This window comes from Eulemur rufifrons, chromosome 18 (genome assembly GCF_041146395.1).
Source record: "Eulemur rufifrons isolate Redbay chromosome 18, OSU_ERuf_1, whole genome shotgun sequence".
Taxonomy (NCBI): Eukaryota; Metazoa; Chordata; class Mammalia; order Primates; family Lemuridae; genus Eulemur; species Eulemur rufifrons.
The window spans coordinates 12040646-12111846 of NC_091000.1; the positions used below are offsets into that span (position 1 = coordinate 12040646).

Below are 71201 nucleotides of genomic sequence, written 5' to 3' on the forward strand. Positions count from 1 at the left end.
CTCTAGCCTGGGCAACAGAGTGAGACTCTGTCTCAAAAAAAATAAAAAAAATAAAAATAAAAAAAACAACAACATGCAGACCATAACCAAGACTCTCTTTGGCCCCTTCCTTTTGCTCTCCCTCTGCTGTAACAGGGGGTCTGGTCATCATCTGTGGCATATGTATCATGTTCTGTAAACCTATATCTCGTTCTTGCTCTATAATCCTATCTTTCCTCAATAAACCTCATTTTCATGCTTGCCTTAATATGGTGCATCTGGTCATTCTTCAGCCATGAGCGTGTCAGGAACTGACATTGCAGACTGAAACCTGATATATTCTGTGCCAGACTGCTTGGGCAGGCCAAGGCTGCACAGCAGGTGGCCTTGACACTCTGCGGAGATGTGCTGCTGCATGGTTATCAAGGTTCTTTGCATCGTGGCGTGTGCACACTTGTGCTTGTGTTCTGTTTTCTCCTTGTCTTTTCAGGCACTGTGAGTCCCCACAAAGAGTTTAACTATAAATCAACTTGTACCCGGAAGGGATCATTTCTTTGTGTCTGACTTGGAGACTTCAAGTGGTTAGCTGCCAACCTCTTCTCTTCTCAAAACCAGGGCTAGTAGACAGGATACCGGCCCAGTGTTAGTCACTGCTAAATGGCCTCTCTGAGCCTCAACTTCCTAATCTTTCCTAAACTTCCTAAAAATGAGAAAACGGCCTCAGTTATTTCTAAGGAGCCTGCCTGTAAAAGGATTCCATGAATCTGTGATGTCATAAGAAAACTGAAGTGCTTAGAATTGAACAATTAGAATTGAATTTCTTTCAACTTTTTCTAATACTTCCCCCCCATAGGTATATTATATCTCCTCTCTTTGAACCGGTAACTTGAGCATTTATGATCTCTGTCTTGCAAGACAGCCAAAGGTGACACTAACGCCAGAATCCTATGTGTGACTCAGAGCTGCTGAGGCTGTGACAGTGCCACCTCTAGCAGCGGGACAGTCCAAACATGTCAGGCTCCTTTTAAGACTCTAAGCTGAAGCCTTCAACTGAAACATCTGATTCCACTCACTTGCTGGCTGAAAAGTGCCGCCAGATTTTTTTCCCCAGCAGAGAATATAACCATACTCTTTCCCCTTCCTCTTTAACTAGTCCTACTTTCAGATGGCAGTGATAGAAGGGACATTCTCATCCTCTTAAGCTGTAAATTGGAAAAATAAATAAATGTGAACAGAAATTCCCCATTCTCTTCATTCTATATCCAAGCCCTGTGGAATCAATTTTGCCACACCAAGTCCCACTGAAATCAATGGGGGAAGATTCTGAATCCATTTCCAGGGGACTTGGCATCGTAAAAATAATTAGATTGCACTGTACTCTAACACTCCTTTTAGGAAATGGAGAAAATGTGCCTTTGCTACTAGGTGGGGGTGAAAACTCGTCTAAGTGCTGGTAGGTTTCACCCTGTGTTTTCCGTATTGTCTTGTCAAGAGGAGCAATTATCAAGTCCCAGATGAGCCTGGCAGTGCTACCCTCAATGAGGTGTTTAAAACTGCCTTCCCTAGTGAGAATGAAAACACTTCTTTTGTTCCCATCTTTAAAATTAACTGCATAGTATTACCACTCTCAATGAGGTGCTTAACATCAAAATTGCCTTCCCTGGTGAGAAGAAAAACACTTGCTTTGTTTCCTTCGTTAAAATTAATTGAGGTTTTCAAAAACTCATCCTTATTCAGCCCACAGTCGCCTACAAGGGGAGCAGAGGCGAAGATGAGATTTTAGAATGTTGTCTTGAGCCCATCCAAGATGTTCAGCACCTTCCTGTTCCGACCACTTTTCCGCCCCTTGCTTTATTTTTTCCCCATTATATTATATAACACTGGTCTCATCAGGGTGGCCCTGGGTAGGCAGTTAATGACTAGACACTCGCTAGGCTGAAGGAATGAAGGCGTGACTCCCTCTACCCAGATCTTCTTCATTAGCTTGCAAATTTTCCATAAGGCCACTCTCTCTACTTGTTCTACGAAGTTAAAGAAATTGCTTATGAAAAATTAAAATTAGTCTCTAGCATTAATATCTAAGAGGGCTTTGATAGATATGGCTAAAGATGCTCCCTTTCCCACTTCCTCAGAGGATTTGAGAGGTATCTAACTTTTGTAACTGTCTGACTAGTGTTTGGGACGTGGGGCTCTCTGTGATCACTGCGCTCGCAAGATGCAGCAGAGTGTAGACGACAAAAGAGGCCACGTCTTGACTTTTACAGGCCAAAAGTCCAGCTAGGGCATAATGACAATAGGTTTAGAAGAATAAAGAAAGAACCAAGCTACCTCATACCCAGATAAGAAATCCTCCAGAGGAAAGGAAAACTTGAAGCGTAAGGCAGGATCTGGGGAGTGAGCCTGCGTATGCTTCCCGAGGAGGGCGCTGTGTCCTGCCTGCCTGATCGCGGAATGGCAGCGGGAGGCGGGAAGAAAGGGAAGGAGAGAGGTGGGCAAGAGCGAAAACCTGAGACAGGTTGGGGGAGCTATGAACAAGGTGACCCATGCCCCATTCCCAGCAGAACCCAGGGAAGCTGCGAGACGTCTAGAGCATCCCCTCTTCCTAGCACAGCACGCAGGAGCAGACGAGGAGAAACAACTGCAGGGCATGTCTTGTTAGGTGGACCTGAGATAGCCTCACAGAGCACCTGTGTCCCCCCAGCATGGAACATCTGCCTGGGCCTGGGAGAGGCAGTACAGCAAGAGGGTCCCCTGACCTAAATGCGACAGAGGGAATGGCCTGGAAAAAAAATGGCAAAGGCCACACTATGGGAGCCCCCTGGAATGGGTATTCAAATTTATAGAGAAGAAGGCAAAATCTTGAGCTGATGGTAATTTAAGTGTCTACCAGTTGGTGGAATGGGACCTTAAAAACAGAAAAAAAATGTAATCATAGAAAAATACTATAAATCATTTCTTTGCACACCTTGAGTTTATGCACTGAGGTTTGTACCTGCCATACTCAGAGTTCATTTGCAAAGATGTTCTTTGCATAAACCAAAACCACAATTAAACTGCATTGACATTACCAAATAAAACCTAAAACGTGTTTCTAAAGTTCATTCATTGAATGTAAGCTATGTACCTTTATATACATGATCTCATTTATTCCTTATAATTCATAGGTGCCAATATCCCCATTTTACAGGTAAGAAAATGGAGACTTAGAAAAGTGAAATCATTTGCCCAAGGCCACAATGGTGGTGAATGGTGGAACCAGAATTCAAACCCAGGAAATGTCTGACTCCTAAATTGAATTTTTTTTTTTTTTTTTTTTTTAACAGACAAAGTCTCACTCTGTTGCCCAGCCTAACATGCAGTGGCGTGATCAAGGCTCACTGCAACCTCGAACTTCTGGGCTCAAGCCACCCTCCCACTTCAGCCTCCCAATTATTACTATGTGGGGCTAAAGGCATGCCACCTGGCTCTAAATCCACATTCTTAACCACTAAACCAAGCTACAAACTGTCCTTTCATTGGCTTTCCAGATCTCTCCAGGAACATTCCTTTCTGCTTCCTCTGCTACTCACATTATCAAGGCAATCATAGTTATGAACGGAACCCCTGGGTACAAAGAAGCACAAATTTCTTATCCTTCCTGCTCTTAAATTTCCAAAGGGCCCAATAAGTAAATGGATCATTGCTGTCGTAATCTTAGGGCCTGGACTGAACAAATCTTAGCTCAATCTCTGTTTCTTTTGCAGTCGCCACACCTTGTGAGTTAATCAAAACTGCTGACTAATTAAACTTTACCAAGGAGCAATATGTGATAGGAAACAGTGACCTAGACCAGAAGTCAAGTATCTTCCTTGGTTTCTTATTCTTGTTCTGCCATTTACCTGTGAACTAAAAATAAAACCCTAAGCCCTCTGCTAACTGAATGGACCCCTCTTGGCCAAGGGGACCCCAGAAACACCTTAAAATTGAGTTCCCAGCCAAGACAGGACGGGAGATATAAAGTACAATTACACATGTGTATGCTTTCTGTTTTCATAAATATTCATGACTCCTCCTATAGCTTGTTGAATATGTACATTTAACCATTCCACTCAGTATATAAATCTTACTGTCTGTCCCTTGAAGCACGCGTTCCTGACTTCTGGCCCAGGCTCTGCTTTCCCACCTGTCGGAATGGCCACCCCCAGGCTGCAACTCTTAATGAGAAATAAATTCTCCTTTTTCCAAAGTATAAACCTCATTTTTTTTTTTTTAGTTAACAAACCAATTGTTTGACCTTGGGCATTCACTTACTCACTGTCTCCCCCGGTTTCTCCATCTACAATATAAACGCAATCTCTCAGGTCTCCTTCCAGATCTATCTTCCCATGATTCCGAAGAGTCAGGATCAAGTGTATGATTTTATGAGAACATGACCTGCACTTCTCCAAATACTAACTCTTCTCTGATCTGTATCTCCCTCCTAGATTTAAATCTCCCACAGCCTGCGACAAGGCACAGGTGTAGAGCATCACAAAGGGATGGGAAAATAAACTATAATAATATCTCATCTTGTTGGCACATGAAGACTAAAAAGGTGAAATTTTTTTCGGTGAGTATCTATAGAGGAGCATATTAAAACATATAAGAATTGCTATAAAAGGGTTTATCACTTTGGCTAAAATGTGGAAGAAAGGAAGTCACCTGACAATAGTGCCTCTCACAGGAGAATCGTCTTGTGTCATTTAAAACCATTGACTACCATCCTTTCTTTAAAATCTTTTCTGGTATCTGCTGATCCTTCTGTTTATATTGCTGTTATCTCCACTTCCTTGAGTGTAAATTCTTCGATTTGTTGAGTTTGTTATTTTCTTTGCATGATACTGACCTTCCTCAGATGTTTTATTATTCTTAGGGGGAGTGCATGACTCAGACCTGTGCAATCAGAATATTTCATACCCTTGGCTAGAGTGTTTATGTAAGGGATAGACATATGACCCTACAGGACCAATGAACCCCCAACAGAACCTCAGGACTTCAGCAGAAACCATCAGGAAAGATAAGTTGTCTTTCTACTGAGGTTGCTGAGCTCTAAAGACAGAAATAACATTAATGCTGATGTCTGCAGAGTGGGACCAGGGTGAGTAAGGAAGGGAAGTTTTTACTTTCATTTATGCCTTTTATTCTATTTAAATGTTTCATTTTTGACCAGGCCTGGTGACTCACGCCTATAATCCTGGCACTTCAGGAGGCCAAGGCAGGAGGATCACATGAGGCCAGGAGTTCAAGACTAGCCTGGGCAACATATCAAGACCCTCAACTCTGCAAAAAAAATTTTAAAAAAATTAGCCAGGTGTGGTGGCGCATGCCTGTAGTCCCAGCTATTTGGGAGGCTGAGACAGGAGGATCACTTAAGCCCAGGAGTTGGAGGCTGCAGTGAGCGATGATCATGCTACTGCAACATGGTGAGACCCTGTCTCTAAAATAAAAGTAAATTTAAAAATAAACATTTTATTTTTGTGTGCATGCATAATTTAAATTTTTTAAAAACAGTGGTCAGAAAAACTGTGTTTATCTAGGCAGCTTGCTCCCCTGCCCTCTAAAATGTCCATTTCAGGCATTCTCTGCTCCATCAGATGGTCTCCCTCTCATCTTCCCATCTCCAAACTTACAAACCTCTTTGTCTTTTAAAATGCAGGAAGTGTCTGCCTACCTGAGGTTAATCTCTCTGTCTGTGTGTGGATCCCAGCCCCTCCTATTTCTTCAGAAATTGTGTTACCCTCTTTTGGTTCAGAGTCCTCAAACCCTCCTTCTGTGGGAGAAGCAGATACACATGTCCAAGTTACTCCCATCTTAAATTGAAAAGCTGCCTTGGCCCCAGAACCCTCTCCAGCTTCCTCTCTCTTCTCTTTACAGCCAGTTATCTCCATTTCCTGCTCCTGGACCCACTGCAACATTGCATCTGCCTTCATCACTCCAGCAGAACTGCCTTGCTAAGCTCACCGATGGCTCCGATCTCTACATCTGACTGTTGCTGCCAGTCTTTCTCTAACTTGATTTCTCACAGCTTCGGACACAGGGGACCACTCTCTCCTTAAAACATTGTCTTGCTTTGACTTTCAGGACACCACACCATAGCACAGTAATTTGCCTGACTTGTGTCCTCACACAGTTTGTGTCGACGTTTTCCCCTCTCTGTGAAGTGTTTCTCAAATCAAGGTCATGGTGTTGACTGGAGTGTTTGCTCTACACAAACCTCTGCAATCCACATGCAGACCTGCACACCAAGGGCTTCGCTGCTTCCACAATCACCTGCAGCAACAGGAGCCATCCTTCATGTTGCTCCAAGGGAAAGCCATCTGCAGAAAGGCCAGCTTGCTGCTGGCATTTCTATCGGATTTCTTCAGAGATATGATACAGCAGCAGTTTTAACGAATGGGCTTCCACTTATAGCAGAAAACTTAATCTTGTGAGATGTAGAGAACTAAGTCACTTGTGGCTTGACTCTCAATTTGGGGTGGTGGTGGGTATTTCTCAGTTGGTCAGAACTCTCTCCCTTTTCTCCTCTGATCAGTCTCTAGAGGGGGCAGTAAGAGAGACAGCATTGTCTCTGTGCTTTCTTCCCTGTGGGCTCCACTGGGAGTGTAACTGATCTCCCAGCATGCACAATGCACACTAATCATTTCAGGAGTTTGAGGGATCTCACTGGTCTGATGACTTGTTGAGAACCAGCTGTACTTTCCCTTGCTGATGGGCTGTCCACTCCCAGACTCACTTCACCCTGGACTATGGTGCCTGGCAAGCACTTTACCATTCAACTCTCTTTCTTGGGAACTTTTTGAATCTCCTCTAAGCCCTGTGAGAAAGGTGTCTGTGTGTACGTGCGTGTGTTAGGGGCAGAGGAGGAATCAGTATAGTTGGTTATCAGAGCTATAAAAGTCCCTGTCTATGCTCATTTCTCCTCTACTAAAGGCCAAAGACCTCAAAATCTACCCAGCAATTTATGACAGCCAATACTTCCTATCTTACCCCCATGCCCATAGATTTTCCTAGTTATCACCTTAGAACTCTTCTCACCTTTGCTCTCTGAACCTCTCCCCCAAACCCAAATAGAAATTTGTCTCTATGTGATGGGAAGGCTTTTTTTTTTTTTTTTTTTAAATGACATTCTTCTTAACTTTGTCGCCTTTGGTCTATGCCCTGAATCTTTATATGCAAAGTCGACTTTTTAAGAATAAAAAAAAAACATTTACCTTTTCAGTCAAGCACCTGGCTTTTGCCAGTAAGTAGTACTCCAGCTTTCAGACTATGTTACTTTTATTATAACTTTTCAGAATTATTTTGAAATTCCAAATATCATCGGGCTAGGTAATCATAGATTCTTTTAGTTCCTATGGTCCCCTTAACAAAGAATTCATGAAAGGAGAGACCATAAGATTTCTTAATCTTTCACATAGCCAGATTTCTGCAATCCTTTCATCCTTCTAAATTTTAAGCAATTAACTCCGAAAAGGAGAAAAGAATAGCAAAACTAGAAGCAAAATCCCAAGGTTCAAAATTTCTGTGTGCCTCTGTTTTTATGCAGTTTCTTTTGGCATGGCAGGAAGGTGGGCAATACTGTTTTTATATAATACTCGGATTTTGATTGTTCCAGCATGTATATAAATTACATGTTTTTTTGTTATCTGTATCTAATCTTATCCAAAGTAACCTTTTTTTGCTTGATTATTCTGATTCAAGTATTTTATATCAAAGTCTACAAATATCTGAAAGGAAAAAAATTAATTTCATAATTTCTCATCATTTAACTTATTCATATTTATTAATCTTAGAGTATACCTCTACCTGTAGCTGGAAATCTAACAATAAGGAAGCCGGCAGTAATAGATGTTGTGACTGCGGAAATCGTAAAGTGGAAAAACATGGAAGGAAAAAGAATAGCTCTGAGAGGGAGAGATTTGGCGTATACAGATAAAACAGGCACATCCACTCCGACTCTATTTGCCCAGCTGGAAGTAACGCTGTTTAATTTAAGGAAATACTACAGATACAGAACATAATCGGTGCAGAGGGCTGTTGTTATCGACCAAAACCGAAAGTTCCAGGAAGCAGGTATTGCCTGGGTTGAACTAGAGACCTAAGAAACTGCAGAAACCCAACCCAACCCCTGCGGGGAAAAGACTAGCTTCAAAGACTGCACTCCATACAGCAACGTGGAACTGGACTAATCTTGTTATTTTTATTACTGTTAATTGGCATCTCCACATTCTTAAAAGCCCCGAGACTGGGACGGCCTCCGAATGCTTCGCTTGTCTATATTGAAAGCAACGCGAGAGGCCGTTTGCCGACATAACCGAAAAATGGAGGCCAGCTTTTGTTTATTTTGGCCCGGCTCAGACCCAGGCGTCTTAGGGCAGAGACCCACAGGCTTCGCGGCTGATCGTGGCACAAAGGCTAGCAAGGCACAGCCCTCGCGGTCTTTGCCCGCCCCGGCCCAGCAGCCTCCGCGCCCGGGGCCGCACTGCCTCGCCTCTCCCCGCGCCGCGGCGAGCCCGGAGCGCGCGGCGTCACAAAGCGCAGCCGGAACGCTCAAGCGTCCGCCGAGCTTCGGGCGCCCCGGGGCAGCCCCACTTGCAGCCCTCCCTCGCGGGGCTGGAGGCGCCCGGCGCCCCTCCCCGCCGTCCCCTCCCCTCCCCGCAGCCTGGCTGGGCCGCGGCGTCGCGACTCCGCCGCCGCAAAGCGCCCTGGGAGCGCCGGCTCGCGCCGGAAGGACGCGCGGGCGCGCGGCGGCGGCGAGGTTATAAAAGGGAAGAAGCCGGCGGCGGGCGGAAGTGGGCGGTTCAGCTGCTCTGCGTGCTGTTGTTTGGTGTTTGGGCCTGCGGAGGGGCGTTCTCTGGAGGGCCGCCGGTGTAGGCCGCAGTGACAGGGCCGCTCGCCCCCGCGCTCCCCTCCTGTCTCTCGGTGCAGCGTCTGCTGGCGGCCTCCGCGTTCTGCAGGCCCAACATGGCGCAGGAGGTGTCGGAGTACCTGAGCCAGAACCCGCGGGTGGCCGCCTGGGTGGAGGCTCTGCGCTGCGAGGGCGAGACAGACAAACACTGGCGCCACCGCCGGGAGTTTCTGCTCCGCAACGCCGGGGACCTGGCCCCCATTGGCGGCGCTGCCTCGGCTAACACGGATGAAGCTGCTGAGGCCGAGAGCGGGACCCGCAGTCGACAACTGCAGCAGCTTATCTCCTTTTCCATGGCGTGGGCAAACCACGTCTTCCTCGGGTGCCGGTAAGTGAGGTAGCGTCCCTAACCAGGCCTCCCCGTTTGGTCTTCCGCCCCCGGCCTGGGGCCCGGAGCCGTCAGTGGGGAGGGGAAGTTGTGCAGCGCGGGAATCTGCAAGACCGCTGCCCTCTAAGGGTGAGAAGGGCGTCTCTGTGAGAAGCAGACATGATTAAGTCTGTCCGTACGTGCTCCCGTTGCGTGGGGGGCTGCTAGTAGAGTTGTTGGCGTTAAGCTGACAACGCTTTTGGGGTTGGACGCTAGATTTAAAGATGAGTGAGGAGGTGCCCAGCCTCCCAGACCCTGAGCATTTGTTTATGGGGTTCCAGGAAATAGTTCTTGGCGGTTGGTACACTGTCCTGATTGCAACCAGGAAATGCAGTTCCTTTGGCCTGTTTTTGCACACCACACGTAGCTTAGAAAAAAACACTTTTTTAAAGTGACTTTTCCTTCTTTTTCAGATATCCTCAAAAAGTTATGGATAAAATACTTAGTATGGCTGAAGGCATCAAAGTGACAGATGCTCCAATCCATACAACAAGAGACGAACTGGTTGCCAAGGTGAAGAAAAGAGGGATATCGAGTAGCAATGGTTAGCAGATCATAGATGTGAACATACATAGGAGCTTAGAACATAAGTTTGATATAATTAGGAATTATTGTATTACTAATTTTTTAACAAGCCAGAATTTTTACAATGTTATTAATCAAGTTGGAATGTTAAACCTAAACTGTGTTTGTGTGAATTTGATAGTTTCTTTTGACTGCTTTAGATTTTGAAGTGTCCAGTGTTGCCTGATGCTGTTGATTTTTTAATATTAGAAATTAATGATTACTGTTTTAAGAAATTGTTATTCCACACTTTTTAAAGAAACTACTAGTCCTGAAATATCTTCATCCTCTGCCTTTATTTTAATATGCATATGTCTTATAAACTGATACGTATGAGGTATTCTTAGTTACGTATCTGTGTTTTTCTTCTTTTTAGAAGGGGTAGAAGAGCCATCCAAAAAACGAGCCTTAGAAGGAAAAAACAATTCTGCAATTGAGCAAGATCATGCAAAAATTTCTGCCAAGTCAGAACGTGCATCAGCTCAGCGGGAGAACAGCTCAACGTGTATGGGGTCATCCACCAAATCAGAGAGTAGTGGAAACTCAACTCGGAGCTCTGGCATCTCCAGTCAGAATAGCTCTACAAGTGATGGAGACCCATCCGTTTCCAGCCACAGCAGCAGCAGCATTTCCTCTCAGGTAACAACAGCTGGATCTGGAAAAGCTTCTGAATCAGAAGCTCCAGACAAACATGGCTCAGCATCATTTGTTTCTTCGTTGCTGAAGTCTAGTGTGAATAGTCACATGACCCAGTCCACTGATGCCAGACAACAAAGTGGATCACCCAAAAAGAGTGCTTTGGAAGGCTCTTCAGTAGCAGCTGCTCAAAGTAGCTCAGAGATTGAGGTGCCCTTGTTGGGCTCCTCAGGAAGCTCAGAAGTAGAGTTGCCACTGTTGTCTTCTAAACCTAGTTCAGAGACAGCTTCAAGTGGGTTACCTTCTAAAACTAGTTCAGAGGCAGGTGTTTCATCATCAGTTTCTAAAAACAGTTCCTCATCAGGCACATCCTTACTGACTCCCAAGAGCAGCTCCTCAACAAATACATCACTGTTACCTTCCAAAAGCACTTCCCAGGTAGCTGCATCACTATTAGCTTCCAAGAGCAGCTCCCAGACCAGTGGATCTCTGGTTTCCAAAAGCACTTCCTTAGCAAGTGTATCCCAGTTGGCTTCTAAGAGTAGTTCTCAGACTAGCACCTCACAGTTGCCTTCTAAAAGTACTTCACAGTCAAGTGAGAGTTCTGTCAAATTCTCTTGTTGCAAGTTAACCAATGAAGATGTGAAACAGAAACAACCTTTCTTCAATAGACTGTATAAAACGGTGGCATGGAAGTTAGTAGCTGTTGGTGGCTTTAGTCCCAGTGTGAATCATGGAGAGCTGCTAAATGCAGCCATCGAGGCTCTGAAAGCAACACTGGATGTGTTTTTTGTCCCACTAAAAGAACTGGCAGATCTGCCTCAAAATAAGAGCTCTCAAGAAAGTATTGTTTGTGAATTGAGGTGCAAGTCTGTGTATTTGGGCACTGGCTGTGGAAAAAGCAAAGAAAATGCAAAAGCAGTTGCATCAAGAGAAGCATTAAAGTTATTTCTCAAGAAAAAGGTGGTGGTAAAAATATGTAAAAGGAAATACAGAGGCAGTGAAATAGAAGATCTAGTTCTCCTTGATGAAGAATCAAGGCCTGTAAACTTACCACCAGCATTAAAACATCCTCAAGAGTTATTGTAATATGTCCAAAATATCACTGCTTACAGTATCTGGTATTTGAAGAGAAAAACTGGCTTACTTTTGTACAGTATAAAACACAGGCTTTCACAAATTTTGTATTGCTTTTTTTCCAGTTTTGCAGAAAATTTACATTCTGGTTCTCTTCACAGTAGAAATTGTAAATAATTTATGAATGACAGTGCACATTAAAAGGTGTGCATTAACAGCATACAAGTATGCTGTTTTATTTGCTGAAGAAAATACTGTCATCTATTTTTAATGATACATTAGGTACGATGTGTAGTCCTGTAGAATCTTAAAATTTTTGTACTACTTTCAATTTGGTGAAAATGTATTAAGTTGTCTACCATAGTTTTTTTCCTAGCTGAATAAAACCACATCAAAGAAAAGGGACCACAGTATTTGAATGTCTGAAAGTCTGTGAAGCCTAAGGTTTTAAAAATGTTGCCCATAATGTTGAACATGTCTGTTAAAAAATAAAAGAAAAAATAGTTGCCTCAGACTATTTTTATGAGAAGTTGTAAGCATTTTTTAGATACAAAGCAGTATAAGTACTTAATTGTTATTTTATTCTGAAGTTGTTAAAAATTCACCATGATTTTGACCACTACAGATTCTTTAAGTGGGTTAATTTATGTTTTCGGTGGAATACAATTTACACTTTTTCTTAAAGGACATAAATGTGGGTTTCTATACTAAGCATATTTTGTGACTACTATTAACAGATTGATTTGTTTAGATATTAAATGCTTTAAGCTATTTTACCTTTTCAAGAAGTTGTGTTTTTTTTCCCTCCTAAGTCAGAACCAATACCTGCAAATAGGCTTCCTACTACTTGTCATTATAAATTACAACCAGGTAATTTTTCATAGTGATACGCAAGTTTTTACGGGTAGGAAAATTACAATTTTCAAATCTAGAACTCAATGGTTTTTGTATTTACAAATCTCATAGAGTACTACTGGGAAGAATAGCCAAATTCCGCTCTTTAATGAGCCTGTTCAATGGAATTGTATTTGTTAGAGATGGAATTTTGTTTCTGTCTTAGGTGATTCTGACTGTATTTTTCTGTTGTGGTATATTGTTTGTTTTTCTTCAAACTGGCCCAAGATGTTTTGTTACCTTTGTGGCCTTCTGGCTTTCTAGATGCTATTTTGCTGCACATTGAGCAATAATGGTGATAACGTACAGAGAAAACAAATGGCCTCTTACGGGCCAGGTGTATCGGGATAAGAAAAGTGAACATAAGTAGCACAACTTAAGTATGTGGAGGTTACTCCTGTTCTATATTCTAGGTAGGAATAATGGACAAAAATTCAAGTTTCTTATGCTTGAATTGAAATAATCAAGGATGTTTTCATTTTAGCAGATAATCTTTAAAAATGATTGCTTTTTGAGGATGTTTAGTTGGACACCAAAGCTAAAATCCACATACTGTGACTAGGTTGCCTTTATTGTGGGAAGCAATAATATGAAGGTATTGTGAAAGTACTTTTAATTCACTTTCCTCCGTCTTGGAGAATGTGTCTTTTGTGGGACAAGGATTACCAGAAAAGCAAGCCAAAAAGTACAAAGACTAAATAAATTTCTGTAATAGATCTAATTAGGTGGTTTGGTAATTTCCTAAATTGGCTTGTTTCAAGTTAATATAAAGGTTATTGAAAATATTTTGCAGTGAACTTTTGATGTGGAGGAAGCTGCTTGGTGTAAAAAATATTTCATTTATAAACATCTTATTTAAAATTTATAAAAGTACTCTTAAATTTAATGAAAAATGCATTTTTAAGAATTCCTGAAGATAATATAGTGCAGAAGAAAACATAAGCTTTGGAATCCATTATTCTTGAGATAGAATCTTGGCTCTGCCTCTTACTAAACATGTAACCTCTGAGGATTAGACCTCCTAACCTTCATCTGTAAAATAGGACTAATAGCTGCTTCAGTGAGCTATGATGGTTAAGTAAGGGGATACACTTAAAGTCTCCAGCACAGTACAAGTATACTGTAGTTTATATACTTATTTCCTCACAACCTTATGAGTAGCTCTTCTCGTTTGGCCTGTTTTTTCAGATGAAGAAACTGAAACACAAAGTAATTTGGTCAAAGCGTTCAAGTTCTTAAGTGTGTTGTATTGCTTCATCTTTCTCACCTCTTTATATGCTAACACTTCTGAAAATTACCCTCAGAGTATGATATTGTACCACTTGTATTGAGTGACCATAACATCTTTCTAAAGGCTCCTTGAAATGAGTCATTTAAGAAGCTCTTCTGTTGATTATTAATGCTTCTTCATGAAGCTTTCATTTAAATCATCCCATGTGGGTGCAGTTGAAGTTTGTTAAAAAAACAACACACCTGCCTAAAATATGTAATAAAGTTTAGTGAATAGGTTATCAAGATGTGACATACTGACTTTTTTAGATTAATAAGGTGAGACAGTGATGTCCTGAGACAAGATCTTTCCTGATGCTAAATCAGGATTTTTTTTAGTGGTAAAGTTAGAAAGTTGATTTTGTTTTGGTTTTTTATAGAGACATGATCTCGCTCTGTTGCCCAGGCTGGAGTGCAATGCCATGATCGTAGCTCACTGTAACCTTGAACTCTGGGCTCAAGGGATCGTGCCACTTCAGCCTCCTGAGTAGCTAGGACTACAGGTGTGCACCACCACACCAGGCTAATTTTTTTATTTTTTGTAGAGATGGGGTCTTGCTATGTTGCCCAGGCTGTTCTCGAATGATCCTCCCGCCTCAGCCTCCCAAAGTGCTGGGATTACAGGTGTGAGCCACCAAGCCTGGCAAGGGAAAGTTGACTTTGAAGACTAGTGGTGTCGTAAGTTTTTTACATAAATTCTCGGAGCCTGCCATCGCTGCCATTGGCTAGGATAATTGTCATAGGATATATGTAATTCCAAGGCCTTTGATATGTCTTACCAAATGTATTATCAAAAGCCTGCTCCAGTTTGAAATGTGTATGAGAGGGCCATTGTTCACCTGCCAAGTGCAGCATTTCTTGGTACAGATTTTGTGCAGCTTTTCTTGGTACAGATTTCTCCTTGTTGAATAACAGCAGCGAGGAGGTAACCAAAGCAAGCAGCAACTGGGAACCAGGGCAGTTCTACAGGTAGTGTGTTATTGTAGTTTAAGGGGAATTTGTAGCTTTGCTCTAAAAAATTGTGCTGAAGTCCTATATTGTCCCACTTTCTATACGTTGGCAAGTCCAGACATTGGTTACCGATTTCTGCATGGTTTTCAAATAGTTTCTGTGATTATGAGTAAAAGCAATTCTTTCACTTTCTACCATTTGAACAAAAATAGATGAATGCGGGAGTTGTCAGGCCATTTATTTCCAGCTACTCCTCCCCAAGAAAAATATTGATTGTTCACATTTCCTTGACATTCCTGAACACAGCTGAGTTGCTATCCAGTTAGAACCATTTCTTTTCCCATTTCTTATTACCAGCTTTAATATCTCTCTACTTTTCTGTTTCCATCCTTTAAAGAAAGAAAGGTCATTATCTGAAAATGAATATTAATTTTTAAAGTTCTCTTTTTCTGTTTCTTTGGTATTTATCCAAACCAAGAAAAATAGTGTAGTTAGACAAGGCCCCAAACTAAATTGTCTTTAACTTGAAAGATAAAAAAGAGAAAAGTATTAATTATACTAAGTGCAAAGGGTTGGATACAGGACATTCTTTGGTAAAAACTAGAGATGTTATATGCCAGTATTTAACAAGAAGCAATCAGAAATACTTCGTGATTTTGAAACTTCATTGAGTAGAATCAGAATCCTTGGAAGTCATCAGGAAGCAACCAAACTAAATAACAAAAACAGTAAATACATCAAACTGTAAAACTACCATTATATTGAAGAGGGACTATATATATAAAATATATATATTATGTATATATCATATATATATTATATATATATAATTTTTTTTTTGTGGCAGCTTTTGGGCACACACTTTATTGTATTTGTTTATACATCCATTTCCCAAACAAGACATGTTTATTCATTGTTTTAATCCTCATAGCTCAGCATAGGACCTGGCACATAGTAGGCACTCAACAAATATTTGATCTTCAAAGCATGACCACTCATGCATCCATAATCCTCTTTTTGTAGTATGAAGAAGGCTCAAATTCAGGCCCCCACGTAGATTTTGAGGAATATATAATTCCCAATAAGCTCTTTTGTTAAAGGTGAGAAACAGCCCTAGTGTTCAATTTCAAAATCAAGATGACATTCAGGTGAGTGTGTCAGGTGGTTTGGTCATTAAAAGACAAAATACCAAACTATATTTGCCTGCACATCACTTTTTCCCTTTCCTTCATTTTCTCTGTCCTTATGAAAGCAAAGGATTTATTATAGTTCTCACCATCTGTAAGAGCCCTGAATAATATTTGACCCTATAAGGGCTTTTACTTCAGTTTTGTTCACATATAAAGGCTGTGTGTCGAGATTGAAGATTATCCACTATCTTCTCTTCTATCTCTATGCCTTTTCCTACTTCTTCCTCTGATAGCAGTAACTTGGTTTCTGAGTCTTTGGTTACAATAACCACACAGGACTGTCGTGACTCAAGGATATTAGCCACCACCACTTGATGTTGATAAATTTCCAAAGCGTTCCGAGCACGATTAATTACGATGAAGGGGTCAGTCTCCAACTTAAAGGAAATTATAAATGCTTTGGGAGCCCAATCTTTAACCAAAGGAGAAAGCATTTTTGGCACCATCTTCATTGTTATCTGCAGTAGGCCCCCAGATGACTGGATCTTGTGCTCAGGCATTTCAGAAACAGGAACATAGAAATCTGACACGGCCGCAGCCAGGTAAAACATCGCAGTAGAGCCTAGCGGATTGAGCGCCTGGGCCGCAGCGTGCAACAAATGCAAATAGTCTGCCAAAGTGGTGAACTCTACCGCCATGAAGGTGCCGGCAGCCGCAGCCTCCTGGTAGCTCCGCAGAGCCGCAGTGAAGCCGGGGAGTGCATTCTCCTCGGCCTCAAGGCTCAGCCAGCCCGAATGGGCTGGGCCGGAAGGCCGCAGACCCGACAGCCAGGTCTGGGGTGGGAAGCGGTGGGCAAAGGGGAAAGAAGAGCGAGCGCGGTACAAGAACAGGACCCCATAGCCGGCGGCCAGGAAGGCCTCGGCCGAGGTTGCACCTCGCCGCCCGCTGCTGAAGTTGTCCAGAAAGCGCACTGGCCGCGCTTCCAGTGGGACCTTGGTGCCGCCTGACGTGACCACCACCACCCGCCGGCCCTGCGCGCCCAGCCTGGCGGCGAAGCGAGCCATGACCTCAGCCCAGCGCGCGGCACCGGCAGGTGAGGGAAACTCGGCAACCATCTCCATTTCCGCCATCCTATAATGTATATAACTTGGAAAGGAATGTCAAAACAAATATGCAAAAAGATGGATTAGAAAGATAAGAATCACCTATTGTTTTTCTTATAACATTTTCACTGTACCAGGGCTTGGACATTTTAAAATGATAAAACCCAAATTCTGAATATGTGATCAGTGGTTTTCAAGCTTTATTTTAGCCATACTTCTTTAAAGACAAAGGAGGGCAGTGTGTATGTAAAGCAAATGAGAACTACTTTGGTCAAGGAGAGTGGCCACAACCCACAACTGGATTTCTTCTACCTTCCATTCCCAATTTCTGAGGCATCTTTATGGACCTTAAGCAGAAGGGGATTTAGCAACGATGAGGCCCAGTGTAAGTAGCCAGTTTCCTTCTGCACAAGATATTACAGTGGATGTGGGTAGATGCTGCTGGTTTACTACAAAATGGGACTAATCTGTTTTTAAGTAATATGCCATATTAGAATTTGCAATTAGTGGATACTCGGGTCAAGCTTAATGGACTATTACATAAATTAACATTTAAATAACACTAAAAATAGCTGCCTTTTATTTCTTTTTCTTATTGTGAAACACAGTTGCAAAAGTCCATACATATAAAATCCAGCAATTATTAATTGAATGCCCATAAAACAATTACCTAGGTCATAAAATAAAACTATATCCATACTGCAGGGACTCATACCCAGTGTTCTTACAGCAGCCTAAACGATGGCATCGTTCTCATGTGGGGCACTGAGTGTGAATGCCAGTGAGACGTGCTGTCCTGTGATATTTATTTCCCATATTCCAGAAAATAGTAAGTGCAATCACACTTGGGGGAAAATTTGAGAAATTTTTTGCTTAACTGTTTTAATTAGGAAGTTTCTAAAAAGATTACAAACTGCTCAAATATCTGAAATAATCACTGGAAAACATTTTCTAGACATTTTATTTGTAGAATTCAAAGCGACAAGTTACAGAGGCAATAATATAATCAATGATGTAATGAACCGTTGAGACATGATATTAATATATTTTATGAATCCTCTCTCATTACTATTTGCATATCATTAAATAATTTTCTATACTAGCTAAGGAAAAAATGATTCTCATGAAATAAAAACAGAGTCCCAGGGTTTCTAGTGTACTTTACCTGTGTGCACTGATTGTGGGTCATACACTCAATGAGGGAGTTTATCATACATGCTCAACAACTTGCAGTTTGGAAACCAATATGGAATAGAAATATGTGCGCCTTTCTGTCCGCCTTTCTCATTTCAAAATTTTATATATATATATATATATATATACTTGAGACAGTGTCTCACTCTGTCACCCAGACTAGAGTGCCGTGGCATCAGCCTAGCTCACAGCAACCTCAAACTCCCAGGCTTAAGCAATCCTCCTGCCTCATTCAGGCTTCGGAGTAGCTAGGAAGACAGGTGTGCACCACCACACCCAGCTGATTTTTTCTATTTTTAGTAGAGATGAGGTCTCGCTCCTGCTGAGGCTGGTCTCGAACTCCTGACCTCAAGCAATCCTCCCGTGTTGGCCTCCCAGAGTGCTAGGATTATAGGCGTGAGCCACCACGCCCAGGCTCAAAATATTAAATGCAATTAAGAGAACCATAATACAGGTAAAATAAGAATACTATTTTGAAAATACTTGTTCCTTTCCCCTGTAATTCACCTGCTCTCAGTCTTTCTGCCAGGATGGCTCTCAGAGAGAGGAAGAACAAAAGACGATGACTTAGGGAGAGCAAGGAAATAAAAACCCACCCATTCCAGCCCTGGTAAATTTTGAGGGGGAGAAAAGTAAAGAAGGATTTTGAGGAGGAGAAGATTAAAGAAGCAGGCATTTGTATCATGTGGGTCCTGACCTCTACTCTGTGGCATAAATATCACCTGTGTCAATATTGTGGCGGTGGGAGTAATGACAAATTTCATCCGATGAGCCTGCTTCTTTTAACCCCTAACTATAATCAAAGAATGCATCATTCCTTAGGAGGGTCCAGGAGAGCAAAGCAAGGGAGAGCTTGAGTAAGAAATACTGAAGGCCTCGGGACCTTAAATCCAGAGCCACCGAGCTGTACACACCAGGGGGAGCCATTCACATGCAACATAATGGACATCATTTAATACAAAGCTTTGTGCCCCTTGGAGTTGTAGAAGGCGGCCTTTTGTGGAATCCCTGAGATTGCTGCATAAGCAAACTTATTAGAAAAATCTTACTTTGAAAAACAGCTTGAAACAAATAATATTAATGGTTCTATGAAGCATGGATAGCATGTAAATTCTAACAAACTGTTTTATTTATGCTCTGTCACGAATTACTTTGCCCAACACATTGTTATACAGGAGGAATTATTTCAAGGCAATAGCCTAAAATCAAGTCATTTGCGGTAAAGTAAGGCTGCTTGGGTTATGTTATAAATTTTTTTTTCCTATTCACAAACCTCGAGGGAAATTCAGGAACTAGGCAGAGGAAGAATTATGTCAGCTCAGGCATGGAACATAACTGAGCGTCTGCTTTGTGTTCTCTCCCGCAGACAGATAATGTCTCTTCATTTATCACATCAAGTTGGCTTCTGAACATCTGGTGTAAACACACCATCTCTTGCTCAGGTTCCTTGTCATCTTTTTTGTGTCCCATTATTTTTCTTGGTTGTTACCTTTTGCTGGTGTGAGCTAACATAAATGAATAAAGATTTTAAGATTTGCATTTTCTGAAACCATGGAAGACAGTTATTTTAGAAACTATGGAAGATAATGCTACCCCATCAATTTTATTGCGATGTTGGTTCTGAGAGAATAGTGAAAGAATATTGCTCACCCTTTGATCTGTGCCAGGAGAAAGCAAGAGCAGGAAAGAAGGACACCTAGAAAATAACATAAAGTCAGCTCAAGTCTGTTCTCATTAAACAGACCTGTGAGTTTTTGCAAACTAAGGTGGTTGTTTTAGAATTTAAAATGCTAACCCTTCTTATTGTAAGGAAATATGTGCCACCAAAATATCACACCAAAGCTACAGAGTGTTGACCCACAGCAGGCAAACTCAAATAACATTCACAGTGTATTGGCTCTGCATCGCTGTTCTGACAAATTACCACGTATTTGGTGACCTAAACAATACAAATCTGTAGGTCAGAAGTCCATTGTGGTCCCAGCGTGGCTCCAGCCAGCGTGCCGAGCTCTGTGTTCCTTTCTGGAGGTTCTAAGGGAGAATTTGGTTCCTCGCCGTCCCTGGCTCCTGGAGGCCACATGGCGTCCTCTTCCTCAATCTTCAAAGCCAGTGGCAGTGGGTGGAGTCCTCGCATCGCATCAGTCTGACCTCACTTCTGCTGTCATAGATCTTTTTCTGACCCTGACTTCTCTGTTTCCCTCTTCTACTTTTTCTGCCTCCTTTCCCCACTCACAAGGACCTTTGCGATTACATTGGGTTCACCCAGATAATCTTCCTATTTTAAGGCCACCCGATTAACAACTTCAATTCAATCATCTGCAAGCTTACTTTTCTTTTGCCACGTAATATGACATATTCACAGGTTCTTAGGACATAGACATCTTTGGGGGCCCATTATTCTGTCTACCAGATAGAGCTTTGTTGTTGTTGTTTTTTAAAATTTATATTTATTTATTTATTTGTATTTTGAGACAGAGTCTCACTCCGTTGCCCTGAGTAAAGTCCCATGACATCAGCCTAGCTCACAGCAACCTCCAATTCCTGGGCTCAAGCGATCCTCCTGCCTCAGCCTCCCGAGTAGCTGGGACTTCAGGCATGTGCCACCATGCCCGGCTCATTTTTCTATTTTTAGTAGAGACGGGGGTCTCATTCTTGCTCAGGCTGGTCTCGAACTCCTGAGCTCAAGCGATCCTCCTGCCTCGGCCTCCCAGAGTGCTAGGATTACAGGCGTGAGCCACTGCGCCTGGCCTTTGGGTGCTTATTTCAAATTCACCCCAGGATCTAGTATTTGTGCCACCAAAAATAAGCACAGGTATCCTCTTTTTTTTTTTTTTTTGAGACAGAGTCTCGCTCTGTTGCCCAGGCTAGAGTGCCGTGAGGTATCCTCTTAAATAGATAAATTTTATCCTTTATTTTTAATTTCAAAAATAATATTTTATGCATAGAAAGGCCTATAAAAGAGATCAAGAAACAACAATAATTTTGTAACTGCTGGGCTTGTATGTGGGTCTGATCATGTCACTCAAGAAGAAAATGCTTTTAAAGCTAGGTACGATGGTGCATGCTAATAGTCCCAGCTACTTGGGAGGCTGAGGTGGGAGGATCATTTGAGCCCAGGAGTCCAGCCTAGGCAACACAGCAAGGTAGAAAGAAAATGTTTTTCAATGTCATATAAAATATAGAATTGTGCTTTACAATTGATTTTTAATTGTTCTGACTTATGGTTTTAATTGCTTTACTATTTGGTATTGTCAATCACAGTAGTTAAAATCAACTTACAACTTTAATTTAAATTCAATCTACTGAGACTGCCTTTAAAAAGTTAAATCCCAATTTTGGCTCAAGCCAGTTTTTTTTTTTTTTTTTTTTATCATGTTTGCCTTATGAGCTTTAAAAATTTATGAAAAGGAAAGAAAGATTAATCTCAAGAAAGGAAAGCTAAGTTTAACTATTTTTCTAAAAGAAAGTTTGGCTAAAAAGTCATTTTGAGTTTTAAACTGGGGGTGGGGGTTCACCTCTTGCACATACCCATACTACATACCAGGTACCATACTTCATTACCCTTTTACATAGTAGCAATTTTTAATAAGGCTTTTTGGCCAACTTTGATAAGGTTTAAAACCATCAAATATGAAATTTAAAATAAGGAAAAACGCATCCCTTCTCTCTGTACTACTGATATTCTTTAATAGCCTTAGTATCCTTTGCGGGGAGGGGGAACTACACAGTCAGACGGAACCCAGGCTCCCCTCCCACAGCACTGCCAGGGAAGCTTCAGGCTCAGGTGTGGTGTCCAACACAGGGATCCTTTAGCCACTAGGGGGCAGCGTCAGGGCATTGATTTCGTAGGGAATAAACTTCAAAAAGAAGGAAAACGAAGAAAGCATCTTATTCAACAAATATGTATTGGGTATCTTATGCGACAAACACTTAAGGAATTTATATTTATTTACTGGAGGACGAAATGGTGGTAACTGGTATCAAAAGCAAAGTTGCCTACTTCCAATTTTGCCAGCAGTTTAGCTCCATAACATCTCTTCCAAACACCCATGTCGGCCTTTCAACAAGCATTGTATTATTCTCTTCTTTCTCCCTTTCAGTCCCTCTTCCTGCTATTAGACCCACTTTCGGAAGGATGATAGTTTAGGTGAGGCTCTTGGTCCTTTCCCAAGTAGAAGAAAAAAAAATTGTCACTATAGGTCACTCCTTTCTCAAAATTATAGACATCATGTCAGACTTTTCTCCTGCCCATGTTATTGCAGGAATTTCATTTTTCCTGGCCCCCCGGCCCTGCCCCCTGCTCTTGGCATGCAAAACCTAAATTATTTTTAATCTGGTCCTTTACAGAAAATGTTTGTTCACCCTTGATCTAACCCATCATCCTCTCTTCCTTGCACAACTGGAAAGATTCCGGGCCATGCATGAGCCTGGCCTCTTTTCTCTCCCTCAAAGACATAAAGCCCTACCCTTCCTCAGGGCTTTTATTCTTGCTGCATCCTTTATCTGGAATGCCTTTAAAGGTTCCTTCTTATCCTTTAGATCTCATCTCAAATTCCACTATCTAGACTGAATATCCCCCAGCCCCAGTTACTTTCTGTCACAAAATCCCCCTCTTTATTTCCATCATAATTATCTCAATTGTTTGTCTTTTACTTAAGCATTGTCTGTTTCCTCCGCCAGAATGGAAGCTCCATGAGGCCAGGCACCTTGCTGTCTTTTTTCAACAGAATGTAATAGGTGCTCAATAATTTCTTTTTATTGTGGTAAAATATGCATAAATGAAAATTACCATTTCAAGTGTATAGTTCAGTGGCACTAAGAACATTCAGACTGTGGTGCAACCATCACCATCATACATCTCCAGAACCTCTTCATCTTCCCAAACTGAAACTCCGTACCCATTAAGCAATACTTCTCAGTTGCCTCCTTCCTCCAGCCCCTGGCAACCACCATTCTATACTCTGTCTCTATGAATTTGACTACTCTAAGTCCCTCATGTAAGTGGGATCATACAACATGTGTCCTTTTGTGACTGGCTTATTTCACTTAGCATAATATCTTCAAGGTTATGATACCATGTGTCAGACTTTCCTTCCTTTTTAAGACTGAATAATATTCCTTTGTGTCTATATACCACCACATTTTGTTTATCTATTCATCTGATGGACACTGTAAGAATTTCTTAAAACTGAAAAAAAAATCTTATCAATAGTAAACATTCCCTGGGTCCTTTAAATGCCATTTGGTTTAATGGAGTTTTACAATTACAATCAATGATCAGTTAGCATATGCTTAATTTTATATCCAAACTTCCTAGCAGCAAAACAAAGGGAGTAGTAATAAACACCAGGTAGTAATACATATTTTATAATAAGAGAGCTATTACAAAGTATTCAGGGGGTCAGCTTCCCCCCCCCCCGCTTTTTTATTATGGAGGATGTCAAATATATATAAAAGTAGACAAAATAATACATTGAACCTCCATATAATCATCGCCCAGCTTAACTACCAACTCATTGTGAAGTGCATCACATCGCATTGTCCGTAAGAATTTCAAATGTCTTCCTGAAAGATAAGTAAATGGTTTGAATTTCTTAACATTCTATTAGGAAGGCTTTTTTTAGCTGAATTTTTTTATGATGGTATCAGATACATTATCTGCAACTTTATCATAGAATATGGTGGAAAGGATTTAATTCATAAAACAAATTTTATTTTATTTATTTATTTATTTATTTTTGAGACAGAGTCTCACTGTGTTGCCTGGGCTAGAGTGCCGTGGCATCAGCCTAGCTCACAGCAACCTCAGACTCCTGGGCTCAAGCGACTCTCCTGCCTCAGCCTCCTGAGTCGCTGGGACTACAGGCATGTGCCACCATGCCCAGCTAATTTTTTCTATATATATTTTTAGTTGTCCAGTTAATTTCTTTCTATTTTTTTAGTAGAGATGGGGTCTCGCTCTTGCTCAGGCTGGTCTTGAACTCCTGACCTCGAGCGATCCTCCCACCTCGGCCTCCCAGAGTGCTAGGATTACAGGTGTGAGCCGCCGAGACTGGCCCTAAATCCCTTTCTTTTGTCTTGTCACTCCTCCACATTTTATTGACCTTTCTAAGATGGTGTTTAAGTCCTCTGAGTTTAATCATTTATTTGGGTCTTTACTTTCTGTGAAAGTCTTCGAGTACATAAAAAAAATTAAAATATTAACATCAAATAAAATTTGATGCCTTTTCTCCCGTTAATTTGTCTTTTGTCAGTTTAATTTGCAGACTCCAGTAACAACGTCTAAGAGGGAAAAGGAAAGATTTTCCTCTCCCAAAGAATTATTTGCGAACTTAATCCTCTAGGCGTTTGCTCAGTTTTCTTTTAACTATGAAGGAGGGATACTGGTGTAGGAGAAAGAACTTTGGAGTTGGACAAACCTGGATTGAAATCTTGAACCTACTATTTTATGTAGGAAAATATGTAGGACCTTGGGTAAGTTATTTAAGTCTGTACTTCAATTTCTGCACCTGTAAAATAAAGATGATAAGACCTACTTAATATAACAGCTATGAAGGCTAAATAAGACAAAATATGTAAAATAATTAGCACATTAAAATAAAGACTTGATAACATTTAGTTCCTCAATTTTGATGTGTGTCTCTGTGACTAAGATTGTTAGGAAGAGATAAGAGCTTAGAAAGCCAGATGGGTAAAATATGCATCTTGGCTTTTCTCTCCTTCTTTAGGTGGAGGTGCCACAGAAATACACAGAGGTGTCATTGTGTTAGCTGGCAGTCTTGTGCAAAGAATGTTGCAAACGAAAGCAGAATTCAAGAAAACTATTAGGTCCCAATGAGTATCAAATAAAAGAACAGAAGGGAAGCAATTCCTATTGTGGATATTGCTGAATGATTCAGAGGGAGGAAGGAAGAGGAGAAGGGAAAGAGAATAGCTGCTTGATTATTAAGATGTTGCAAGACCTTTTACCCAATAATTATGCTTTAAGGGACCTCTATTAAGGAAACAATCCTAAATACATAAAAACAATTAAGCACATAGATGCTCATATCAACCTTATAAGATGGAAAAACTAAAAACAACTTGAATGACCAAAAACTGGAAAGTAATCTATAGTATTTTGAAATGATAGAATATTATTGGCTCATTAGAAATAATTCTAATTAATATGTACATTATCAACTTCAATTATGTGGGGAAAAAAGTACACAGATGAAAAAAGACTGGAAGGAAATACAAAACAGCGTAAGTACTTAACCTTTTGAGTGGTGAATCATGAATGTGGAATTTCAATATTCTTCTTTTTAGTGCTCCCTATTTTGAAAATTTCTACCCTTAACCAATGTGATTTTGCTAATTACCCCCCAAACAAAAAACTACCACCACCACAACAAAAAAAATTATTAAAAAAATGCATGGAAAATATCTGTAGTGCAGATATTCCTTGTTATTGGTTGAAAGGAGATCTGATCTCTTCAAATTTCAGATTTGTAGGGGGCAAGATGGAAATTTCTTTATGAAAACTAAAGGGCCGGAGATTTGTATTTCCTGCAGTGTGGGAAGGCCTCCCTGGCTGCAGAGGGCCTGCAAAAGAGAGTCCACATCCTTTCAACAGTAGATTCTGATCTTCCCAACTGAGAAAAAAAATTCCTCGATGACAGCCTCAAAATTCTTACAGTGTGGAAGAGCAAATCCTGGCTTGGACATTGAAGGCTATTGTACCAACACTCCACATTCCCAGAAAAAGACCTTCAGATAATTACTACTAGAGAATGTCTGATTTTTAAACAGGACTATGGTTATATGGGTGATCATTAGAGATCTAAATTTAACAACTAAATCGGGTGAATTCTCATTCCTTGGGCCTGGCAGGGGTTTGAAACTGTTTCTATAAGTGCTTTTGTCCTTCAAAGGCCTCTACTAGGAATATATGACTGTATTTCCCATGACTCAGACAATGTACTTTCCTCTTGCTGACATTTCCACTGCTAATAGGATTTTCCATGGTCCACTCCACAAGGACATTTTCTTTTGGAGTTCCATTGCTCCTCTTCGTCAGGATTTTAATACGTATTAATATATACCTTTTTACTGTTTGCATTTACTATGTGTGCATGTGCTACTTTTAAAAAGTATTCAATTGAATGAAAGAGAAAAAAATATAGAAATAAAGAGAAGATAAGAAATTCTGCATAAATAAGTATTAATGTCATGTTCTTGGTTGGGACAACTTATCTTTGTAGAATTGTTCAGTCCCCCCAAATTAATCTGTGAATGTAGTGCAGTTCCAATAAAAATCCTAGCAAAACTTTTTTTTTGCAGGAATTTGACAAATAAATGCTAAAATGTATGCAAATAAATAAATCTCCACAAACTAGCTAAAATAATTTGAAAAAGAAGAAAGAATCACATATCAAATATTAATAAATAAGTATTAAGCCAAAAAATTTTTAGAACAATGAGTTTTGGGTAACGGGCATACAAAAAGACAAAGGGAATAGAAGAAAGTCAAGACACAGAGCTAGGAATGGTACATAATGGAACGTATGCTGTGGAATCACCCAGAGGTGGCACAGCAAATCATAGGGGAAACAAAGAATTATTTAGTGAGAAATGGTTGGCTTCATGGAAGAAAAATAAATTTATGTCTCTACTATATACCATATATAGAGATAAATCCCAGTCAGATTAAAGGTGTGCAAGATAAAAACAATTTTAAAAAGAGGAAAATATTTTTTATATTTCAGGGTGAAAAAGATTTCTTAAACAAGATCTCCAATTCACAAATGGCTATATGAGTATACCAAAATTAAACAGTTTTGTTCAAAGAAAGTTGTAAAAGGCAATGTTAACACATAGGTGACAGACTGGGAAGAGATACTTACAATATATAAAACCAATAAAGGGATAAATAGCTACAAAGAATGTCTGCAAATCAGCAAGGAAAAATAGGAAAACCTAAAAGAAAAATAGTCAAAGGCTATGAGTAGGAATTTTTCTAGCCTTTCAAAGAGATTCCAAATCACACTAACAATCACATCCAAATTGAAACGATAATGAGATTTTTTTTAATTCAGAAAATTGGCCAAGATTAGAAATTTGGATAGTACTAAGTGATGGTGAGAATACAGGAGAGCAAGAACTCGAATGCACAGTTAATTGGTGTGGCCATTTTGAAGATAAACTTGATAGTATTTAGTGAAACTGTTAAAGTTCATACTATCAAACTGATATGCTATTATCTCGGAATTTCACTCCTAGACATACTCCAGAGGAAATTGTATCCAACTTCACAAGGAGACAAGTATGTAAGTGTTCAATGTAGTGTTACTTCTAGTGACAGAGTTAGAAGCAACTGTTACTGTGCAAGAATGGAAAATACTAGAGGTTTCTCATCAGTTATAAAAATGTTAATTACATTGTAATAGTTGGATAGTTATAAAAAAGCAAATAGGTGTCACTTTAAAAAATAATACTTCTATAAAAATCTAAATTTATACAACAAAATAAAGTGAGCACTTGTATTACTAATATTCTCTTTTTTTTTTTTTTTTTTTTGAGACAGAGTCTCACTCTGTTGCCCAGGCTAGAATGAGTGCCGTGGCGTCAGCCTAGCTCACAGCAACCTCAAACTCCTGAGCTCAAGCGATCCTCCTGTCTCAGCCTCCCGAGTAGCTGGGACTACAGGCATGTACCACCATGCCCGGCTAATTTTTTCTATATATATATTTTTAGCTGTCCATATCATTTCTTTCTATTTTTTTAGTAGAGATGGGGTCTCGCTCTTGCTCAGGCTGGTCTCGAACTCCTGAGCTCAAACGATCCACCCACCTCGGCCTCCCAGAGTGCTAGGATTACAGGCGTGAGCCACCGCGCCCGGCCTACTAATATTCTCTTAATTTGTATCAGGATAATGGAAAGACTTTTATCAGAAACCACAAGACCTGGCTCCATTACTCAGTAGCTATTTAACCTCAAGTTAGAATCTAACCTAGATACCTCTTTATGCCAATTTCTGCATCTGTGAAATGCTGTCCACCTCAGTGTCAGTGTGAGGAATAATCATGGAAATATTTTGTGAAATATAAAGTATTATGTAAACAAAAATTTAAGGATTTATTAAAATTATTCTTTTGATATGAAATAGCAGCTCCCTCAATAGTTTTTTTATGGATTTATAAAAATGAATTTACATATAACTTTAAAAGGGAAATATGCTACATAAGAAAAAAATCTATTTTTAGGTCAATTACTTTCAAGCCAGGTAGAAGGTAGAATGAATATATTAGAAGATTCTGGGGAATTTACAGATAGTTAGAAATGACAGTTGGCTTATGAATAGCCCTTATTTGCTCCTTAAAATAAACTCATTACTTCCTTCAAAAGAGAAATGGCCATAGTTTCAAAAGAAGTGCTATTTATAACATTACAAAGTAGCTTGAATGTGGGAAATTTTTAAATATATTTTGAGTTAACCAGCCAAAGGGAAGAATGGAAATCTAACTTTGTACATAAAAATATGATTCAATTGTCAAAGGGAAGGACATCCTTCTCCAAATTCACCATAAAAATTTTTTATTGTTCATATTTTCACAGTTGTTGGGTGCAGTTAGGTCTGTTAGTTGATAGTATTGTTCAGATCTTATATGTCTTTACTGATTTTTTTTACATGTTCTATCAATTCCTGAGGAAATGGTGTTTAAGTCTGTCAATTTTTGCTTCATGTGCTTTGAAATGCTGTTATTAGATGCATACAGGTTTATAATTGTCCGCCTGAGATAGTGACTATTTTATCATTATGAAATGTCCCTGATTATCTCTGATAACTCTCTTTGTCTGAAAATCGACTTTATATGATATGTAGCCACTCCAGCCTTCTAATGCTTATACTTTGTATATATCATTTTCTATTCGTTTACTTTCAACCTGCGTTTTTATATTTCAATTGCATCATTGGTAGACAGCATATGATTGAATTTTACTTTTTTTGTTGTTTTGTGTGTGTGTGTGTGAGAGAGAGAGAGAGAGAGAGAGAGGGTCTTGCTCTGTTGCCCACACTAGAGTGCGGTGGCGTGATCTGTAACCTCTGACTCCCAGACTCAACCGATCCTCCTGGCTCAGCCTCCCAAGCTGCTAGGACTACAGGTATGTGCCACCATGCCCAGCTAATTTTTTTTATTTTTTGTAGAGACAGGATCTCACTATGTTGCCCAGGCTGGTCTCGAACTCCGTCTCTCAAGCAATTCTCCCACCTCAGCCTCCCAAAGTGTTGGAATTACAGGTGTGAGCCATCATGCCCAGCTGAATCTTACTGTTTAATGCATTCTGACAATCCTTGTCTTTTAATTGGAGTGTTTAGTTCATTTATATTAAATGTACTTAAGGATATGAATGGATTTTACCATTTGTTTTGCTTGTCTTGTCTGTTTTTTGCTCCTCTATTACTCCTCTCTTGACTTCTTTGAGATTAAGTGAATAATTTTGAAAATTCCATTTTATTAATTCTAGCAATATCTCTTTGAGTTTTTTTTTTTTTTTTTTTAGTGGTTGCCCTGGAGATGACAATATCCATCCTTAACTTTTTACAGAGTTTCATAAAGTTAATATTGTACTATATCACATAAAATACAAGAACCTTGCACCCACTTGTACTTTAAACTATAGTTGTGAAAACTAAAGTAGAACATGTCTTACATCTACATGATATATCCCATTATAGAATGTTATAATTTTTGCTTTGAACAGTCATATATATTTTTAAAATTGTTGAGGAGAAAAGAATCTTCCATATTTACCCACATACTTACCTTTCTGATGCTCTTCAGCCTTCCTGAACACCCGGGTTTCCATTTGGTGTTATTTCCCTTCAGCCTGAAGAACTTCATTTAGCATTTCCTGTAGTACAGGTCTGCTGGGGACAAATTCTCTGAGTTTTCCTTCAGTTAAAAATGTCTCTAATTTGCCTTTATTCTTGCATGATATTTTTTAAGTGTTATTAATATCATATATGATATTTTCATTTCATCTTGAAGGTTATTTCCAGATAAAAAATTCTGGGTTGACTTTTTCTTTCTTTTTTTCTCCCCGGAAGTTTAAAGATGACATTTCTCTTGGTTCTGATGAGAAGTCAATGATATTTCAAATCTTTGTTCCTCTCACATAATGTCATTTTTCTCTGGCTACTCTAAAAATTTTATTTTAGTTTTATTTATTTATTTTTTTGAGACAGAGTCTCACTCTGTTGCCCAGGCTACAGTGCCGTGGCGTCAGCCTAGCTCACAGCAACCTCAAACTCCTGGGCTCAAGCGATCCTCCTGCCTCAGCCTCCCGAGTAGCTGGGTTACAGGCATGCGCTACCATGCCCGGCTAATTTTTTCTATATATTTTTAGTTGTTCAGCTAATTTCTTTCTATTATTAGTAGAGACAGGATCTCACTCATGCTCAGGCTAGTCTTGAATTCCTGAGCTCAAGTGATCCTCCTGCTTCGGCCTCCCAGAGTGCTAGGATTACAGGCATGAGCCACCGTGCCTGGCCTAAAAATTTTATTTTTACTTTTTGCTTTTCAACAGTTTGGCTCTGCTATCCCTTTATATCATTTTTATTATATCCTGCTTGGGCTTCACTCAGCTTGTTGAATCTGGTAATTTGTAAGCACGAGGCCCCAGGTTCAATCCTAGGCACTGCCACCATTAAAAAAGGAAGGAAGGAAGGGGAGAAAGAAAGAAAGAAAAAAAAGAATCTGGTAATTTATGTCTTTCACCAAATTTGGGGAAATTTCAGCCACTATTTCTTTTTTCAATTGGGATCATTTTTAAAATTCAAATACAAAAAGTGAGCACAGTTTTTTTTTTTTTTTTTTTTAAACACATGTCTCCATTCTGTGGCTGAAACTTGGCTGGCCTTCCTCCTTCCCTACACACACAGGAATTCACAGTGCCTGCTTTACACCATGTTGTAATGCATTCCATCTGCTTGCTACTGTGTGCACTTCCTAAAACAGAAATAGTCATTAATGGCCGGGGGTGCATCCCTCCACTGGCATCAGTTATGGCACTGCAATGGGATAGTGAGATCACTGGTTAGGAACAATTGAGTAAAAGGGGAAGGTGGCCAGAGCTGGAGTAGCCCTCTGCATTGCTGAACCGCAGTAACTGAGAGAGGACAGAAAGAAGGCAGGAAAGCATGGCGGGCACGGGTGCAAGTTGGGAGTCTCTCTGTGAGACAATGTGGGGAGAATTCTCCCCACCAGGTTTTAGATAGATCAATGTGCCAGAGTTAAAAAAAAAGAAAAGAAAAGAAAAATTCAAATAATCAGCAGTCCAAAGACTATTAAATTTCGAACTTCTCCCACCAAGGCGGCTCATATGTAGCAGTAGCAATCTAGTTTTTTCCAGGAAGTGAAGGGAGAACCCCTGGCATTCCTCCTGACTGCCCTGTGTTAGGCTCTATATGTACCTGCTGCTGCTTCAGTTGCTGCTGTTGCTCCATTTGTGACTTCTTGATCTCAAAGACAACAGGAAGAACCAAGATTATAAAGAAAGTGGTCGCAATACACAAGGCTGCTCTGGAAAACACGTATATCTTTTGAGTCACAAAGAGGGAGAGATCAAAAATAGCTCCAGGCCCAGCGCAGTGGCTCATGCCTATAATCCTAGCACTCTGGAGGCCGAGGCAGGAGGATCCCTTGAGCTCAGGAGTTTGAGACCAGCCTGAGCAAGAGTGAGGATGCCCCCTGCACTAAAAATAGAAAAAATTAGCCAGGCATGGTGGTGGCACACCTGTAGTCCCAGCTACTCAGGAGGCTGAGGCAGGAGGATCACTTGAGCCCAGGAGTTTGAGTTTGCTGTGAGCTGGGCTGACGCCTCAGCACTCTAGCCCGGACAACAGAGACTCTGTCTCAAAAAAAAAAAAAAAAAAAAAGATGGCTCCAGCCTCAGACCAGACCCTCTCTGGGAACATGTCCATCAGACCCCATTGTCTCTCGGACAGGGTCTCATTTAGCTCCTGGTGGTCATCCCCTTCCTGTTCCTTCTTCTGTTGTCTTTTAGGAGCAATGTGTCCAGGGACAGGGGTGCCCCAGTGCCATGGTAGCAGCAGCAACAGCTATGGCTATAGGCCCATTATTTCTTCAAAAAACAAACAAAAAAATTTTTGCCCCATTTTCTCTTTCCCTTCTGGAACCCTATACATGTTAGAGCTTTTGGTATTGTCGTATAGGTCTCTGAGGCATTAGTCCTTATTTTATTTCCTTCTCTGATCTTAGACTAAATCATTTCTATTGCTCTACCTTCAAATTCACAGATACTTTCTTCCGTTATTTCCATTCTACTCTTAAGGCTGCCCAGTGAAAATTTTATTTCAAATATTATACTTTTCAATTTAGCATTCCCTTTCAGTTGTTTATTTATGGTTTCCTTTTCTCTTCTGGGATTTCCTACTTTTTCATTCATAATGTTTTTCTCTAAGTCCTCGGGCATAGTTATGACAGCTGCTTTAAAATTCTTGTCTCTAGTGCTCGCTCCATCAGCACATACACTAAAATTGGAACGATACAGAGAAGATTAGCATGGTCCCTGTGCGAGGATGACATGCAAATTCCTGAAGCGTTCCATATTTTTCAAGAAGGAGGAAGGCTGGGAGGGGGTGAGGGGTAAAAATGTATTTATTGGGTACAATGAACACTATTCTGGTGATGGGTGCACTAAAGGCCCCTACTTAAGCATTATACAAGGTATCTGTGTAACAAAAACATTTTTACCCATTTAATATTTTAAAACTTAAAAATAGAATACAATAAAATTCTTGTCTTTAATTCCAGTATCTGGTTCATCTTGGGGTAATTTCTTGATTTGGGGGTCACATTTTCTTATTTTTCCATATGTTTAGTTTCTATCTGTCTATTTTAGATTCTATCCTGGACACTTGGATGAACTCAGACTAAGTTCAGTTCTTTAAGCCTTATCTGGGCTGCCTGGAGTTTAGGGATTAGCAGGAGATTTGGGCAGTTTCAGTACAGACTTTAAGGCTGGATTTCTGTTTTCTGGGATTTCTCCCCCACCCCCTTTCCATTGCTGTCTGTTTCATTCCTCTTCTTCACCTCTTTGGTGAGGGAGGGATTCCCACCGTAGGATTATGGGAATAGCCTAGCACATGTCATCGACACTGAACAGAGAGGGACAGCAGTGTAGAAGCCACACATGCTCACAGCCTGGGGGAGAAGAACACACCTCACACAGGGCCTTATGGGGGCTGCACTGGAAACAGTGAACAACCAGGGAGGCAGGCTTGGTAGTGTCAACAGGGTGGGTCATTCCTTGTTCCTGAGGTAGGACGTGATTGGTTTGGTTGAATAATTCCATAAACTGGCAGGGAACTGAAACCTGCTGCTCAGGGATAGGAAATGAATCCAGTCCCTGACATCAGGAGCAGAGTGAGGACAGGAACTTGTACTTAGGCCATTCAGGTGCCTCCGGATTTTACCAGATATCAAGGCAGTGCATGATATTAACTTTAGACCTTATACCCTGCATGGTTGTCCTGGACTCCAGCCTTGGTTCATCAAGCCAGTAAGTCTGCAAATTTCTAGGTTTTAGTCATCCTACATGGCACTGACTAGGGTCTGCCCTCAGGTTAAATGACATTTTCACAGGAAATTTTCGAACTGCCGTTTCCTTCTTCCAAGTGTTGGCTTCCCTCTAGAATTTGCCTTCTTTTGCTTGCTCTCCAGAGCCCTTTGGTAGTTTTTAATTTTTTGTCTAGAATTTATAGTTGTCGTTTGTGGGAACATTGATCTGAGTTACTTGGCCATTACCAGAAGCAGAACTTTCAAGGTTCATTCTTAATCTGGGCTGCTTAGAGCCTGCCCTGCACACGTGTGGTTTAGGAACTACATGTGTAGTGTAAGCAAACAGCTTTAGATGCAAGCAGCTTAACTAAATAACTGAAAGAATTACCAGATATGACTGATGATAACAGAAATTGGCGTGGAGTCTTTGGAATGATAATACATGCGCACATTAACTCACCGCTGAAATTCATAACTGGAGGGCTTATAAAAATTGTTATAATTTATATTTTGACTTAGTACAAATTTTGATTCCATACAAGTAATTTATGAATTGGACTCAGATAAAATCCAGGAAAAATGTTTTTTATTTTAGAGTTTTTATATACTGCTAAAGTACAGATGGAGAAAAAAATTAAGGCCATTATTTGATAATGTGGTCCTTATCTCTTCTTAAATACCCCATCTTTTGTTAACCTTGCTTGATTCCTACCAATTTTAATCTCTCTTTAATTCTGCCTTTCTTCTGCATTTTTTGCCAATTTCCTTTTCTTTTTACACTTATGCCCATAAGCATTTCCCCAATGTGTGTTCTATATCGCCACAGAGACTATAAATGTCTCCTGGACACAGACCAAAGCTTTGATTTCGCTTAAACCCACACACAGTAGATACTTACATATGTTGATTATTCTTTTTTTAGTGACTCCCGTCAAGACTCAGACGGACAAATTGGGTTTTAAATGTCTTCAGTACTATGTATATAATTGTTTCCTTTGGTGATCCCAGAAGGACTCAAAAGACCCAGTAGGTTATACATGTAGCTAAGATTTATTACAGCAAAGGACACACAGCAAAACCAACAGGAAAAAGATGCAACAGTGGAGTCCAGAGAAGTCTAACATAGTGTCCTGGTGTCCTTTGTCTAAAGCCATCCAGAAATTCTCTCTCAGCAAACTATAGACGTATGTGGAATGTCGCTGCCCACAGAAGCCCACTTGAGTATCGGGGTCCAAGGCTTTCGTTGGGGGTGCTGTTCATGTATGCATATTCTGCTATGTAATCAGCTATGGCAACCAAAACTCAGGGCCCCAACAATAAAACCAGGAGCATATTATCATTTTTGATGTGTGTGCAAAGCAACTTGGCAAGCTAGCATGGAGTGGTCCATTGCTCCCGGTGTATATAGCAAAATTATCATCCCTCACATAAAGGACACTCCAAGGGCCACATTCCAGGGTTGGCCCAGGATTGAAACGGCTCCTTTGGAGGCATGCAAGGAGTAAGCAAGCGGAACTGCTGCATTGACTTTTTCCTCGCAAGGCCCTGTATATCTTTGCTTATCACCTGTTCCTAATTCCTGCATTACTAACAAGAATAATACAAAGGCTCATTAAGTCCGGTTATGTGGGAAGGTATTTTTAAACCTATTTTAACTGTAAATCATTTTCTCTAGTCTCTCTGCCCTTCCCAATATATTCTAGCCTCCACTTTCTATAGCTGGCTGTTCTTTACAAATAAGCAGATTACATATAAGAAGCAGGAGTTTATGCTGTTTGGAAAAGGAGGCCTAAGATGGATAGAGGTCAAAGTTATAAAATCTACAGGGTTTATAATCCTTATATGATTTAAATTTGTATCATTTCCCCACAAACCTGCTTTGCGTCCTGGATTTTCCATTTCACATAGCCTTGGCATGATCTACCTTTGGCCCAAGCCAAAACCCTAGATGCCATCTCTTCTCTCCCATCCCCAAAATACAGTCCCCAAACCCAATTGATATTATCTCTTAGAAATGTCCTGAATCTATTTCCTTCTTTCCATATGACCTCATTTCCCTGTTAACTGCTCCCTTCTTCCTTCTCCGTCCCTCTCCCACAGGCCATTATCCGCTGCAGCAGAGCTGTCAGTCCCATTCCTCCCTACAAGGCAACTCACCACGTGCTGAAGCACACCTTTCTGGAAAAGATCTCTTACATAATGAGGTAATGTAACCACTCAAGTCACTATTTCCAGTGTTTTCCTGTGTGTTATAGATCTACTAATGTCCATTTTATTGGAAAATAGATTAATTTCTACCCCAGATTAAGAAACATGTTCCTTAGAATGGAATCAATTTCTTGGAGTTCTCTGAGCCATGCAACAGAAATAACAACAGCTGCTCCTGTCCCTCATCCTCTCTTTGCTTTATGACATCTGGAGTTGTCTCCCAGTCTTTTTCCTTTCTCAGTTGCTATGTTCAGATTCCTCTTCATTAGATATTTCTGCCAAATTTCAATCCTATGGAGAAGACTACAGCTCAATAGAAGACTTCAGGAAAGGACTCCTTGGGTAGCTGTATTTCATAGGTCCCTTCTGAGGTTGTAGGTAGAAGTTATAGATGGCATTAGCACATCAATCTAAATATGAACTTCTAAAACATCTGATTCACAAGAATTGTTCCCCCTTAACCTAAAGTACTCAAGTGAGATCCTGCAAAAATTTTAAAACCTCTTAACAGCAAGTTGAGGGCTACGCTCAATGAGAAAAAGGCTACATAGAACTTCTCTTAAAACTGCTAAAAAACCTCACAAAAAATGTGTCTAAGCCAAAACTGCCTTGATTAATTCCTAAAGTGGGAAGTCTTCAAAAGCTTCAAATTTATCAATTTTGGTATTTCTTGGTTTTAATTTTATGTAATAATATATGTACAGTTAGAATGCTGGTATGCAAAGGACAGACATTACTGACAAGAGAAGTAGAAAAACTCATAAAAGTGAACTGAAGCTACATATTTAGTGTATCTACTTATGTACTCTTTTCCTAGTAGGTAGTATACATATGCATTTGTTATTCCAGAATGTGCAGAAAGTTCTTTCTTTTATATTTAAGTATAAATGTCATTAAAATAATACATGTACCCCAAAAATCAAATGTGCAAAATAATAAACTAAGTCTTCAGATATCGCACTACTCTTCCAGAGATATATTACCTGAAGGCAAAATTAACATTATTTAGGATATCCCAAAGACAACATCATATAAAGAAGTCATTAGTCTTTTTTTGAAATTATTTTTCAGTCATGCCAATTTTCAGTCAAAGATTGGGTTAGAAATGCCATTGGTCTAACCCTGTATTACAATTGTGTTTTTTGTTATGCAAAAATGTATCACAAATAATCTCCATAAATACAATTTACATATCATGGTCCCTAAATTTTAATTCTAATGTTCTATAACCACCATTAAGGGCTCAAATTATCATTTCTTTCTCTGATTCTTCTATTTCCCCATAATATAAAGTTTTTTAGCTTCCAATACTTTTCATATAAATTTTTCCCCCATACCTTTTATATCTTTGTTTTTATTTCTCTGATTCTAGTACTTACTTTAGCCAGATGCTAGAAGAAAATGTGTGTACTATCACTTCAGACACCTTTCAAAGTCTTCTCCCTGAAGGTATCATTTCTGTGACCAAAGGATATAGTGCTAAAGTCCCTGCAGTGTACACTACAGCCAGAACAAGCAAAAGCAACTACACCTAGACTGCAGCTGGATAACAATGGGTTGGATGATGAAGAGCGACATTACAAAGACCACCACTTATGTTTTCTCAAAGTGACAACTCAGAAAGACAGAAAATCAGAAAAATTATTTGTACTAAATGAATACTTTCATTTTCAAAACTTGGGTCTCATTTTATAGAACTGACACATTTAAAATTAGTTGATGTAGCAAAATAAGGTTTAAACACAATTTTCCAGAAACATATATATTGTGTAAAGTGAGATACACTAGTTGCATGTATAAGATAGAGAATGTCAATTTATGGAAACCAACTAGACAAGTAATTTTTAAAAATATTAACCATGACAGATATTTACCAAAATGCTGGATTAAATTAACCATGCCAAGAGTAATTAATGTAACAATAGCTCCAATAAGGCCTCATCAAATAATCAATGAGAATCATTTAAAAGGGAACAAAAGACTTAGCAAAATGCACCCAACCTATATCATTAGTTTCATTTTTAAAAAAACTTTCTTTAGCTAGTGCTGAAGGCATAAGGCATTAACCCTTGAAAATAACTCTAAAGGATACAAGGTTTCTAGTATTTTTGACTTTGAACATTATTGTTCAGGAAACCCTAATTTTCCTTTAGAGGTGATGTTGTTAAATCTGCTGCAGGACTTCACAGAAAAAAAAATCTTTGTATAATATCTCAAGTTCTTAATCTTTTTCCTATGGGCACTCTTCTTCTTTAAATAATGATTACCAGTCAGAAAATAAGATTATTATTTGTTTTACTCTTAAATTTTTAGGTGTATACTTATTTTGTGCATTGCTATATGACTCTGGGCAAGTAACTTAATTTCTCTGGGTCCCAATTTTATCACCCGAAAAAAAGTTGGTCTGGAGGTGATCTATAATAGTGGCCTTCAACCTCTTCCACATCCCTGCATACACGATGGTTGTACTAAGTCCCACCGGAAGTAATAGCTCACCAGCTGCCTGTTGCCTGCTGTCCTTTCCTTTAGGGCTGTGGTCCCCAACTCCTGGTCCCCAGCCTGTTAGGGATGGGGCCACAGAGCTCCGCCGCTGCCCCCACCTCTGTCGCGTCCGTAGAAAAATTGTCTTCCATGAAACCGGTCCCTGGTGTCAAAAAGGCTGGGAACCGCTGCAGTTTAGGGAAATCATTGAGTTAAAATTACTTTCAGTATTAAAAAACGTCTACAAATCTATAGTGATCATGAGATTAAAAATAACCATCTGAAATCGTGCCAACTTGAGATGTGTTTTTTTTTTTTCTTTTCCTTCAACCTCTATTGAGCCCTGTGCAGGGCTCTAGTACAGCAGACATCATTCTTGGATAAAAACATCTTTTTGTAAAGTTCTTAGTGAATAAAAAACACATAAAGAAACGGTTATGCTACTACAGTTTTCAACATACTTCCTCCCTACCACTCTTGTTTCCATTTTACGAAATTAGTAGGAAAGTTGCTGTAAAGTTACCAGTAGTGTTTGAAAGGCACTGTGCCACCCTTTATCTCAAACTTTCAAAGAAGAGGTCAAACTTTAGTTTACACATGGTTTCAGGCAATGGTTGGGTTATTGATTACCTGCAAAAACACTGGAAGTTAAGATAGCTCACTAAGAAAAAGGGGTATCTACAAGGACAGAATGTGCTGAAATCTCTTTTATCACATTTACTGATCTAGCTAATACATTATTTGCATAGGTTGAATAATTTATATCTACTATATTAACTATTTAATTTTGGACACATTTTTAAGGTTCACTGGCAAAATTAGACCAGAATTTCAAATTTGAACATATAGTGTAAATCTTTCTTCCCTAAATTTAAAACCCTTCCCCCAGCTTTTACGAGACATAATTGCATAATTCAAACTCCTTCAATAGTGTGACCTAGTTCCCCCTCTTGATGTTATAAACGGCTCATGTAACTATGGTAACCGTCCAGGGAAAATTGAATGTTTTTCTGGTCAGCAATATGCAAAGTATATCATATGTGTTATTTTTCTCTCTGGGATAACCAAGGGGACAGTATGTTTGTTTGTTTTCTTGGTTATGAGGATATTATATTTTATTACACCAAATTTCCTCCTGACTAGCTCCAGTCATGCAGTCCCTTTGTTAAAATGTTTTAGGATCATTTGTTGCTGTTAGTAGTCATCCTAAATGCTGAACAGTACCATAATCCAAAGTAGTAGAACTGGATGTATACACCAATGTTAAATCTGTGCTGTCCACCACATAAACTCCGATTATAGGCTGGCATTACCCAGATTTCTAATATCCCTTCTAGAGAATCTGATATTTCTTACTTTGCCCTTTAGTCCTAGCCAAAGTGTTTCCTTAAAGCAAAAAATTGCTAGCACAGAATTACATCTCAGGGAGTATATTTAGATATCGAGAAGAATTATCTCCAGTTTGTAGTGATTTTTATATATTCTCTTTTTATCTCTATTTTTAATTTTTGCTACTACTGTGTACTACTTATGTAATAATGTAATTAAAATGCTTTAAAACTGAGCTAAATGGAGATGTGGACTATTAATTTTTTTAGTTGCCTTTTGTACTAATGAATTGATTTAAAGTTTTGGATTTTTTCACTATAATTTAAAATGCTTCACTGGACCTTCTAGAAATTACTCTAAATTATTTATAATACAAACTCCTAGATTATTAAGGATTTATTTGTATTAGGTACAATTACATTTCTACAATGGGCTATCTTGGTGATCTTTTAATATGATTTCATTCAAAGAGATTTTCTTGAATTTCCCCACATATATAAGTGATTTTCAACCACCCAAATATCTTCCTTAGAAAAACACTGCTCTCTGCTTCATTGAATTAAACAGGGAATCAGTGGCCTCTTCCTGATTCACTTCACAAACCAAATAAAATGTGTGGGGACTTGTTGGATCCTGTTAAACCAAATGTAAAAAGATTTAATGAGACAATAGGGAACTCTGAAAATTTGAATTGTCGGGATATTAAATGATAGTAAATTTCTTGGGGATAGGATAATGGTATTGTAGATATGTTCAAAAACTGTTATCTCTTATTTGTTCATATTTAAAGTATTTACAGATAAAGTGATAATAACCCAGCAAGGGTGAGAGTGTGGAGGGTTATAGATTAAATAATCTTAGCCATATGTCGGTAAATGTTGAAGCTGGGTGAATCCATATATATAAGGATTTATTGTACTATTACCTCTACTTTTGTGTTTGTCTAAAAAATTCCATAATAAATATTTAAAAGTGTTAAAAAGTGGAAAAAAGAAAAGGATTTCAGATTTAACTGGCCTAACTCCAGCAGAAGCTGAATTTTCTCAGGAGGTATGTTCAGGAATCTTTCAGAACTACTTGCTAGTTTGTTTTCAATCAGTTTCAAGTTGTTGCTCTCCCCATAAAATAGGTATAGAAGCATAAACATTTCTTGCCAGGGACTCTTAAGTAACCAATTTAGAAATTAAAGGTAATCCCAGACATGAATTTGGGAGCATCAGTTAGTTATCTTCTTTAGGGTTGCTTTATGGTAGAAAATACATTGACGAGCAAATAAAATGCCTTTTTGCTTTATTCACAGGATTAAATATCACCAATTAACTTCTATGATGCAGAGAATGGGAGTTTTTTAAATTTTGCATTTAGGAGAGTCAGGAAAACTGAATCTGAAGAGGCCCCAAATTTTCAGTTAAGTGACTACTAAGAAAAAAGGATATTGATAAATAGCCAAGGTCCACTTGGGTTTAGGGAGTATTTTTTTGGGTTTAGGCGATTTTTCTTTCCCCCCATGTAAGTGCTTTCCCCAAACAGGCTGCTTTCACAAGCATGGCAGGAACAAGCCCCAGATTAACCTTTTAAAATAAATATAGCAAGAAAAGCACATGTCTGGAATAATTCATACACACACATGCATTATATTACTTTATAGGGTTAGACGAGTATCAGCTAAAATATCATTATTTGGATTTTTTGCTTCCTTCTAGCCTGTTCAACAGAATTATAAAAGGTGAAAATAATGCTGTAAAAGGTCTCCTATCCCATATTCATCCTTCTTTCCTCTCATCTTGCTCTAGGTTCCTGGAGGGAGTACTCCACGTATTCTGCATCATTGCCTTTACTCACTTCTAGTTGCTAACCACATGCCATATCTACCTGCAGATCATTTAAGAGGCTAAATAAAATCCATAGGTCCATTTGGTGTCTAATCTGAGTCAATAAATAACAAGGCCTCTTGCATTACTTTGGGCCTTTGATAAAGGCTAGCTTATTTAAATTTGTAAAGAAACAAAATAGTAGGGTTCAGGTAAAAATCAATAAAATTCAATTGTTCAGAGTGACCGGTTTTTGACAAGACCTGGCTGCTTACTCTTAAAGATTTAAAGAATGACAACAGTAATATCCCCAAACCCGTCTCAGAAATGCAACACACTGTACTGCCTAGGTTGACTTAATAGTCAAGTGGTCAAAATCTCAAAGTGTCACAGGATAATAACTCAAGACAATCTCCCAATCTTTTGCAATACTGTTGTTGTTCCCAAGACATCGAATTCCCTGGAGTGCTTTATTTTGGTTTGAAATTTAAAATTTCCTCTAGATCAAGTTCTAGATTTCTCTTTGCTAGTCAATGGCCACTTACTATTATCAGCCGTTTCACAAGTGCTCCAAGTAGGTGTGTAATACAGGTGTACCACCGCTGCAAACTGGATATAAAAAAACCCAAATTTATTACCCACTCATATTTTCTTTTTTAACTCAAAGGTACTATTCACAATAGGGTTTGTTTACATAGGCATTCCATTAAAATTCTCCGTGTATTCGTTCTATTTATACCCATTTCTTTCAAATACACACGTTATTATATGTATACAAAGTCCATTGTAATTAAAATCGGCTCCTCTCCCTGGCATTTCATTTACATGACATAGAAATTAAACCCAGATAGTCGATCACGTAGATAAGGCCGTGGACCTGATTGCAAATTATGTTTTTACTCCCATCTCCATTACCCGCTCCAATTGTTAGTCCTTGGGCAAAATTGAATAAAAAAGACACGTAAGGCAGGCGGTGTGCCACTCTGCCAGTAAGCCCTTGCCGACGTTCAATGCTTAAACGTTCCGAACTCCCCAAACTGGTCTGTGGGACAAACACCTCTGTGGAGCAGACGCACCCCTCCCCCCTAATTATACGGCAGCGTCCAGAGGAATGGAAGGGTGGACAACACCGGCCGGGTACTGCGACGCCGGGGGACCTCCTGCGCCCGAGAAAGGGAGGAAGCACGCTAAGGCCGGAGCGACATTTATTAATAAAAGCCAGGCTGACTAAACGAAAAGGAAACGCTGAGGAGCACCGCCTACCTCCCCGATTGCCCCCCAGCGCTCGGCAGCAAGGACGCAGGCCGAGAGGACCCGGAGGCGGTGGCCGGCGGGCGGCGGAGCTCGGCGGGAACGCGGCCGCCGGGCATGCCGGGAGCCCGCCCCGCTGCACGCCGGGTCGCGTAGTTCCCGCAGGCCTCACTCCTGGTCCGAGCGAGAGTGGCCGCCCGCTGCTCCTTTTAAGGCTCGCGAGGGGCCGCGCTTGAACCGCCTCATGGGGAAAAAGTCGGTAACTCCGGGCCGAGTGAGTGGGGCCAAGGTCCCCCCTCCTTGTGGGAAGGACAGAAGGAGAAAGTCAGCCACCTTTCCTCTCAGGTCCCATTCAGACACTGGGCGAAGAGGTGGGCCTGACAGTGCTTCCCCTTTAAGGGAGGGCGGGGCGCAGCCTGCCGTTTGGCCGCCCTCCGCGCCCTCCCCACTAGCCGAGAGTTGACAGACCAATCGCCCGGGTGGCGGAGGGAAGGCGGGAGAATGCGAACCCTTCGGTAGGGCGGTAGGGGCGGGCCCCCGGCCTTATTAGGAGCGAGTCTTGCGCAGGCGCAGAGGCGGCCGCAGGCGGAGGGGCGGGGGCAGCCCAGTGCGAGACTCTCCGACAGGCACGGAGGGTGATTGGGAGAGAAGTGGGCAGCGAGGGGCTTGTCATGGGGATCCGAGCTACGACACGGCTTTGGTAGCATCTGGGGACTCCGAGGGGGACAGGAAGTGTCAGCGCGCGGGACCCCGGCGCCAGCTCCGCTGGGGGGATCCCTGCTGCTCTAGTCCTGGGGAGGGAGGGGAAAAGGGAGGGAGCCCTGGTCTCGCCCCGCCCCTGGGCTTGTTACCGCGGGGGCGGGGAGTGAGGGCTTCTTTTTGGGGGAGTGGAGATCGGGGGACTCGGTGGTGCCCTGTCGAGCGGCCGCCGGTGTCCCCGCGGCTCCGGGCTGCGGAGCGGAGGGGCCGCGGCGGCCGTGGCTGTTGCATGTGTGGCTGCTGGATGCGGAGGCGGCGGCGGCGGCGGTGGCGAGGAGCAGCAGCGGCGGCAGGATGTTAGGGCAGCAGCAGCAGCAACTGTACTCGTCGGCCGCGCTCCTGACCGGGGAGCGGAGCCGGCTCCTCACCTGCTACGTGCAGGACTACCTCGAGTGTGTGGAGTCGCTGCCCCACGACATGCAGAGGAACGTGTCTGTGCTGCGAGAGCTGGACAACAAATATCAAGGTAGGGGCCGTGGGGCTGCTTGCGCCAGTCCTCCCTAGCCGGATCCGCCGGCCTCGGGACGTAGTCGGTCGGAGCCTGCTCGGGGAAGTGCCACTTTCCTTTCTCCTGTGATAGTCTCCCCTAGTGCACAGGAGTCTGGTGTGTGGGACGCGGAAGAGGGACCGGAGACCGGGTTCGCGGCCCTCCCTTCCCCCTGGCGGTAGGCGAGGTCTTCTGTGGGGTTGTGGGGGTGGGGGCCGCTCGGCAGCCCCCGCTACAGACCCGGTGGCTGCAGCTGCCGTGGAGGGGAATCAGCCATTTTAAGCAGCAAGCATTTGTTCCGGCGTTAGCCTGCCCCGTGCCGCAGACCCTCCCGCCCCGGCCAGGGAGTGTGCCGCCCAGCAGCGGGCTGGCGGGAGCGAGCGGCCGGCTGCGGGCAGGCTCCCGCTGGACTGCGGGGCCGGCTCTCCCCACCCCGCCAGGGCCCCCCACCCCGCGAGAGCAGATGCATTGGAACGTGCGGGGGGGAGGGGGCGAGAGAGGGCCGCGAAGGCGGACTCCCGGGAGGTCCCTCCCAGTCGGTTCCCCTCTGCCGCCCCGGGAAAGTTCCCGGCCGCCCGGCGCCGCAGCCTTTCCCCAGCTCCTTCAGCCAAATGGTTAAAAGGGGAGGGTTACCCCGCCGGGAAGGGAAAAGAGGGGGGTGTGTGTGCGTGTGGCGGGGAGGGCCCCCTTGTCCCTGGGGGCGGGGCCTGCGGGCGTGACGCGGGGCCTGGGAGGGGCACGGCGCGCGCGCTCCCGCCGGCCTCGAAAATGGCTGGTCGCCGGAGGGGCTTAGGCTGAGCTGGCTGCTTCGGAGGGCGTCGGGGCCGTGCGGGGCGTCAGCTCCGCCCTAGCAGAGTCAGTGGTGGGGTTTGCAAGATGTTTGTTGTGATGTTTCGAATCTCTTTCTCAGCCAATGAATCAGGACGGGGACATAGCTGCTTGGGACCGTCGCTGACCCTAGCACAGCGTAGGTTCCGGGCCTTGTGTCACTTCCGGGCCTCAGGAGGATGTGGGTTGGTTGACTGGGCAACCACCTGGCGTCCCTTCTATCCTGGGTCGCTCCTCCGCCAAGTTTAAGTGATGTGGCGAAAACCTCTCAAGCTTGGACAGAGACTCAACCTTTCTTACAGAGTGTCGTTTGTCATCTGTCAGTGGACCTTTCGTCTGCTACTGGAGTGGGAGAAATTTAAATGTGGAGATGTTAACAGACCTTGAACATAATGTGGAAATAGCCATGTGGATTTCAAAGATAACTTCTCGGATCCATTCTCTGTTTTTGTAAACACGTCACTAATCCCATGGTTTAGTCTCTAAGGAATCCACTCCTGGGATGACATTTTCTGGCCTGTAGCATGTTAGAACATTTAAGTATCTCTATGCTTTTGAATCTATAAATTTATTTCTGTCTTCTGAATCCATGTGGTTGATAGGACTGAGCAGTTGAGGGGAGGAGAATTAACACTAATTGCTTACTGTATAGCAATCACTGTGCCAGGTCCAGGTCATTATATAAAGTAAAAACTCATTTCACATATAAATTAAAATTTACAAAGAGTTTAAATAACTTGTCCAGCTAGTTAGATGTAGAATATTTAACTCTAAAGTCTGCCACTTCAGATGCACATCCTTGTTTTCAAACTATTTTGAATTTTTAAAAGAAGAGCTGTCTAATGATATTTTCTATGGACATGGAGCATATATGTGAATGGTAACCTAAAAATGATTATATGTACTTAAGAACTGTGTATGCAACCTTTTTAGTTTTTCAAATAATAACACTGAAGTTTGTAAAGCTTGTAGGTTTTTACATTTCTTTAAAGGTACATGTTTGACTTCACAAAAGTTAAGCTATTTGAAGTTAGGGAGGGACACTATAATTTGTTGACAGGGAAATCTGCTATCTGATCATCTATAATTGTCATAAATAGCTCTGGTAACATGAGTAATATTGTAGGCCTTACAAGATAAATCTTCAACTCCATTTAAGATTTTGATTAATTTCAAGATTAATATAAAAATAGTGATTTAGTTTTCACTCCATGCACATGGTTACTGAGCTCAACAGTTTTATATTTATAAAACTTTATATACTTTCATATTTTTTATTTCTTTACTAGTTCTTAAGTATTTTCTGGTTTTGGATTTAATACTTAATAGCAATATATTAAGCAAATATTAGTGATACATTTAATAGATTATATAGGCAATCAAAGAAGTTTCCCACCTATTTGAGACACTTTCAGAAATTACTGAAGAACCTATAAAATAGAGAAAGAAGAAAATTTCACAACGGGATGAAGTATTTATTATGGGATAGGGTTATTAGAGAACTTTTGTTTTTATTTCAGTATTCTCATTCATAATTTCTTGGATAAACAACCTTTGAACTAAAATTTAATGCTTTATTTCAACTGCCTTTCTTATGGTTTATAGAATGTGGTTAAACTGTGGGATTAGACGTACAGATCGGCAGTGTTCAGAGTCTGGGGTTCTTATTTGAGTTTCATTTTCTTCACATGTAGCAGTGATGGCTTCCTCGGGTTGCTGTAGGGGTTAACTGAGAAAATCTTTACCACGTAAAAGGGGCTAAGTAAATGTTAATTTCCTTTCTTCTTTCATTACGTGATAAGGTGTCTTAAAAATGTGATAGGTGCCAAAGTTATGGAAAGAAAAAAGTGAATTTTTATCTCATGTATAATTATCGGTGTGCTGGTATGATATATAATGTAATTAGCTTCTAACACCTGATTATTAGATATAGAATATTTGAAATGAGGTTTGCCTTTTTTTTTTTTTTGAAACAGAGTGTCGCTTTGTTGCCCGGGCTAGAGTGAGTGCCGTGGCGTCAGCCTAGCTCACAGCAACCTCAAACTCCTGGGCTTAAGCGATCCTACTGCCTCAGCCTCCCGAGTAGCTGGGACTACAGGCATGTGCCACCATGCCCGGCTAATTTTTTCTATATATATTTTAGTTGGCCAGATAATTTCTTTGTATTTTTTTAGTAGAGACGGGGTCTCGCTCTTGCTCAGGCTGGTCTCGAACTCCTGACCTCGAGCAATCCACCCGCCTCGGCCTCCCAGAGTGCTAGGATTACAGGCGTGAGCTACCGCGCCTGGCCAGGTTTGCCTTTTTTTAATCCTCAAATTTTTTGTGTCTGAGGGGAAAATGTATAATTTCCTTATTTTTCCTGTAGGAAAATTAGGTTCTTAAAAAATCTACTTAGAAAATTAGGTTCTTAAGAAATCTACTTAGACGTCTAGCTGAGCAAGTGGGATAGATACGAACTTGAGGTATGAGTACCCTCAACTGTGTGGTGGTACTTTGTCATGTATTCCAGGTTGAACAGTTGTCCATCAAATGTGAGTACCTGCAGTTTCCAGGGAGGAGCTAATTCATAAGAGTTGTGTTGAATAATTACTTTGTATTACCTTACTTGCAGACAGCCCCAGTGTATATACTTACTTGTCTAACATTTCTGTTCTTAAGAATAATAATGGAATATAAAGCAATGGCATGCCATGTGGTAGTTAATATTGGAATATAAAACAGTAGGATGCCATGTGGTGTGATAAATTAGAGTTAATTTTTGCTTCTCCATCCCTTAGTAGGACAGACCTCTTTCAGATATGATTATATCTGATAAGGGTAAGAAATAAAGTTGAATCAAATTAATCTTAAGTAAATTTTTGGTGACATCTGAAATTATATTTTCAGATTTTTTAATACCTTCTAATGACTCAGCTATTTTTACTTGAGTTAAATAAGTGTCCCACATGTTATACAACTAAATCAGCAGTTCAGAAAGCTTAGAACCAACTGCTGAGTTATCTACAAAGGCAGAGTGATCCAGTGCTGACTTTACTATAATTTTGTTAGTGGCTTGGTCAGTTGATGCCAGAACCAGAACCTACCCTGGAAATAGTTTGATTTTCAGAATTTCCCATGTGATAAAAGAACCATTAAAACTAAGATGATGGGAAACTAAGAATTGCTTATGTCTGCTTAGTTTAAGAATGTCCAGGGGTATGATGTAAAAATGAAGGTCTAGTGTCTCTCTGGAGTCACGTAGCAAGTCATTGACTGAACTGTAAACACAGTTGGTCAGTAATCTGTAGGCTGGTTCTGGAACCTCTTCAAGTTTTACAGCTGGAGTCCTGCATGTTAATTTTATTTCTTATATAAGGTTGTTTTGCAGTTCAAAGGAGCTATAAGTGATATGGTACTAGATAGACTCTAAAGTGGCATACAGTGTTCCTGCCCATTTGAAATACTTTTGATTATTAACCACGCATCTCTTATCCTTTTTAATACAGATTAATGAGTAGTAGAGTTTTGTGTTCTTTCTTTTCATGAGTTTATTTCTAAGTACACCTTCATATTAGATAATGTGGTCTATGTATGGGAAATCATGTTAAGGTATACATATACTGTATAGGAGTGTAGTTTCATGGTTTGACTTGGTTCTGACTGCACCAATTCTGTGAAAAATAATTAACTTGACAATGTTACGTGTGCTAACACATGGTAACGTACTCACTTTTCTTTTTTTAGAAACATTAAAGGAAATTGATGATGTCTATGAAAAATATAAGAAAGAAGATGATTTAAACCAGAAAAAACGCCTACAGCAGCTTCTCCAGAGAGCATTAATCAATAGTCAAGAATTGGGAGATGAGAAGATTCAGATTGTCACACAAATGCTCGAATTGGTGGAAAATCGGGCAAGACAAATGGAATTGCATTCACAGTGTTTCCAAGATCCTGCTGAAAGCGAACGAGCCTCAGATAAAGCAAAGATGGATTCCAGCCAACCGGAAAGATCTTCAAGAAGACCCCGCAGACAGCGGACCAGTGAAAGCCGTGACTTATGTCACATGACAAATGGGATTGAAGACTGTGATGATCAGCCACCTAAAGAAAAGAAATCCAAGTCAGCAAAGAAAAAGAAACGCTCCAAGGCCAAGCAGGAAAGGGAAGCTTCACCTGTTGAGTTTGCAATAGATCCCAATGAACCCACATACTGTTTATGCAACCAAGTGTCTTATGGGGAAATGATAGGATGTGACAATGAACAGTGTCCAATTGAATGGTTTCACTTTTCATGTGTTTCACTTACCTATAAACCAAAGGGGAAATGGTATTGCCCAAAGTGCAGGGGAGATAATGAGAAAACAATGGACAAAAGTACTGAAAAGACAAAAAAGGATAGAAGATCGAGGTAGTAAAGGCCATCCACGTCTTAAAGGGTTGTTTGTCTTTTATATAATTCATTTACTTTCAGAAAATGTTTTAGGGTAAATGCATAAGACTATGCAATAATTTTTAATCATTAGTATTAATGGTGTATTAAAAGTTGTTGTACTTTGTCTGTGACCTTAATTTTCTGCACTGAATTACCAAATATTTTAAACCAGGTAGTCTTCAGATCACCTGATGAAAGGAGCAGGGAACTGGGAGAGGGTGGTCTGAACATTATAAAAACTTCACAAACCATGCCTATTTCATTTTCACGTTAAACTGCAATGCCATTTGTTGGGTAAACACAAAAGTTTTGCTAACATCTTAGTTCTGTGTGCTTAAAAAATTTAGATATAGTTGGATTTCTCTGTAAGCATCAAATTATCTTAGGTAATTAAAAATATGAACACTATACCATTTAGAGCTTCTTTTTCCCTATCCGCATTTATACATATACTTGTTCGTCTCTAGTCTTCCAGGAATTGAAGGAACTAGAGATAAGAAGAATTTGGGATTCCATGTGGAATAATGTGCTCTTATTAGAGTATTTGCTGCTGTCTTTTCCTCAGTAGCATTTTGATAACACTTGTCAGTAGCCCATTTGTAAATGGTTTGCTGCTGCTTCATAGATAACACTTACTCTAGTGCTTAATAAGGAAGTTGTTTTGTTGCTTGTTTTAATGGGGACAGGTAAGAGTAGTTAGGATACTAAAAATGCTGCCATTGGCTTATATTGGCACACTTTGGGTTGTGTAGTATCATGGTTCAAGGTTGAGCAACTTAAAAATGCATCTTAATAATGTTTTCCATGTGACCCACTGCTGGGATGGTTAGCCACAGGCCTATCAGTGGGGAAAAGGCATATTTTAGTCTTTAAATATTATCTTTATGTCAAACAGTTGTTTTAAGTAGTTTTGCTAGTGGCTATTGTTCATTTCTATCCCAATCAGTGACTATACATTATTTTAAATAACAGTGTATTTACCTTCTTAACTTCCTGGTATTGGTGCTGTTTGATGTTTTCTCGTTTAATGAACTAATTTCATTTTAACAATGCAATTAATGTATTTGTAAATTGAATTTTCCAAGATTCTATTATTTTAAGATTAAGCATCTTGGTGGATAATTGTCCATATGTTTGGAGAAAATTTTGGTTTGGGGAGCAGCAGATTTACTGGCTCTTTAAATCTATGTGTAACATGCTTTTTATTCTTCATTTCTTCCTAATCTGATGATCTGATTCTTTTTGATTAACATGTGAAAAATCCTGTCTGCTTGTTTGGAAAAAAAAAATGGTTTTTTCTCTTCTAGCTCTCTTGTGTGACTTTTAGGCATGTCATTTCATCTCATCTGGGTGTCATGTCATTCACCTGTATAATCAGTTGACTTAAATATTTCCAAGTTTCTTTTGAAATCCATAGTATTTGCACTGTAGTGAGGATTTAAATAATGAAATAACATATTTTTCTCTTTCATTAATTTTGTCGTTTGTTCTGGGATACGAAGACAGTTTAAAGGTGAGCTTAGAGATGGTAAATGCACAATATTTGATTAGCTTCTATCCTACAGATATTTTGATGACTGTAGCCAGTTGATTAGTTTTTGAGTGAGAAATATTACCCTGATTAAGAATTTGTTTTCTTAGCTGAGTTGTAAAAAAATCCTTTTTGTCTTGAGGATACAGCATTTTGTTTCGTGATTACAGCCTTTTACCGGAATGGAGCTATTTATCTGACACCATTAAAAATATTAATAACAGCATGAACAAATCCCCCAAAAGCCTTCAAATGTGACTTATATAGAAGTCACCCCTTTCCATACATAAATTTGCAGATGGGAGAAAAAAATAAACTTCCTAATAGAAGTACCCAAGTTTGGATTAGACTTGACAGGAAAACAAGCCTGGAAAATCCTGGAAGATGTACTTTCTTTAAGACCTAATGTTTGAAACAGTTTTATTTTTATGAATTTTCTTTTGTTTTCTATACCTTGTAGGAAATAGAAGTCTTAAGTTTACATAACATTGTGATTGGGATTTCTTTTAAGCATTCTAGATCTCATATCATGGATAAGAACTCATAATATATATGTACCAGTGGCTCCCAAAGTTATTGCACATTGGAATTACCTTGGGATCTTCAAAAAATACTGATTTATCCCTGTGCCCCACCCCCAGCAATTGTGATTTAATTCATTTGGAATGTAGCTTAAGTATCAGAATTTTTTACATATCCCCATTCTGATGCAAAAAAAAGTTGAAGCCACTGCCACATTTTGAAAATTGCAACCTATTAAAAACTGCTGGTAGATTCTCTACATCCAGATTTGTGCAACTCCGAAGCATCTATAAATGCTGATACATACATGAGAGTGTGTCCCCCGCCCCTAGCCATTCCATCACCAGTGCTTGAATACTCAATATCTGAGTGCTTCTGTGTGCCAGGTACTGTTTTAAGCACTTGTGCTATAAAAAAAAAAAGTCCCTGCTCATGGACCATACATTCTAGTGGAAGAGTCAGATACATACAATGTCAGGTAACTGTTTAAGTGCTAAAATGAAAGTAAAGCAGAGTACAGGGATGGAAATGAATTGAGGTTGGGGGGGGGAGATGAGTCTTTTAATTATGGTGATTAAATAATGTCTCTAAGGAAGTAATCTTGGAGGTGAGAACAGAAACAAGTGAGGCAGGCAAAGATTCGGGAAAGGAGGAGAGAACAAGCTTGGCAATCTGACTAAAGCAGAGTATTAGGGCACAGTGTGGGAGGGCCTAGGAAATAGAGGCTCTTGGAAGCCATGGTAGAAAATTTGGAAAACCACTGAAGGGTTTTGAGCCATGGTCTGGTTTATATTCTTTAAAGATCTCTCTGGATACTGTGTGCAGAATTTATTGTAGGGAGCCTAAGTAAAAATAGGGAGATTTAGGAGTGTTGGTGGCTTAGACTAGGGTGGTAGCAGTAGCAGTAGTGTCTAGGGAAGGACTCTGTTTGAAGGTACAGCCAACAGAACTTTGGCCCAGGGATTAGAAGGCAAAGAGATGACAAGGGTGACTTGTGGGTTTTTGGCCTGAAGAGAAAAAACTTCAAGCATTCTGTTTTGCACTTATGTTTGAGATACCTAATAGATTTCTGGTAGAATCCAGCATGGGGCCCTGAATATGACTGAACTTGGAGGGGACAGGAGACAAACATTTGGCGAGTCATTCAGTGGAGTTTGAAGTCATGTGACTGAAATTACTCAGGTAATTAGAGCTCAAATTTTAACATGCATATGAGTCACTTCGGTTTGTTAAAATGCAGTTTATGATTCAGGAGGTCTGGTGTGGGGCCTGAGATTCTGCATTTCCAACAGGCTTCTCGGTGATGCTGATGCTACGGCCCAGGGGCCCACGTTTTGAGTAGCAACCAAGTAGATGTGGAAGAGGGAGGGGTTGGCCCTGTGGTACTCCAACATTTAAAAGGAGAGGAGCCAGCAAAGGAACCTGAGAGCCCTGGGTGAGATGAACGAGAAACAAGGTGTTTCAAGAAGGAAGTCATCCACTCATTCAAGTGCTGTTCAAATTAGAGTGGGGGGTTGTTGAGTTGAACAAGCTGCTAATTTGGGGGATGGAGGCCTGGCTGGAGATGACTATGAGCAGAAGGGGACTGAAGTAGAGACAGCCACTGTAGACAACTCAGACTTTGTTGTCAAAGGGAACAGAAATGGGTTGTAGCTGAGGGGGAGGTGAGCTAAGGGAGGATTTAACTTTTAAGGAGATAAAATGGCATGATTATATGCTGATTGGAAAATTGCATTAGAAGGAGACAAATGAATGCCGTAGGGGGGTGACTGCAGAAGTAGAATCTGAATAGGTAGGCAAGATGGGTGGGATCTAGGACTTGGGAGGGGTTAGACTCAGTAGGCAAGGGGACAGTTCATTGTCCAGGTCAAAAGAGAGGGCAGCGTTTTTATTCACTTATTCAAATATTTATTGTGCACCTATTTGCAAGGCATTGTTTTAGGTGCTGGGGTTAAAGCAGTAACCAAAACAAGAAAAAATCTATGAATAGTGGATCTTAGATTCTGAATGGGGGGGTATATGGAGGTAGACTGCTAAATTTGGTGTTGGGGAAATTCGATGGTACTCTTCCAGTAGCTTCCACCTTCCCAGTGAAGAGCTGAGAGGGGGAAGGGATATCGGAAGTCTAGGAATTAGAGGTGTACCTGAAGCATCACTTGGGAGAGTGGGACAGTGAATGGAGTGGGAATGCCAGTCAGAACTACGGGTAAGCTGTAGATTTGGGTCATAACTTTAAATAAGCTGATAACTCATTCTGTTGTCTGGATGCAGGCATGAAAAAAGAGAGATAAACATACAAATTAACTTTCAAAATCTCTCTACCATAAGCCAGAAAAATTGCTTCTCCCCAATCCTTTTTATATACCCAGTGGGTGGCTTCCTCTGAGGGGTCTGTCCTCACTACCCACCCCCTGAAATGGAGAGGAGCAAGTCTTCTCGGAGCAGCTGGTATAAATAAGCTAGACAGCTCTTCTGCTCTTTCTGAATCGAGTACTTACAGTTTGATGTCATTCAAAATTTAAGCAAAGTTTATTTTGGATTTTCCTTTACTATAATTGCCTAAACTCTATTCACCAATTAGAGAAACCACAGCTCCTCTATCGTGTCCTATTTCAATGTGAGGGAAGTGCTCTGGGCCGAGATTCCAGAGATGTGGGCTCACCTGTGATCTCGGACAGGTCACTGGTGCTCCTCGGCCTGCAGTTTGTTCAGCTGGAAAATGAGTGATTTAATATACGGTTATCCTAAAAATGGGGCTGTTGTTCACATCCCTTAACATTAGTCTGAGGAAAGAGTTCAGTCATAAACTTAATAATTGGGTAATTTATAAAATAACAGCTTTTAGTTCACATATATGGTCACAAGACTTTAAATCAGGACTTTTTAAACTTCAGACACTATAGAAAGATCTTGATGGATTTTGCCATTTCCACATACCATTCTAATTTTATATTTAGCAGTAGTATTTAATACTTTTTAAATCAGCTTGCTTTTTGATGTAAATTTATTTTTAAAAGTGATCATAGCACTTTGGTAAATGGAAAATTAGTATCACTTCCTAAGAATAGACAATTACCTTAAAATGTAATGAAAACAAAGCAGTATTATTAAATTCTAGCTATGTAGTATTGGCAGTGAAAACTGAGCCCAAAGTCTACCCTTCCTTTATTAAAAGGTATGATTAGTAAATAAAACTAGGTAAGGGTAAAGGACTCAGAAACACCAAATGGAGTCTTTCTGCATGATATAATCAAAAGGATTTAAAGACAATTTCCTTCTTTTTTTTTTTTTTTTGAGACAGGGTCTCGATCTGTTGCCCGGGCTAGAGTGCCATGGCATCAGCCTAGCTCGCAGCAACCTCAGACTCCTGGGCTCAAGTGATCCCCCTGCCTCGGCCTCCCGAGTAGCTGGGACTACAGGCCTACACCACAACGCCTGGCTAATTTTTCTATTTTTAGTAGAGATGGATCTCACTCTTGCTCAGGCTGGTCTTGAACTCCTGACCTCAAGCGATCCTCTGGCCTCGGCCTCCCAGAGTACTAAGATTACAGTTGTGAGCCACTGCCCCTAGCCAAGAATTTTCTTGAGTACTACCTTACCATCCTAACCTGGGAAATACTTTAAGCAACAGAAGGTTAGCCACTGCAGTTTCTTGACTATCAGTATAAAACAGAAATATTTACATTTCTGAGTTCAAAGGCATTTATGCAGCTACATGCAGATGGATGGTGCCTCTTAAAAAGGGTTTCTGTAAACCCCATAAGATATTGACCAGCATTGTCTATATCAGTATTAGATAACTGACATTATCCTGACCCTACAAGAGTTTCTAGTCTTATCTGTTTTCCAATCTAAAAATGAAAAACTGGCAGCTACCCCAGTGCCTCCCTTTGGGAGTTGAGAGATTTCCTGGGCCAGCCTTGTCATTTTCACTTGGGGCCAGCATTCCAGACCTGAAAAAAGTCCTTAGAATTATGCAGATAACTTCCTCAGTTGCTAGTGGGTGCTTAATTTAGCAGTGTCTATTATAAAAACAAAAATTCCAATTTCCTTACAAATTGAATACAACAACATGTCTGTGTTTGTCATAAACACTGAAAGAATGAGATTTTCACTATAGCAGTGTCTTTTGGTATTTTAGATAGCTGTGCACCCTTAAGCACTAGTCTTTCAAAGTTTAATTGTATTGGATAAAAATTGTCCTGCCTTCTTAAATATGCCCTTAAATCTTTGGCTTATAGTAAAACATCAACAAACATTTAATGTATGCATCCTTGGACTCAGCACCGTGTTATATACAGTGATATCCTTACATTTTGTTCCAGTATGGAGGACCATTTGCCTCTGTACTTGCTGCAGACTGGTTTTTAAAATAAATTTGGCTGCTTTTAATGTTTTTCATTCTTTCTTGCTTCTAAAACTGTCTGCCTGGTGGCTCGTATCCCTCTTTTAGTTTGTGTGTGTTGGAAAAGCATTTGGTCAAATATGTGTCTAGCTTAAGAATAAAAAGATTCAAAGAGAGTATCTAGTGCTTGAGCAGCAATGTATGGTTTTGGTTTTTTAAATATGTGGTTTGGTTTTTTTCTTTCCTGTTCTTGGCTGTGTTCAGATAGCAGTGTTTTGCTCTATACTTGCTTTGAACAGCAAGATCTAATTACTTTGACCAGAGGCCTTATTTATATAGCATGCTAATCTTAGAAACTTCCCACATAGAAACACAGGTGTTAGGCCAACTGGCTAGTTTTCTCTCCAGGTGTTCAGGTTTTAGATTAGTAATATGGAATCATACCCTCAGTGGGAAGTAATGATTTTGGTTCTAATAGAAGAACTTGCTTTATTGAGAATGTAAAGTGGTAGCAAATAGCAATTCCAAGCTTGTAAGACGCACTTTCATTGCTTTTTTTGTGCCTTCTTGAGATGTGATAACATCCCCCTAAATTTCAGAAATGTTCTATGATCTTTAGAACACATTTTGCTTTTTGGTTACATTCATTTCCTATCAATTTGAAAAAAGTAATTCTCACAGATTAAGAAAAGTAATTATAAAGCACTGTAGCAAAAGAGTGACTGAAAAGTTCTCCAATTCTGACAACGAAAACTTTGTAGTAGCTTTGGCTTTGAATTTATGGTGTCTGAGTATTGCATAGGATATTTTCTAGGTCTACATCAGTTTAATGTTACTTCTGGATAATTCTGCCTAAGGTGCAATTCTAAGGAATTGACGATCCAGCACTTTTCTAGTTGCGTAGTGAAAAATGAGAAAACTTCCCTATGGCTAGTTAAGAGAGGGAAAAAATCTAGAGGCATCTAAAGTATTTTCTTTCTATTTGTCTTCACTGTATTAAAATTTGTTTTAAATTAATTAGATTTCTCTTTCCAGTAGTAGATTAAATGCTTACTTAGCTGGAATTGAGGGATTAAAAATGTTTATATCACTTTCATGTCATTTGAAGGTCTCAAAGCAAGAGTTTTTATCCTTTTAAGCTAACAAGAGTTGGTTTAGGATCTTCGTAAAGCACTTTTGAAAAAAAGTACTTTATGCATGAAAGAGTTTGTGGTACCTGCTTAAATTATTTCAACAAGTGGCCAATCCAGTGAGTTGCAAATAGTAGGTAAAGGCATATTTTTACACTACTTTCACATCCAGGATTAAAGTAGATGTTTTACTGGGTTTGTTTGTTTACTATATATTTCATCTTTGTTTTACTTATTATGTTCCACCAAGGTCTATCTTACCAAGGGGGGCAAATATTATGCTGTGAGAAGGAATTTTACGGTACACAATCATTTGTCAGTAATCCCCTGGCATAAACTGAGTGTCATTTTGTTTCCTTGATGTATTTTCCCATTTAGACCTGCCACATCCTGACTTTTGACATTGATGAAACAACTCAAAGATAATTTAAGCAGAGTGTGAAAAATAACTTGCAAAACCATGCCACATAGAAAAGCATCCCTGTGGTAACTAGGCAACATCCTCTGGCTTGGGTGAGATTATGCTCCAGACTAGTTTCCCAAAGTGATCCATAGATCCCAGGATGTTAATCTGCCCAATAAAGTTGGGATACTTTGCATATGATATCCCTGCCCTTGGGGATTTAGAAGGTATACGTATTAGAGGTTCTGAGAAATATTCCCACATTTCCACCTGTAATACCCATTAATATTCTGAGGAAGTAGAGTCTTTTCAAACAGTTGGAGAATATTGCCCTAAACAATACCATGAAAGGATAGATCATATTCAAATATATCATAGGGGGAGTTATACTGCAGCTCCTTACTTTCCTATATCCCCAGGACTATGGTCTTGAAGCCATTTGGACCATTATTGAAAAATATCAGTCAGGCATAAGGACCTGCACCTTCTTTCCATTTGTTAGACAGTAGTGCTCAATTGAATGGAGGAAGTATACATATTTAAAGCCTTCCTAAACAAATCTGATGCAACAAATAACAATACTGTTCGAATAAGAATTGTGTGTCATATACAATTGGGTTATGTAGCCTGCTAGCTCAGCCTTGAAAATAATTTAATTTGTTCAGCTTCTCGATTGGTAGAATTGGCCTAGATTCATAGGCACACATGGACTGTAACCTTCATATTTGATCAGAGCAACTCCAGAAGGGACCACTGTTAGTTTTACGTCCCTTTCTCGGAAAGCACGGACTACAAAAGGCTAGTGATAATGAGGGCCTGAATTCAAGCCACATTGTATCATCACCATGTGGGGCAGGTAGATGTTGTGAGAAGTGACCTCTAGGCAATAATCCTGTGCTCCCAGTGGTCTCTGAAGTTTGTTAGAATTTCATGATGCTTCTTTGGCTCCAGAACCTGTAAAGAGCAACTAAACTGTTTTCCTTGGAGATTCTCATTGTTATTTCAAAGTAATTAATATAATTTGTTTCTGTGAAATGCATTTACTGGAAAGTCAGAATTGCTTAGCCAACGTCACAGTCAAAAGTTTCTCTGAAGGGTAGGGAAATATCATCTGTACCTAGAACTAAAACCTGAATTTTGTACGAGGCACAAGACCTCGAGAGAAAAGGGGTAGCTGATTGCCCAAGAGTTATAATTCCAGACAGAGTCACTCACGGGGGTTCAAATCTGTCTTAGAGATCCTTTCACTTCTTAATTAGTTGGGGTCTTTAGGAAGATCAATAACTATGAAGGATAAGATAATTAAGTTATTCCTGGAACCAGAAGATTAAGTTGAGGTGGTATTTGGTGTACGGGGGTCTATATACTAAGTGGTAACAGGCTTCCTGTCCGTCTCTGTAAATTTGTGTGGTAAAGCTATTTTGAGACTAGTTCGATGTTTGTTCTGAAAAGAATAAAATATCCAGTCCAAGTGAGGATGATGTGCAAAGGGAGAATGTCCCTTCTCCCCTCTCATAATCATTCTCTCATCTTACCAAAAATTTTTTTAAAAAAAGGGCAAAGCTTGCACCCTGCCACCATGCTGCTGTGGTGCTTTGCCTGGAGATTCTCAAGCTGCTGGGTGCCGTGGATTCTAAAGCAATGAGAAATGACCAGCTGTCACTCTCCTCGCTTCACCCTAGTCCTGAACACTGGATTGGAGGGCAACCCATTCAGCTGCCTCACATTTGAAAAGCTTCTGAGGCACTGTAGGGAACCGTTTCTCAAAGCACCACATAGTTCACCCCCAAATCTTTGTCATATTTAATACCGTTTTACTTATTTTTAATAATATCAATATTCATAATGTTTTAATCATTGTGAACTAATAATTATAATAGTAAATTCAGAAACAGTTTTTAACTTAGAGACATATTTTTGTTGCCAAGGCGTATACTAGGGTAATCAAATGACTCTTGAGAATAAAAATACATCGTTAGGATACTACATTTTGGGGGGGAAGTAGAATGTAAATACAATTTCAGGGGGAAAACAACGTTAAACGTTTATTAATAGACACTTTTAAAAATGTATGGTATGGTATTTATATTCCGTTGAACATATTTTGAGTGATATAATTTTTAAATGTATTCTTTTAAAATGACAGTATAGAGAATATGCCAGAAATTATATTCTTTGCAATCATGGAAGCTTATAATGAAATAGTTTAGAGGACAATTTAATGTATGAGAGGGTACACAAGTTTTTCAAAAAATTTTTAGGAGATGTGGGAGCAAAAACATTCAAAATCATTGACAGAAATAATCTGTCTGGCCTTGACTCTCACACCTTAAAGGACCTAGGCTGCCTCAGCACCCACCTCCATGGAGTTACCTTAGACTTTGCAACTACGAAAATCTTTACCTGCTACCAAAAAATAAATCCTCAATTTTAAGCACTCCACTCTCTGACCAACACTTCCTATTGTTCTAGCTCACTCCCTCCTCTACTCTGCCGAACCCCTGCACCTTCCCACCCTTCTGGGGTGGCTTTTCCTTTTTAGCCTGGCTCAGATGCTATGGCCCACCCTGCTAGTCACCTGTCTGCGTGCACTCTCAGCTCCTTTCCTCCTCTCCCTCCCTCAGCCCTGTCTCAGCCTACTCACCAGTGGCAGCCAGGCAGCTAGAATGTGGCCCCAGTAATACATAACTTTGCTCTTTCCTTCAATTCATGACAAGCCTCCAGGAGGCCCTTCTAGGTGCCAGACAATTCTCCGGTGTTTTCTTAGCTGATTTACTCTTCCAGGGCTGAGACCACTATTCCACTTCTTCTTTCTTTAAACCTTCAGTACCCTCCTTCCTCCACAGTCACAAGGTGATTGACTCAATTCTTATTTCACTTTAAAAACAACAGCTAAAGGTCATCAGAGATCTCTACCTGCTATTTCTACCAGAACTGCCATCTACCTGCCTTCCACCTTTATGATGCTGATTGTGTGTCCCGTTCTTAGGGCCGGGCCCTCGATTTGTGCACAGGAACTTCATTCCTGCAATTATTCCCCTCGCTGAATTATTCATGTGCCCCTTTCCATCGGACTTTTCTATTCGTATCTAATGTCGTTATATCACCAATCTTAAAAACAGGAGAGGAAAACAATGATGACAATAGTCTCACATTCCCTGCTACCTAATGTCCCATTTTTTGTATGTGTTCACCGTTGTGGAGAAATTCCTCAAACGGGTTGTTCTATTTTTGTCTCTACTTTCTCTCCTTCCATTCTTTCCAGAATGGCTTTGTCTCTGGCACTTAACTGCCTTTATATTATTTAATTCGATTGCTGGGTCTTTGTCATTATCTTTTCTTGCTAGCTTTTGACACAAATGATCACTCTTTCTTAAAATGCTTTTCCACTTATCCTCCAGGGTACAAAGTACACTTGCTCTAGAATCTCCTCCAACCTCACAGACTGTTCCTTCTCCATCTGCTTTGCTGAATCTGCCCCTTCCTCCTGTCCTCCAAATACTGGACTGTCCTAGGCTAAGGCTTCAAAAGTCTTTGTCATCTACAGTCATTCCCTAGGGAATCTTATCCTGTCTGGTGGCTTCAACACCTTCTAGACTCTGTTGGCTCCCATATGCATATCAGCAGCCCAGGCCTCACGTCCAGACGCGCACACTCCGCCGCCCTCCACGTGTCTCACACTTGACAACGTTCGCTCCCGATTCTCATACTCCCTCCTAGCTATGAACCCACTCTTTTCTTGTCTTCCTTTTTATGGTAAATGAAAATTCCAGCTTTTAGTTGCTCAGGCCAAAAATCTTGGCGTCACCTTTGACGTCTTTTTTTCCCTCTTACACTCCAAAACCAATTTGTCTGAAAATTCTGTCAGTTTGGCCTTCACGCTGTATTCAGCAGCCTACCACTCGGCTTCTCCTTGCTCATCGAGGCCACTGCCAAGACCACTGCCATGGCCTCCTAGGTGGGTCAATCTTCCTGCTTCCACCTTTGCCCCTGAGGTTTATTGTCCACTAAGCAGCTGAAGAGTTTCAGCCAAATCCGTCTGTCCTCTGCCTAACGTCCTACAATGGCTTCCCATCTTATAGTAAAACCCAAAGTGCTTATGTTGACCTAAAAGGCCCCACTTAATCTGGCTCTGAGCTCTGACTTCTCGCACTCTCCTTTTGCTCACCCTGTTCCAGCCACATCAGCCACGGGCCTTTGCACTTGCTCTTCCCTGGGCCTACAGGGCTCTCATCTCAGAGTTCCGTTTCCCTTGCTCCGCCTGTCATGTAGCTACTCCTCAGCATCTATTTTATGCTAGAATGCCCGACGTTCCTCCCGCCCACCAAAACTTTTCTCTAACTCCATCTGAGTTAGGAGGATGACCATAATCTATGAAATTCTAACTAAATGATGGTTATCTGAACTTAACCTCCTCACAGAATTTTAATATTGTTAGGCTGGCTAAAGTGATGTTAATCCAAACAAATCTTGAATTTGAGTAAATTCGAGATAATTTGCAAAGATATAATTCAAGTAAAAAGGAGAAGACCCCAATGAAAAGAGAAAGTGTCCCGAGGACATGTCATCCCTCCCTTCACTTTTTATTTTTCTTCATAACATCTGGTCATTTGACTGTCTCCTCCCACTAAAATGTAAGCTCCTTGAGAGCAGGAACTGTGTGTTTTTTTCCACAACTGTATTTTCAGTGCCTGGAGTAGTTCTGGCACATGATGTGTCCTTAATAAATATTTTCTGAATGACTGTCATGAAACTTTTGTTAATCCAATCCAGTGTCTTGGGTCCTTAAGCATATCATCCCTTCTCACTAGGCCTGTTTTCTTAGAATAAAGATGTTGAGTGGACTAAGTGCTTGTACATGTCACTAAGTAACACTGAGTAATTCTGGTAGGGGATCTACTTGTCAGGGTGTCATGGGAGAATTTGGCTGTTGTGTTCTTTCTCTAAAAGCTGATGCATTTAGTTCACATGGAGAGAATCCCAAGCATGCCTTTGGTTCCAAAGCAAGAAGCAACATTTGGAGAAATGGGAAATTAACTTTAATAGTGCTTAATTCCTTAAAGAACAGTATATAGCACAAACCTGTTATAGAGGCACTAAATGGTCAGTCAACCATCACAAAATACTAGTCCGGGCGTGGTGGCACATGCCTGTAATCCTAGCACTCTGGGAGGCTGAGGCGGGAGGATCACTTGAGGTCAGGAGTTCAAGAACAGCCTGAGCAGGAATGAGACCCTGTTTCTACTAAAAATAGAAAAAATTAGCCAGGCAACTGAAAATAGAAACAAAAAAATTAGCTGGGCATTGCACACCTGTAGTCCCAGCTACTTGGGAGGCTGAGGCAGGAGGATCACTTGAGCCCGGGAGTTTGAGGTTGTAGTGAGCTGTAATGATGCCACTGCACTCCAGCCTGGGAGACAGAGCGAGACCCTGTTTCAAAAAAAAAAATTGCAATAAAAAGTTGGAGGAGAAAATTTTATAAAACAAAACCCAAAAAGTGCCTTTGGGTATCTGGGATCTGTTTCCAGAAAGAAAGATAGCTCTGTCCTTTCCCAGCATAGTCACATCTTGCCACAGACTCTATGCGTGTGTTTTTGCATAAGAGCTTATCCACAGTGTACTACAGAAGTGGCTCAGCACTGCACAGACACAAACCACAGGACGCCGAGACCCTTCCTGTGCAGACGCGTTCATTCCGGGGAGCCCAGGAGCTGTCTCAATGGAAGCAGGGATGATAAGAAGAACTAATGTATGGTTATGGTTTGTGTGTTGCTCTTTGTTACATAAAAAGTGTGATTGCTAAGTTCATCATTTTGGGAAATGTTACAAGACGTGGTTTCAAACCTTTAGGAAATAGTATAGTATTGTTACAAAGAATGCTCTAAAACAAGCTCCATCCTGCTTTCCAGCCCGCTGCCGGCATGTCTTTGTTTGGGGTTTCTAGCTCAGAAACCTGTTGATCTGTGAAGGCTGTGAAAGATACTTGGAAGTGGCAGATATTCCCCTCGGCCAGGTCAAGGGCTTACCCTTCCACTTTGGGGTGAGGAATCTGCCGTTGGACACCTGGTGTTCTCCTTAGCTGGGCCTGGAGAACTCATTCAGGGTGATTCTACAGGGGTTGCCCAGCTCCTGACCCTAAGCCTATCGGGAAACTGGGAATCTTTGCTCTGGAACTTTGTTTAATGAGGAAACCAGCAATCACTCAGCTGGAGAAAACCAGACAGCCTCATCCTAGCAAGGAGTTTGCTGGAAACTCTCAGTAACTTTCCTCTGAAGTGCCCTGCCCCATGGGCAGAAGCATGAGTACCTCCTGTACCTTCAATTAAATAAGCCGTCCGTGGGTCGGTCTTCTCTTTGCGTCACGTCAGTGCTGAGGGGGTGCAGAGGGAGATGGACAGCCACACATCCTCAGAGAAAGGATTGGGAGCACCCTCATCTTCACACTACCTGTGCCTTTAGCCCCCCTCTCTGTCCTCCCTCCTGTTTGCCCTTGTCTGGAGCCAGCCATTCCCCTTGTGTCCCAATCCCACCTCTGGCCTCGTTAAATACTTGCTTCTTCAAGCGTCCCTCTCTCCTCCCTGACTCGTCACTTTATCTCTGCTGCGCCATTCTTCTCAGTAGCCAACCGGTCTCACTGCATCTGATCCTTACAGACAACTGCACCCCTCACCCTCGAGGATTCAGCCCTCCCTTCTCCCTGCTCCCAGCCATCCTGCCATTCTCTGTGACTCGGCTGGCAAAGCACCTCTTGTCATCTCCCTGCAGACCAGCTTCCATCCCCCCCACCCCACCGAGCTGCTGTTGTCAACGTTGCCAGTGGCCTTTCAGCTGCCGAGTTCCACAGTGGCATGTTGCATCCCTTGGCAGCATGCCTTTCAGATCACCACTCTCCTCCTTCTTGAAACAACTTTTTCTCCTATTTCTTGACGCCAGGCTCTTCTGGTTCCCCCTGTACCTTATCGGATGCCACTTCTCATTCTTCTTTGTGTGTTCTTCCTTCTCCCTTTGATTTCTAGACGTCCAGGGTCCCCATCTCGTGTCTATCTGCATACGCTCCGGGGTGACCTCACCAATCCCATGGCTTTCGTACCTCCACGTCCCAATGACTCCAAATCTATGTCTCCAGCCCTGACATCTCCCAGGAACTCCAGATTTGTATAACCAATTCCTGGCTTGGTTAATACATTGATAGATTAATTCCACTAATATTTATTGATCAGCTGTAAATAAATGCCAGATACTACTCTAGGTTTGGAGGATAGCCACATCACTTAAAAATAGATAAAAATAAGTAGATGGTGTCCTAGAAGCTGGAAAGTACTTAGAGAAAAGTAAAGCAGGAGAGACAGGTAGCGAGTGTCAGGATGGAAGACAGGGTGTTGCAATTTGAAATAGGAAGGTGACAGAATGTCTAACTGAGAAGGGACATTTGAGGAAAGACTTGGGCTGTCTTGGGGAAATAACAATTGAGGCAGGAAGTATAGTGAGTGTAAAGTAGCCGTGGCAGGTGTGCCTTTGTGCACTGGGGACCGGGGGGAGGCGGGCAGAGCCGCGGCACAGTGAACGAGGGCAGAGTATAGGAGAGAAGGTCAGGGGAGAAACGCAGGGAGGGGCACACCCCGTGGAGCCCGCTCAGCCACAGCGAGCACTTTGGCTTTTACACGGACTGAGATGAAGACCTACCGACAGTTTGAAGCAGAAGAGTGACTTACTTTTTAGAAGCTTCCTTTGTTTGCTTTGTTGAGAATAGACTCTAAGGGACAAAGATGAACGCAGGAGGCTTTTTTTAGCAATTTAAATGGCGATGGTGTCTTGGCCCCCAGTGGTAGCGGTGAGGACGATAAAATGTTTCAGATCATAGATACGTTGAGAAGGTCGAGCCAATAGGATTTGCTGACAGATTAAATACGGGATGTGAAAAAAAGAGAGAAGAGTGAAGGACGACTCAAGTATCCTTGGCCTGAGCAATTAGAAGGATGAAGTTTCTACCAATTAGGAGGGAGAAGATGGTGGGTTGAACATGCTTTCGAGTAAGGTTGAAACAGTTAACAAATAGAAATGCAGGCAGTCCGGTTAAATTTGAATTTCAGCTAAACAATAAATACTTTAGGATAAGTACATCCCATGTAACATTGCTTATATTTAAATTTTAAAATATTCACTGTTATTCTAATTTAACTGGGCATCTTTTATTTTATCTGGCAAATCCAATTTGGAATGAAAATTTGAGTTGTCTGTTAGAGACGTTGCATAGGCAGTTGGATACGTGGGCCTGCATTTCAGGGCAGAGGTCTGGCTGGCCTGGAGATTAGAATGGGGGAGACAACAGTAGCGCAGCCTATAAAGCCGTGAGGTTAGAGGAAGTCTCCAAGGGAGTGCGTGGGGATAGGTTACTGGTCCAGCAAAGGAGCTGGGGCCATGAGAAGGCAGCAGAGAAGGCTGAGGAGGAGGAGCCGTGCAGTGGGAAAGACATCAATATGTCTGCTCAGTATCTAAGAATTGAGACGGTTCACGCACAACCCCCGACTTCTCCATGCACCCCTCTCAAATTCTGTTTCCCCCCAAATCCATCCCAATTCAGGACAGAACTGCATTCGTTCAGTAAGAGAGACCAGATATTTAGGAATTGTTTTTAATTTCTCTTTCCTTCATCCCTGCCTGTATTCAATCCAACAATAAGTTGTATCTCCTGTACTTGCAAGACATGCTCCAAATCTATCCACTTTCCTCCATCTCCACCACTCTGGTCATCATCCAGCCTCCATCGTCTCTCAGCTAAACTACTGCAAAGCCACTTGTTCCCTACTCATTTTTCATGTGGCCTCCTGAATGATTTAAATATATGTTATAGGTATGTCGGCCGGGCACAGTGGCTCACGCCTGCAATTCTAGCACTCTGGGAGGCCGAGGTGGGAGGATCTCTTGAGGTCAGGAGTTCGAGACCAGCCTGAGCAAGAGCAATGCCCCATCTCTACAAAAAATTGGTGCACACCTGTAGTCCCAGCTACTCAGGAGGCTGAGGCAGAAAGATTGCTTGAGTCCAGGAGTTTAAGGTTGCTGTGAGCTAGGCTGATGCCACGGCACTCCAGCCCAGGCGACAGAGTGAGACCATGTCTCAAAAAATAAAATAAAATAAAGTAAAACAAATCTCTTATAGATATGTATGTGGGTATAAATATACATATACAGTTGACCCTTGAATGCTTGGGGGTTAGGGGTGCTGACCCTTCAAGAAGTTGAAAATCCCCCCATAATTTTTGACTCCCTCAAAACTGGAAGCCTTACCAATAACATAAACAGTTGACCGACATATTTTTTGTATGTGTATTATGTACTGTACTCTCACAATAAAGTAAGCTGGAGAAAAGAAAATGTCATGAAGAAAATCATAAGGAAGAGAAAATAGGTTTACTATTGATTAAGTGGAAGTGGATCATCATAAAGGTCTTCACCCCCTCCACACGGAAGTGGACCTGTGTAGTTTGAACCCACATTGTTCAAGAGTAAACATGAGATGATGTTAAGGTAAATCTTCTACTTCAAATCTTGCAATAGTATCTTTTTGTCAGTGTCAGTACAATGAAATCTAAGCTCATTATTACATGTGGTCCCAGTAACCTCTGATTTTGCCTTAGAGCCCCTCCCACTCGCCCACTAGCCACAGTGACCAGATTATGCAGGGATAACCAACAAGACTCTATTTTAATAGTCCCAGCAAAGAAAGGGGGCTTGACCTGGAGCAATGGGATTGATTTGGGGAGTATGCGGGGCATAAACATCAGAGAAATCTCAGACAAAGATGCAACATGGTTTTTCCCTTGCTTTCTTCCTTTAATTCTTTATGGGTCTTGATTTTTGATCACAGATAATGAAGAACTATGTGAAAAGGCAAGGTTGCAAACTTTTGTCTCTCAAAAATAAAGAACGGGCTTTCTGTTGATTATTCTCCATCTAGGCGGTTGGTCATTGAAAACCACAACTTCTGAACAGCCATGCTGTGAGCTGTTTGTTCATTAGTTTGTGGACACGGAAATTTTAGAAAGAAAATACAGATATTAGAGACAAAATATTGAATAAACGCAGCAATCGGGCAGCAATGTGTTTTCCCCCACCAACCTGCAAATCCTCTCAGGTTATCTCAGTTTAGCCTTCGTGAGAAATTACCTGGGCAACAACTATGTATTATTCAGTCACAGAGTCCATACAGGGGCTTATGATCACAAGGAAAAAGTGACAAAGATGCATTTTAAATAACTTTTAAAGATTTTAAAGATTGTCTTTTAGGGTTTGTCTGAAAGGATACACAAGCAACTAGCATCACTGCATGCCTCTCAGGAAGGCAACCAAGGGTCAGGAACGGGGGGGAGATTTATTTTACTGTATACCTTTTCATATATTTTGAACCTTGTATTTATGTACTACCTACTCAAAAAGAACAAATTTTTATAAAGAAGGCCAGAAAAATTAAATCTTATTTATTTATGTTTCCTGAAATTATATATGCATATTTTTAATATTTTTTCCCCAAATGGGAAATGTTTTACAGATCTGAATGCATGCGTGGTCCTGGGCATAGAATCGGGAGCCCCGGGACTGAGGGCAGCAGCTCCTGCCCTTGCAGCTGGCCAGACCCGGGCAGATCCCGGTGCTGCGGTGAGTTCCAGGCCTCTCACCTGCCAAACATGAGCCCACACGTGGTGATCTCTGTGGCCCTTTCCAGCTAGGACATGCCATGAATGTCTATGCCCACAAAATGAAAAAGTATCTTTTGACCTTTCTAGCAGAGGAGCTGCCTCGGCCGGCATTGCCCATGAAATCTCATCTCAGAGCCAGGCTGAGGGCTTGATTTCAGAGCTCGGCCGGGCGAGCCCCGCCAGCCTCTCACACCCGGGAGGGTGGTGGATTTGCTGAGCAGCTAAGACACGCACGGCTGCAGCTTGTCTGTGAGCTACGGGCCTGCACTTGCCAAGCCACATGGGTTGAATCTGAATCTGAATATTAATTCCACCCTCAGGAGCCAACACATATGGAAAATATTAATGCCTCCTTCAAATGGAAAAAAATTTTTTTTTTCCCTTTTGGAAGCAGATTTTAAAAGAAGATTCTAGATGCCGTACTGTAAGAAGAAAAAAGTCATGTTTCCAAATGCCCATAGAGTCATTGTATTATTAGAAGCAGAGAAGAAAAATAGTGTGTATTTAAGGGAAGAATAAAAACCAAGTCAGGCTTTTCCGTCCATAGCTACAAGTCGTTAACTCTAACAAATGGAGCGCACCATCTCCTGGAAACCAGCCCCAGATCGTGGTGTCAGCGGGACCCGCGTGTTGTTTCATCCCTGCAGAGCCCACTGGGCTGAGACACAGTCTTGGGTACTTCCACCCCCCCGCCCCCAGAACCTTTCAGTACATTCATTTCAAGTGTTGAACCTGGGCCAACCCTGCTAAGGCCGTATCGAGTTAACAACGTAAACACACAAAATCTCTGAGACCGAGGAGGGCACGTTCTCATGGTAACCGTGGCCTGCCTGCCTGTCTCTCCCCAAAGCTCTCGACTGCAGTTGCTCACAGCAGTGTGGAAGGGACTTGGGGGTGAGTTCTTGTTAAGGGAGGCTCTGTCCAGAGCCCCTGGAAGCCATTTAATATAGAACCTTCATGCCCAGGAAATCGCATCTAATATTTCTGCTTCTTGTTGCCGGAAGTCTAATAGTCTAACAAATGTAGTTAATATATTTAGGCAACAGCTGGCCCCTGTGTTCTCTCTTGCTGCTCAGGGTCAGTTTGTCCCGAGTTAGAAACTCAGGGTGGGAAGTTTGATATAAAGGCCAAGGGTGAAGAGGATTTACTCTGATATAGATTGGGCTAATTGGGTAAACCTCTGGATATCTTAAGAGCTTCCCAAGAGGCTGGATTCATTGCTAACAGCTTTGAGAATGTGGAATTCAGCCTTCTGCCTTCTGTCCCTGGCCCCCCTCCCAGGGCCACAAGAAGAACCAACTGGCCCCTCGGGAAGGTGGCCATGGAGAGGCAGCTCAGGGCCATGTTTGTTCCTGTCAAAGCCATAGACAAGCTCGCTGCTTTATAAGGGGTTGGGGCCAGAGAGAATAAGGGTGTTTGAGAAAGGAATATTCAAAGGGAAAAATATATTCATATGTGAACACAAATACCAGACTATGGCTGGTTCTCTCTTACTGGCCTTGACAAGACCCCCTTGGAAGCAGTGAGGACTTTGGGACTCTAGATGACCTTCTGCACTAACTGTCCTTCAGTTCTTCTCCTTGTAATAAATAAATGCATAGAATTCCAGCTCTTTCTATCTGTGGGGACTCCATGCTCTGTGGAAGAGACGCCAGAAATCCAGGTTTTGGTGGGCATTTTTTTTCTGTTTCTTTTTACGTAGCATCATGAGAGCGAGTAGCCCCTTTCACTTTCCAAGCCGCTTTCCACAGATCAGATTCCACAGATAAGAAGCAAAGCCTTGTTTTCTGTATCAAAAGTTATTTTGCTGCTGTGCTAAACACACTGATGGTGTGCACAGAATATGTTATAAATCATGCACTTATTCTATGGCTGACTTAATTGTCCTCCTTCTGAAAGTATGCAGTCTGTCCCAAACAATTAGCACTGAACTATGTGTCTAGATTGTTGCCTAATTGTTCCATGTGTTGGTTTTTACTCTCTAAGTGGACTGCATGCCTCTGGAAGGCAGAGATCGGGATTTAATGTCTTTGAACTTGCAATGCAGCAATACTTATCCTTCCTAATTACCACAGTCACTGGCAGCGTTGGTGGTTTAAGAGAGACCTGATAGCACAATACAAGTATCAACTAATTTGAGTTCTTTGGGTAAAGGCTGGGCAAAGCTGAAGGACGTTTAGTAAATTCATTGATCATTCAAGTCCCCAGAGGGAGGGGATTGTGTCTGTCATTATCACTGCTACAGCCCCGGCACCCAGACCACAGTGTGGATAGCAGCAGATATGAAATGGTTATTTTTAATTAATGAGTTAATGAATAAAGTTCTTGAGCTTCTATTAGGTCTAAGTCTTGTGCTAAATGATGAAGATACAAGGATAGTCTTCTCTCTTCAGAAGCTTTCAGTCTGGGGAAGAAGAGGAATGACAGAATTGAGAACAAATAATTTCTGTAAAATATGAAAGAAGCTATTAGAATTCCATCTAAAGTGCTTTGGAATCAAAGGAGGAAGCTGCTGACCATCCAGGGCAGTCAGCGAAACTTCACATTTGAAAACACACGCACAGCAACGTCTGATGGATGGTGAAGGAGACTAAGAATTTGCCGGGTGAAAGACGGGAAGAAGTTTCAGGCAGAGGGAACCATTGGAACAAGTTCAGAGAGCTGTAAAGTCTGCGTTTTCTGGGAAACCTATAGTTGTTCTGAAGGCTAAAGGGTAAGAGGCTTTGAGGCGGGCGGAAGAGGTAAGACAAGTTGACACTTGTTTGTGAGGGGCTTAGGATTGATCTCGCAGACAGCGGGGACCAGTGGAAGCTTTTGAGCAGGGAATTGCTGTGAGCAGATTTGGACTTTGGGAAATCACTGTGGACAGTGTGGTGGCGGGTCTGGAATGGGAGAGATGGAGACAGAAGGTACTTTGGATTCGAAATTATCATGGTAGGCAACGAGGGAGTGGAGTTGTGGATGGAGAGAAACGGACTAACCTGAGAGCTATTCAGAAAGCAGTGTCATAGGAGGACGAGGTGACTAATCGGATGTGGGGAGGTGGGAAGTAGCAAGACAGGAGTGCAGAATGACTGTCCGTTTCTAGCTTCAGTGAATGGAGGACCCAGAAAAAGCAGCAGGATTGGTGTGATGAGGAAAAGGGGTTTCCATTTTTGACTGTTATGAGACCATCTCTTCTCTGTGTGTGTTGACTTGGGGTATGCTTCTCTTGTTGAGGCTACAGGGGGGCCTCTCCTTAGTAGGGAGGGATGTCTGATCTTTTATAGAGAGGAGGAGTGAACAATTGCAAACAAACTATAAAATCTTTCAGGGATTTTCCACTGGGTTTTGTCAGTACAGTCAGCCATCTGTA

The 71201-nt window shown here is 41.0% G+C and overlaps 2 protein-coding genes, 1 long non-coding RNA gene, 1 other non-coding gene and 1 pseudogene across 8 annotated transcripts; 3 read left to right on the top strand and 2 right to left on the bottom strand.

Annotated features, from left to right (window-relative positions):
• Window positions 1-8738: 8738 nt before the first annotated feature.
• CDKN2AIP (CDKN2A interacting protein) lies at window positions 8739-13161 on the top strand. 2 transcript variants are annotated; one of them, XM_069493095.1, is made up of 3 exons: window positions 8739-9230; window positions 9683-9813; window positions 10210-13161. In XM_069493095.1, exons 1-3 carry the CDS (start codon window positions 8959-8961, stop codon window positions 11556-11558), a joined length of 1752 nt encoding a protein of 583 aa, XP_069349196.1. In that variant the 5' UTR covers window positions 8739-8958; the 3' UTR covers window positions 11559-13161. The 2 variants fall into 2 exon arrangements, with proteins under 2 accessions (XP_069349196.1, XP_069349197.1); XM_069493096.1 differs by having other exon boundaries at window positions 9683-9782.
• Window positions 13162-15492: 2331 nt separating this feature from the next.
• On the bottom strand, window positions 15493-16921 carry LOC138398730 (phosphopantothenate--cysteine ligase pseudogene; annotated as a pseudogene). Of its 2 annotated transcripts, XR_011236049.1 has the most exons (2): window positions 16858-16897; window positions 15493-16412 (listed from the first exon to the last, which is right to left on the bottom strand). The product of XR_011236049.1 is annotated as a phosphopantothenate--cysteine ligase pseudogene, transcript variant X2 (transcript). The 2 variants fall into 2 exon arrangements; XR_011236048.1 differs by having other exon boundaries at window positions 15493-16921.
• Window positions 16922-24519: 7598 nt separating this feature from the next.
• Window positions 24520-42081, bottom strand: LOC138399064 (uncharacterized). The gene is made up of 3 exons (XR_011236082.1): window positions 42028-42081; window positions 29895-29995; window positions 24520-24596 (listed from the first exon to the last, which is right to left on the bottom strand). It is a non-coding gene; the product is annotated as an uncharacterized lncRNA (long non-coding RNA).
• On the top strand, window positions 32600-32706 carry LOC138399197 (U6 spliceosomal RNA). The gene has a single exon (XR_011236096.1). It is a non-coding gene; the product is annotated as a U6 spliceosomal RNA (small nuclear RNA).
• Window positions 42082-43243: 1162 nt separating the features above from the next.
• Window positions 43244-50690, top strand: ING2 (inhibitor of growth family member 2). Of its 2 annotated transcripts, none has more exons than XM_069493202.1 (2): window positions 43244-43958; window positions 48531-50690. In XM_069493202.1, the coding sequence occupies exons 1-2, from the start codon at window positions 43787-43789 to the stop codon at window positions 49199-49201; spliced, it is 843 nt and encodes a 280-aa protein (XP_069349303.1). In that variant the 5' UTR covers window positions 43244-43786; the 3' UTR covers window positions 49202-50690. The 2 variants fall into 2 exon arrangements, with proteins under 2 accessions (XP_069349303.1, XP_069349304.1); XM_069493203.1 differs by lacking the exon at window positions 43244-43958 and adding an exon at window positions 44844-44946 and having other exon boundaries at window positions 48531-49372.
• The last annotated feature ends 20511 nt before the right edge of the window (window positions 50691-71201 follow it).

Bases quoted from the DNA above. Each gene is read 5' to 3' on its own strand.
- ING2 (XM_069493202.1), top strand. From the start codon at position 43,787: ATGTTAGGGCAGCAGCAGCAGCAACTGTACTCGTCGGCCGCGCTCCTG. The intron at 43,959-48,530 runs GTAGGGGCCGTG...TTCTTTTTTTAG, and splicing joins GCTGGACAACAAATATCAAG to AAACATTAAAGGAAATTGAT.
- CDKN2AIP (XM_069493095.1), top strand. From the start codon at position 8,959: ATGGCGCAGGAGGTGTCGGAGTACCTGAGCCAGAACCCGCGGGTGGCC. The intron at 9,231-9,682 runs GTAAGTGAGGTA...CTTCTTTTTCAG, and splicing joins CACGTCTTCCTCGGGTGCCG to ATATCCTCAAAAAGTTATGG. The intron at 9,814-10,209 runs GTTAGCAGATCA...TCTTCTTTTTAG, and splicing joins AGGGATATCGAGTAGCAATG to AAGGGGTAGAAGAGCCATCC.